The sequence below is a fragment of the Ceratotherium simum genome, chromosome 35 (genome assembly GCF_057802395.1).
Source record: "Ceratotherium simum simum isolate JZ-2026a chromosome 35, ASM5780239v1, whole genome shotgun sequence".
NCBI classification, from domain to species: domain Eukaryota; kingdom Metazoa; phylum Chordata; class Mammalia; order Perissodactyla; family Rhinocerotidae; genus Ceratotherium; species Ceratotherium simum.
The window spans coordinates 14,815,231-14,886,691 of NC_141934.1; the positions used below are offsets into that span (position 1 = coordinate 14,815,231).

At 45.5% G+C, this 71,461-nt stretch overlaps 2 protein-coding genes, 1 long non-coding RNA gene and 1 pseudogene across 13 annotated transcripts in view; 2 read left to right on the forward strand and 2 right to left on the reverse strand.

Annotated features, from left to right (window-relative positions):
* Positions 1–3,838: 3,838 nt before the first annotated feature.
* On the reverse strand, positions 3,839–34,395 carry LOC147912457 (uncharacterized). 6 transcript variants are annotated; one of them, XM_087424092.1, is made up of 8 exons: positions 34,290–34,395; positions 33,431–33,607; positions 32,672–32,861; positions 32,180–32,336; positions 17,341–17,423; positions 5,285–5,356; positions 4,708–4,797; positions 3,839–4,138 (listed from the first exon to the last, which is right to left on the reverse strand). In XM_087424092.1, exons 3-7 carry the CDS (start codon positions 32,772–32,774, stop codon positions 4,739–4,741), a joined length of 474 nt encoding a protein of 157 aa, XP_087280218.1. In that variant the 5' UTR covers positions 32,775–32,861; positions 33,431–33,607; positions 34,290–34,395; the 3' UTR covers positions 3,839–4,138; positions 4,708–4,738. The 6 variants fall into 6 exon arrangements, 1 of the variants encoding a protein (XP_087280218.1); XR_015549967.1 differs by lacking the exons at positions 3,839–4,138; positions 4,708–4,797; positions 5,285–5,356 and adding an exon at positions 16,114–16,796 and having other exon boundaries at positions 33,431–33,587; XR_015549969.1 differs by lacking the exons at positions 3,839–4,138; positions 4,708–4,797; positions 5,285–5,356 and adding an exon at positions 16,114–16,796 and having other exon boundaries at positions 32,672–32,822.
* Positions 34,396–34,487: 92 nt separating this feature from the next.
* Positions 34,488–40,600, forward strand: LOC147912458 (uncharacterized). Of its 6 annotated transcripts, XR_015549975.1 has the most exons (6): positions 34,500–34,621; positions 35,554–35,603; positions 37,259–37,312; positions 37,541–38,630; positions 39,067–39,144; positions 39,549–40,600. It is a non-coding gene; the product is annotated as an uncharacterized LOC147912458 (long non-coding RNA). The 6 variants fall into 6 exon arrangements; XR_015549974.1 differs by lacking the exon at positions 35,554–35,603 and having other exon boundaries at positions 34,488–34,621; positions 37,259–38,630; positions 39,549–39,812; positions 40,021–40,600; XR_015549976.1 differs by lacking the exon at positions 35,554–35,603 and having other exon boundaries at positions 34,488–34,621; positions 37,259–37,853; positions 38,556–38,630.
* A 3,104-nt stretch (positions 40,601–43,704) lies between these two features.
* LOC147912459 (U2 spliceosomal RNA) lies at positions 43,705–43,884 on the reverse strand (annotated as a pseudogene).
* Positions 43,885–68,737: 24,853 nt separating this feature from the next.
* The window catches only part of LOC101399817 (2'-5'-oligoadenylate synthase-like protein 2), a 12,688-nt gene continuing 9,964 nt past the window's right edge, over positions 68,738–71,461 (forward strand). Inside the window, exon 1 of the mRNA XM_004429895.3 lies at positions 68,738–69,108. Within this exon, the coding sequence (XP_004429952.1) occupies positions 68,911–69,108 (198 nt within the window). The 5' untranslated portion in view covers positions 68,738–68,910. The remainder of the gene's footprint in view (positions 69,109–71,461) is intronic.

A 71,461-nucleotide genomic window follows, 5' to 3' on the forward strand; every position in this document is an offset into this window, starting at 1 on the left:
ACATTACCTCATTCAACCTTCACCACAGCTGTGCCTGGGCATTGGTTTACTATCTCCACTCCTCAGAGAGAGAAACTGAGGTGCAGAGATGAATGAGCCAAGCTCAGGAGCTCCTACGTGGAAGGATCAAAACGTGAACTCAGGCGTGTGGCTGATGCTCTGGACTACTGACTGCACTCACCGCTTAGCCACGGGATCATTAGTCACGGAGCAAGGGAGCTCCAGCATCCCTGTACATGCCTGGAAGTGCTGGAGTCTACAGAGGTCCCAAACACCGCCCATCATTGTAAGGTGGCCTCCGTGGTCACATAACCCAGGGCGGCTATAGGTGCATCTCACAGCTGACTTCAGCATAGTGATTAGTGTGAAGCACACATGGAGAGCCCACATGCCCCTGCTCAGCGCACAGATTCTGAGAGGTGTGAGGCCCCAAGTCGGACAATGTAGGTCACCACGTGTCAGTGCTGGACTCAGTCCTCAGCCTATGGCCCAAAGCAGATAAGAATCAGGGAGATATTTTAGTGTATTTGATAATATTATCACCACAAGCCCTACAAATGTCAGATTCTATGAGCTTCATATCCTAGGACAGTGACTAATAAGAACTCAATACACGGTTTTGTTGTTGGCCTGGAGTCTGCTTCTCATTTCCTCCCCTCCTTTGCCTTCCTTTGTCCACCGAGGAGGGTGGGCCATAATAGCTCAGTCTTTGCTTGGTCACCAATTGCTGCCTTACACTGCTGCCCCACGTCCACATCAATTCCTGAGCAGTGTCACCCATGACTGACAGTGACTCTATGTCCTCCTAGCTTCCCCTGAGGGCCTGGTGGAGGAGCTTCCCAGGGACAGAGCAGAGGAAGAGATCCCATCTAATGCCAAGGTAAGATTGCCTGTCTTTGTCTGAGATAGAAACGTTGCTTTCTTGGTTTCTTTCTTTCTTTCTTTCTTTCTTTTTTGACAGTGAAATATCTTCATTGACTTTTTATTTTATTGAGGCCATATTGGCTTATAACACTGTGTAAATTTCAGGTGTACATTAGTATATTTCAGTTCCTGTATAGACTGCGTTGTGTTCACCACCAATAGTCTAATTTTTATCTGTCACCATACTCATGTGCCCCTTTATCCCTTTCACCCTCCTCCCCACCCTTTTCTCCTCTGGTAACCACCAATCTGTTCTTATCCATGTGTTTGTGTGTTATCTTCCACACATGAGTGAAATCATACAGTATTCGTCTTTCTCTGTCTGATTTATTTCACTTAGCATAATACCCTATGGTCCACCCATGTTGTTGCAAATGGCACGATTTTGTCTTTTTTGTGGCTTAGTAGTATTCCATTGTATGTATATACCACATCTTCTTTATCCATTCATCAATTGATGGGCACTTGGGTTGCTTCCACATCTTGACTATTGTGAATAACGCTGCAATGAACATAGGGGTGCATAAATCTTTTTGAATTATTGGTTTCATCTTCTTTGGATAAATACACAATAGTGGAATAGCTGGATCATATAGTATTTCTATTTTTAATTTTTTGAGGAATCTTCATACTGTTTTCCATAGTGGCTGCACCAATTTGCATTCTCACTAGCAGTGTACAAGTGTTCTCTTTTCTCTACATCCTCTCCAACACTTGTTATTTCTTGTCTTTTTAATAATAGCCATTCTAACAGGTGTGAGGTGATATCTCATTATAGTTTTGATTTGCATTTCCCTAATAATTAGTGATGTTGAACATCTTTTCATGTGCCTGTTGGCCTCTTTATTTTTTAATTCAATTGAATTCATGCATGAAAGTTCGAGCATGTGCATTAGAGATAGTATTTATGGTTTCCTTGTTGGGGGAGTATCGAGTCTCTCACCAATCACACCTGGTTCAAGAGGCCATTCGCGAATGGTGGCATCAGGTTATAGACTGTGTGTAGGGGCCTTTCCTCAGCAGAAATTTTCTCTCATTGGATTAACAATTTCATAATTGGCAACCAACATGGACTTGAGAGATACGTGGTCCAGGAAAAGCTCATGACTTTTTCACCAGTGTCCTCTACACTGTCTTTTGGGGCCTTTGGCTGGACAGTTTCCTATCTGTTTTTCTAAAGTCACCAACAGGACAAAAGACCCATGCAAACAATACACGGCATGGTCTGGTCCTCAGTGTTTTCTTTTCTGTAATTGCAGGTGGCCTCAGGAGTAAGTGAAAACGGTACGTTCTCTGGAATCACTCATGCTGAGGGAAAATCTAGATGATAAGAAAGGTGGGGCTTGCTCACTGGCTTTCATCTGCAGAGCCACCCGATTCAGGGTTCCTTCTGGGAGTGAGGGCTGAGGATGTGGTGAAAAAAGCTGATTTTTCAGGTAAAGAGCTATGACCATTTTTCAACAAGCAGTTTTGTTTCCTTCAGGTGGTGAGGATTTTGGTGGGTAGCAGTGGGCTGTTCTTGGTGTGAATCTATGTGGTGTGATTCTGAGTGTGCGTGTGTGTGTGTCTTTCCCTAGACTGATGTCCCTTCCAACAATACGAATGCCAGTGTCAACTTCTAAATGAAAGATCCCATCACCATTGTTCCATGTGATTATATATATTTCAAAATTTATCAAATTGTACACTTTAAATGTGTGCAGATCATTGTATGCCAAGTATACCTCAATAAACTTGGCGGGGGGGAGTGGAAATCCCATCACCAACTAGGAAGATGTTCACAGGGTTCTAAATGGGCAATGCTGTGTTTCAGGATCACCGCTATTGGGTCAGTAACAACCTTAATTAATATTAAATCTCTCCTCTGTCCAGGTCTTTATATTCCTTTCAAGGTAGTTTGACTGATTGTGATCAATGAAAAGCAGCCATCACTGTCTTTATTTATGTCTGAGCTTACTGTTCGAGTGTCCCCAGGGCCTCATGTAGTGCCTGGTCCCTGTGCACGTGCCCAGGAAGTACCTACAAGCGAATGATCGGATCAGGCCAGCAAAGAACTCTGCAGGAACAACCAGGGGAAGGGAGGTTATGTCTTCCTCATCTTTGGATTCTAGAGCTGTGCTATCCAGTGTGGTAGCCACTACCCAGATGTGTCTGTTCATATTTAAATGAATTAAAATAGATTAAATTAAACTTTCAATCCCTCATCACACTAGCCACAATTCAGATACCCAATAGCTACATGTGTACAACACAAAAAGAACTCATTTCCGTCCTCATGAACATTCTCTTGGGCAGCAGCTCTGCGTCTGGCCCAGGGTGTGTTCACTGAACTCACCTAACCCAAAGTGTGTCCATTACAAGTGGAATTTCAGGTTTATCGCATTGGAGGCTAGAGCTATGATGATCTGCTGGAAATGGGGAAGTGAGGAGTTAAAGGAGGATCCTCTCATTCGGAGGTTTGCAACTGCGATCAATGTCTCAGTGAAGCGCTCTGACCCCACGGAGCCCAGGGAAGGTCTGAGACCCAGAGCAAAGAGCAGGGTGATGCTGTGTGAGCCAGCGTGGCCTCAACTGGAGTAGGAGGAAAGGTCAGCCTCCCTCTCTAATAACTTTCTTGTTCATGTTTGTGTCTCTAAAGATTGGATTGTCAGCAGAAGATATGACTCGAGCAGCGAGGATGAAGACTCTCCAGGTAGGACCATCACTCAGGTTGGATCCAGTGGGAGGGGGTTCCCGGAGCAGTCGGCTTACACCTGCTGCTGTGGACTGAGGAAGGGGTATGGAGTCAGAAAGAAAAAGGAAATATGTGTTCTTTTCATATTTTAATGACATAAGAATAAGAGCTATCATGTCTATTGGCTTTGGGTGTCCTGTTTGCAATTCTCCTTTCTTGCTTTGCTATTTAAAGTTTATCTTTCCCACCCGACCTGCTCTTTTCTGCTTCTGCCTCCACCAAACATCAGGCCTTTGGTCTGACCAGTTAGCACCTCTTGGGAACTGAGCACGAGTTACCGGGATGGGTTTTGGTTGGACTCACGATGCAGGCTGTCTGCTGGAACACAGCTCTCTCACACGCACTTGAACCTGGAGACGGAGCTCTCCGTGGGTGTCAGGTGGTGAGAAGTCGCCCCCTCCCTCTGCCCTCTCGGCTCTGGTAGCGGCACCTCCATGTTCTGTCCTCAGGTTACTCCTGCTGTAAAGGGCCCTCCCAGGGCTAAATGAGGTAAAGAATTTTTCCTCTGGGTTTTCTGCACATGCCCCCAGATCCTTCTGGAGAAGTGAGGGGGAAGCACATCCTGGAGCACATTTCTAGCCCCCACTCCTCACCCAAATCCCAAACCCTGGACTAGGAATAAAACCCGCACTTGCCTCCCTGTGAGAGAGGCCCATGTCCAGCTCCCTCGACACCCTCCGTGGCCGGCAGGAACCCTAGAGGACGGTGGGAGGGGCTGGGGCTGGCTTCACACACGGGCTCTCACAGCCCCGCTGACCTGGTCTCCTGGGATTGACCAGACCCGGGACAGAGCCTCTGGGCAGCGGGGCCTGGGGGTCCCTGCTCCTCTCAGAACCCACCGCTCCAGCCAGACAGTGCTGCCCCTGCTCCCCACAGCCCAGCCATGCCCCACCCTGTGACCGGTCCTCAGGCCAGCCCAGGGCCCTCCCTCCCGGTCCTTCCAGGACTCACTGCAAACCCTGGCAGGTAGCGTGTATTTATGTGACCACACCTGCAAAATCCCTGTCACCTCATGTTCAGACTAAGGGAAATTGGACAAGTTACTTTACCTCTAGTCTTGGGTTCATCCTCTCTCATGGGCTAGGGAAGTTTGGTGGAGTTGATCGGGTTGTTGTGAAGCTCAAATGTCCCCCAAGTACCTGCAGGAGCAGGACAGTCACTTGTATGTGGAGTTTGTTGTAATTCTCTCCCACAGGGCCCATCACAACCACAGGACCTTGACAGGTGCTGCGCGGGTTTGGATGGATTGCTTAATTGATCAATTGATTGATTAGGTAGGGTGGCAGTATATCCTTGATCTTTCCACCAGTGTTCCCATAGCGGAAAAAAACACGATGGTGGAGGTTGACAAGGAGAAAGGAAATGGGTGGGAAGCCGGAGAGAGAGAGTCAGGGTAGTGGTGTGGGAGGGAGGAAATGTCGTGAACAGGAAGTCATGGAGACGGCGACGCCTTCTTGGAGGAAGACACAGGCATTTCTTCCCAGTCACCGTTACAGAATTTGAGGGTTGGAAAGGGGCAGAGCTGAAGCGATCGAGGCCCTGGGAGAGGACCGTAGAGATGAGGACAGAATTGAGTTCTGGGGTCGGGCTCCATAATCCCAGGAGCAGCGGGGCCCGAGTTCTCACCTCCTCTTGAGTCTATCCTTTCTCTTCCCAAGGCCATTCCACCACCGTCACTGCCCTCGTGCATGCAGAAGCCTGTTTCACAGATTCTGAGGATTAGGATACAGAGACCAGCCATCTGCATGTAATTTATTTCCTACTTCTGCCTCTTTTTTATTCTATTTATTTCCTATCTGTAAGCTCCTCTTTGTAGCTCTTTGTCATTCCCTCTTTTTATGATTCTCATCCTGAAGGACCTGGTCTTATCCGGGCACTTGAGGTCCTTGGATCTTCAATGTCTATAACTCTCTCTGCAGCCCTCCTCACCCACTTTCTTAGCATCGCCCTGAGTCCTGACCCCCGGTCTGCACTGTTGAACTGTGTTGAGCAACCCTGAAAGGCCCTGGCAGGGAACTGGGCTGGGAGTCAGAAGAGCTGGGCCCACCTTGCTGGGGGCCCCGGGAAGTCTGGCTCTGCCCTGGGCACCCCCACATGGGTGCTTTCCTGCCCTGGGGGGCTCTGTACTTGCATGATCGTTTTCTGCCTTAACAGTATCAAGATTGTACAATTTTTTTTAAAAAAGATTATTCTAGCTGGAATCTGACTCCAGAAATCCTCTTTCTTGGATTCAAGAGAATGAATCAAGAAAGTAAAAGGAGAGGAAACAGCACGAGAAGAGGACAGGTGAGTGTAGAGAGGGGAGAGAGCAGACGGCAAATGAGTGCACTTCAGGAAAACCAAAACACCCGAGGAGAGCACCGGGGTGGCCACTATTGCGCGTGACCATGCAGGGGAGCGACACGATGGCTAAAATCGGTGCTGGCAAGAGAAGGCTGTCCTGACAACACATCTCAGGGAATGGAGACCCAGTCCATAGAAGGCCCTACGTTTGCTAAGCTGAGCCCCCCACTGGCTCCTTAATCTGGAGAAGAGGGCTGTAGATGCCTGTAGGGCCACCATGTGCCTGACTCTAGGAGGTGCAGGCCACATTGTGTTCTCTGTGAAAAGTGTCCCTGGAGTGTTCAACATCCTAGTCCTGGAGGATGCAATCCTGCGCTCCCGACCCTCTCAAGGTGAATAGGGAGCATCTCAGCTAATCCATGTGCTGAGACAGTGTGGGGTGGGCTCAGCCTCCCCTAATTCAGGCCTCGTGGGAAAAGGGCGAGGAGGACAGATGCACCGGGCTCCATCTCATGTGGCAGGGCAGCTCACCTGGCCCAGCTCTGCATCCCTGAGGGCGCTTATCCCCCATCAGTAGGGGACCCTGCAGGATCCAAACCCGACTGGGAGCTGCCCAACCTCTGGGGACCCCTCAGCCTCTGTGGAGCCTGCAGAGGGCCTGGGTCCCCTCATGGCACCGGCTCTCAGGCTGAGGTTCTAGAGACTATTCATATACACATAAAAATCAAAACACAAAAATTTGAAGTAAATTCAATGCAATGCTAACTTGGGATATATTAAGGAGTGAGGATTATGTTACTTACATTTCTTTTATTTCCCAATTTTGTTAATAAATAAAACAAATATAACTTGTATTATATGTTAAAAAGCAGTGTCTTCTGTGACCTTTTCTTGCTGGAATATACTAAAGCCATAAAATTTATGATTTTATTATTAAAGTATAATGATTTCTTTTAATTGAAAGGCATAGGCAACGTTTGGCTGGGGTGTTAGAAAGAAAAAGGATTCTTGGGGGCAAAAGGGAGGAGCTCCAGGTCTCCATCCATTTTCACTGTGCAGGTCTCATGATGGGTCCTATTAAGTGTTGGTGGAGGGGCAGGGTCACCACACCCACCCTGGTCCTCAGACCTCCTGCTCCTCACAGGGCCCAGGGGGTGGGACTCCGCCTTTTCATCCTGGAGTTACTCACAATATTGTCCCCAGTCGGAGCTTTGCACAGAGAGCAGCTTGCCCACCTTCCCCTGCGACAGTGGTGAATCTTTCCTGGCCCACTGTCATGGGCAGTTCTGGACTTTTAAGAGTCTCCTATGTTGGATGGACCCTGTGTCTTAACATCTCACTTAGCAGGGGCCAAATTCCCACCTCCTGTCCCGCAATGTGTGCCATGGAACCCAAGCCCGAAGTGTGGAGCCAATCTGCTCTGACCCCCAGGCTCTGCTCAGGGTCATGCCAGCCCCACTGGCAGAGTTAACGCTCCACATTCAGCCCCTGGGTCCTGGTATCTCCCTGACTTGACTGAAAGTGGGTCTTTAAATAATTTAACAGAACATTATGCGTCTCCCGTATTCCTATGTGGCTGTGAAATATAGGTTCCTCAATGTTGCTGGAAACGGGAATCTCAAATCTCTTCTTAAATAAGATCTGATTGTTACAATTTTTGCATTTGAAAGTTCTTAACATTCTGAAACTCTAAAGAATATCTGCGGACCTGAAGGAAAACTTTGAGTTCACTCTATCTGTGGGGTAAGGTCATAATTTGAGAAATGCACATCAGTAAATGACAAAAAGTCTTATCTTTCAATTGACCATAAGAAAATTGTGCAGTAAGAAAATTACAGGAGGGTGCAGCAATGTGGAAGCCAAGAGTGGAAAGTTAGAGGGAGACTGAATGATGATAACGCTGAACTTGAGAACAGTACTAGCCTTTATTTATTTATTTTTTGGTGAGGGAGATTAGCCCTGGGCTAACATCCGTGCCCATCTTCCTCTACTTTATATGGGACGCTGCCACAGCATGTCTTGACAAGCAGTGCGTCAGTGCGCACCGGGATCCGAACCTGCAAACTCTTGGGCCGCCACAGCTGAGCGTGCGCACTTAACCGCTGTGCCACCAGGCTGGCCCCAGTACTAGCCTTTAGACAGCAGCACTCAGTGTCGACAGCACCTATGGGGTCACTGTGAACTTGATAAGCTGAGGTGCAGGGAAACGTTAGGGAAAAACTCCATGATTTAATGGTGGTGAAAATTAATCAAACCTGAGGAGGGGGTCTTGGGAACCTCCAATTTGTAGCCAAATCAGACAGAAGTTGTGGGTAACATGCGGACCTACTACTTGTGACTGGCATGTGAAGTCAGGGGAAATGGAGGCAGTGTCGTGGGGCAGAGCTCCTAACCTGTGGGATCTGACGCTGTCTCCAGGTAGACAGCGTCAGAATTGAGTTAAATCGTAGGACAGCCAGCTGGTGTCAGAGAATTGCTTGTTGTGGGGAAAAACCGCCACACATTTGTTGACTAGAAGTGTCAGCAGTGAAGTGTCCTGTGTAAGGAAAAAAGGAGACACACAGGAGAGAAACACAGGAGAGGGAAGACTGAGTTTTTCTAATACAAATTGCATTTTCAGCAATGTATTTGAGTATTCATAAATCTCAAGAACATTGCCTGTGGCCAATAATTATAGAAATTATAGAAAGAAAAAGAATTTTTTCTTGGCTTTTAGACACAGACATGTACATTTAATTTCATTAATATTACTCCATATATATTTGTAAAAATTCATGTCTCATTTGTAAACTACACGATGGTAGGGAAAACTCTCATTTTAATTTGACTGTGATACCTTCTTAAGACCTAAGACCTTCAGCTTTATTAATATTCACCCTTCACTAATACCTGATACAAATTCTCACTCATTTTGGCTCAACTATTTAGAATATGTGGGTCCAGGTTGATGGACACACAACCTATTGGCTAAGGAATCATGTGGTACCCAGGGAAGGCGAGATGGGAGTTGGCCGTGCTCTATGCCCATCCTAGGAGACAGATTCTTCCCTTTGATTTTGTTGCCAGTCAATGACTAGAAAGAAAATCTCTTATTGCCATCATGTTTTACTGCTCAGTGAAATATAACAATGTAGGTGTGTCAAAAATCATGAAGCTTAAATATTTTTGAGATTCAGAATATGGGAAGGTCATAAAACAAGTTCATAAATTGTACATGTTTTAAACATCCTTATTACTGAACCCTTAGTGAAATATGAGGGACTTCTGTTGTTTTGTCTCACTTAATTTTGGCCTTTATTCTTCAAGTATAAAAAACCCAGATGGGTTTTAGTTTTTGAGTGACTGTTGCAGACATATTTAACAATGTTTGACTACCGAAGAAATACAAGTGCTCCTGGCCATCTCACAACTGCCCACTAGGTGGCGCTATGTCAAAGGATACGAAATGACTTCCCTCCTCCCTGTTCTGATCCAGGCTTCCTGCCTCCATTCTGCTTCTGAAATGGCCACCAGGAGGTATGGACCAGCTGGTCCTGCGACTGTTCAGTTTAGAAACATTTCTGTATCTTGACAACTAGGGATACCCTGACTGCCTTCTCCTCACAAGAGTATTAAAAGCTATAGCTTTTTAAATTCATAGGTAAATGTTCAGACTTCATTCTTCCTGGAAACATTAACCCTTGAATGACAAGCGAAACTCCACTACACCCAAGGCCCAGATCAATTGTTCCTTCCTGTGCGAACATTTCCTTTCGTCCCAAGACAAGCATTTCTTTATGTTTCTCTCCCAGGACAATTTATAAACATTTCTAAGAGAATCTGTAACTATTTTTATGGGGATTGGTGTGGTCTTAAATTTTCTTTAATGAGACAAGCTTAGCAGAGAGCTGGGTCTGTGGCCTTGATTTTGGACATGAAATACAAAGAGTACCCAGCAAAACGCAGACAACAACTAATTACTATTGGATTGATATACAATTTAATAATTTGAAATCAATCTGATTTCCTTTATATTTTCTCCTGATTTTCATCTTCCCTACACTTTCCTGCATCTCTAGGTGTCATCTAAAACAATAATACATTTGTAGGGAACAAATTTGTACATCATACAAACAATAAAACAAAGAACATTTATCTGAGTTGTGGTACAACATTGAGAAAGGAAAATGTTAAGATTATATATTGATGAAAACAATAAGAATAATAATAAGTTTTCACTTACTGAGGTATATGAGGAAGCCATTCTGGTTTAACCCTGATTCAGCCTAAAACTTGTTTTTTCCAGAGCAGCCTGACTTATGGCCCATGGAACATGCATTGTGTATCTGCTTCAGACATTCTCCCAAAGCAAAGAATGCACTCTTTAAAGACAGGGATGAATGTCTCCCTTTCTCTGATGCAAAGCCCGTACTTCTTTGAAGATAAGCTTTTCTTCCCAGAAAACCAAGGTCAAGTTAACCTGCTGTGTACATGCTAAACTGCAGCAAAACATCTCCCTGTGACTTGGAGAAAAAAAATTGTATTCCTGTCATGCTTGATGTATGTTCTTCGTTCTGAAACAGTATATAACCATGCTGTAAACCATGCTTCTCCAGAGTGCTTTCTTCCCTGGTGGAGACTGCACTTCCAGGCTAGTCCTCAGCTTGGCTCAGATAAACATCCCCTTATCTTTCTAATCTATAGATTGGTTATGGATTATTTGCGTCAACAATATAAAGTATTTGGGATTTCCTATCTCAGAAGTAAAGACCACAATTCTCATCATTCTTGTTCATTTTCAAACTTGAGATGAGCAAGAGAAGGCACATACAAAACACATAAATAGCAACACTGAGAAATTGTGGTTACATTGGACTCTGAGGTACATCCTCCCAATAGACTATAAATGCTTGGGGTTCACACTTCTGTCAGCCACCAACAGATTCAAAACGCATATACTCTATGAAGATTAACAACGGCAAAAAATTATGTGAGACAGCAGATCAGTAATAATTTTTATGTGAATATGAATTTCAGTCTTTGATAAAACATACAGGATATAATTTATTGCAACATTAAATGTCTTCTTTCTATTATACTCTCAAGCAAAAATTTTCAAAAAGAAAGGTTATTGTCCACTTTCAGGTGGTCTCAGGACACTTTCTAGTTTGTTTCACAAACTTTTGAAAATAGATCTTTGCAATCACAGAGAAAAATATTTTGGGAGAAATGATTGTGTTCACAGAATTAGTTTTAAGAGAACACTTCTCAAAAGGTTTCATTACTTTTTTGACCTAAATATAAAAATATGTTTATTTCCTTTGCAGAAATAGAGTCTATGACTAACTCCATATGGATAAATATCCACCCTTTAATATTTGGTTAAAAGAGACCAGGAGGAATCCTCATTTTTCCTAAACAGACCTAATGGACATGATTTAAGACAGGGTTGCTCAGCCTTGACACTATTGACATTTTGGGCAAGATAATTCTTGTAAGGAGCTGTAGGGTGCCTTGTAGAATGTTTAGCAGCACCCCTGGCCTCTACCCACCAAATGCCAGTAGCACCTTCCTCAGTGCTGACAGCCTGAAATGTCTCCAGACATTGCCAAATGTCCCCTGGGGGCCAAAACCCTCCCTAGTTGAGAACCACTGGAAGCCAATATAATGTGCTCCAGAGAACAAGGAAGTATTCTTTTGGGGTATGCTATTCTATTGTGTACCTTAATTAAATAAAAATAATATTGGATTGAAAAGGCCTGACAGAGTGTGAATAAGGCGAGAGGAAAGAACTTCAATGAAAGCCTCAACACCATAAATGCACTCACTGTGTAAACACCTGGAGGCCAGGATTCAAGGGGAGGAGAAGTGAGCCCTAAATAAACTTATTTAAAAAAAGTTTTCTCATATTCTAAGGAGGGTGGCTAGGAGATAGCAAGATGGAGAATTTAGACATTGATAATTAAACCATTACTGAGTATCAACTCTATGCCTGGCAATATATATGTAATTCTGTCACATATTGACTTTGTGTTTGGGAATACAGGCATAGATGTGATTTTCAATACCCAGCCTGAAGAAGTGGATTATTTCATTATATTTACATGTCAAAGTGTAGCCTGGGATATCCTGAGCAGTACTATCCAATATAAGTTTTTGTGATGGAATGATCTGTGTCTCTGCTGCCCAATATGGTAGCAACTAGCTTCAAGTGGCTACCAAGCCCTTGAAATGTGGCCACATTTCAGGTGTCACACGTGGAAATTCTAACATTTTGGATATATTCAATTAAAATTCATTATTTACATTTACTTCAGCATTTTCATTTTTCTTTTTTCTGATGTGTTTATTAGAAAACTCAAAATTACATATACGGCTTGCATTATATTTTTTTTCACCAGTGCTGAGCTAGAAGATGGAAAATTGTGCCCCCTTGATTCCTTAAACTCTCAATCCTACTCTGGGTTAATGTCCCAGCTAGGCAGGACCTGCAGGCAGAGCTAGAGACCCTGGTAAGTTTGGATCCTTCTTCCACCTCAGCTCAAAGCCCAATGATGATTCTAGACATTTGTTCCAACTCACATTTCAAATCTCTCTAGCATTGAACCATGTGCCCTTTATTGTGTGTGTTCATTGCTTAGCACTAGAAATGACATTTAATTAGGACACATTAACTATCTCCACGTTAAGGATGAAAGGCTTTCAGGAAACAGTAACATTTAAATCACAGACAATCCCATTAACCTGTTCAGCTGCTCTCCCTCCAGGAAGCCACCATGGCTGAGCACTTTGAAGAAGCAGGCAGATGTCCTGTCTGCCTAGCCTTTCTTGAGAAACCATTTGTCATATATTATGAAAATGCATTCGTTCTTTGTCCCTGGTTCCAGGCACAGAGCTCCTAAAACCTTTGGAATTTCTTGAGTGATAGGAGTGTCTTTCGTTATTCATAAACAAGTCCTTTGGATCACACCTGACTTGATGCTAATGAGGTGACTTAGGGCAGGGCCCTTAGATAGCACCAGGACGGGGCTGGTCACCAGAAAGACCCAAGGTGTAATTCAAGGATTAGAACTTTCAGCTCCACTTCACTAGCCTTCTGTGATGGGAGGAGACTGAAGATTGGGTTATAAAAACTCTGGAACAATGAACAGATTGGAGGAGCTTCCAGGTTGGTGACCTCAGTGATGTTCTGGGAAGGTGATTTGCCTGGAGAAGGAGTGGGAGCTCTCCACCACCCCCTACCTACCTTGCCCTATGTGTCTCTTCCATTTGACTTTTCCTGAGTTATATCCTTTATAATAAACTGGTAGATGTAAGTAAAGTGACTTCCTGAGTTCTGTGAGTTATTCTAGTGAGTTAGCAAACCTGAGGAGGGGGTCATGGGAACCCCTAAATTTGTGGTGGACCAGGCAGAGTGCGGGTAGATTGAACACCCCATTGGTGACTGGCATCTGAGGTGAGGGCAGTCTTGTGGGACTGAGCCCTTAAATCTGTGTAGTCAAACACTAACTCTAGGTAGTGTAACTGAGGGAAAAGGGGCTTGTTCTGCTCACCACAATCCAGTGCCAATCAATTGCAAACAAGCCGGTGGTTGAGAAAGGAAAATTTATATGATTACCTAGCATAATCAGAAGATGGCAGACTAGTGTCCTAAAGAACCATCTTAAAATCATACAGAATTTTGAGGCAGTTATATAGGGGAAATGGGAAGGGAAGTAGAGGGTTTAGGGATGTCAACCATCTGGTGTGACAAACTTCAAGGCACCACATTATCTCTTTCTTTTGTCATTTGTGATGGATACCAATGCAGAATTTTTCTTTCTGGAGGTCGTCATATTCCTGGGGAGCTCAGAGAACAAAGTTATCGCCTTATCACAGCTGGGAGATATACATAAGCAAGAGTCACAGAACTAGCAGATCATGTATTTTGTAAAAGCAAGAGGTGCTTAATCATCTAGGCTATGTGCAGGCTAGAATGTACTTCACAGAGACTAGTGAGTCAGGGTCATATATAGTTACAATATTGCTTCCTTTCCCTAAGATGGCTTTCCTCATGCTAACTTCAGATCTAGCTGTTATAGTAGTAGGTGTCAGAACTGAATTGTTGGACACCTGGTTGGAGAACTGGTTGTGGTTGGTGTTAGAAAACACCACACACCCATGTACTTGAAACATGGACACATCTGCTGTCTGCACTGCATCAACATACTGCAGAAGGACCCCCATGGAGAGGTCCTCTATACTCTATGGTCTCTTGGAAGAATGGCATCAGGCTCAGTTGGCAATGGGGTAAGTTAGCTTCCAAGATCAAGGATCTGGAGGCTCAGTTGAGAGCTGTTCTCTAGATGAACCCAAGGATGCTGAAATTCCAAGGTAAGAGCCTGTCCCCCCGCCCCCTTCCTCACTAAGGACTCAGAGATAATTGACATCACAGTTGGTTCTCCACTAAAGGTAAGAATTATCTGAATTATGGCATTTTACATGTCTACGCCCCTCAGTCCTGAGTGCAGAGTAGAGTCATCTGGTGATCTCTGATAAAGACTGATGGCTGAGTCCTCCTCTAGGCATAAGTGTGCCACCTGGCAGGGTTGGCCACCAGTACAGATTGGTTTCCTCAGAGACACCCATTATTTGGAGGAGGGATCCAACTCATAAAGCTTTTCCTACCCAATCTTCCTCACCCCCTGCGCTCTTAATTGCTTCCCTAGTCCAAGGTCTCCCAACTGTGACCAAGCCTCAGGTTGAATCTCTTTTACAAAAGGAAAGCACCTACTCTATTCTTGATTTCCTCACAAGTCATGTAACATAATCTTGTCATTTTTCTTAGATTTGTGAAAAAAAATTGTAATGTTTTGGGAAAGGATATCAGCAGTACAGAGGAGAAAAAGTTAAGTACTTCAAAAATTATACTGCCCCATATGTCTTGTATTGCTTATTTTCCTCATTCAAAAATTTTTACTGATTAACTAGTTAACTACCAGGAGGCAGGATCTGTGTTAATGTGGGTCATTAATTGAGTCTTAAGTTGGGAGTTCAGGCAAGATTTCTTCAGAAAGGTTTTATTGACTATGGAAAGAGCAGAAATAAATCAACTTAAATGCAAAAGGGATATGTGGGCCTCTTCTACGGTTGGGCCGTGGATTCTGTCCATTTGCTAAATTATTTCTCTCTCCAGTGGCTATGACCTGAGATGTAGGTACATCCAATGACAACCTCATGGTTTCTGATAACCTGAGGGGGTATCTGAAGTTGGCATTCATTTCAAATAGATCAGAAAGGGTGTGCTGAGAGGTTCAGCTACTCATTTTGCTTCATGAGTTTCCCATGGTTGACCCCTGGCCGCCATACTGGGAAGTAGATGTGGGAACATGGGAAGAATGGGATCTGAGCATTTGAAAAGAATCTGTTCACCAACAAAGGAAGTTCCAACTGCCTGGAAAATTTGGATTCTGGACTGTGAATTTGAGAAAAGGAAAGCACTCCTTTACCAGCACTAGGCCTAGCACTGCTTTCTTCATGGACCCCAGATTTGACCTAGTGGGTATTTTCCTGGATACGGATATTTGAAACCTTTCATTTTCCAACATTAGCACTGTGCCCTGTCTGAATTCCTACCCCCGTGACCACAAGCAAAGTAAAGTGGTTGTTTTATGCCATTATTTTGGGGATATAGTTATTCAAAAAGGTTTTTTTTTAAATAATAATAGCAACAAGGATAATGTAGAATATTCAAAGATATGAAAGAATGTACAATGAATCTGAATTTCTTTCCCTGTTCTGCAGACTTCTAGGGTCTGTCTCTGAAAGTAGAAACTCTCAAATCTCTGCATATCATTCCAGATTTTAATAGAACATTTATGCAGCACTGACACAGTGACAGGCATTTTTCTAACGGCTTTACCTACATTTACTATTTAGTCTTCATTTACTATGGCCCCTTAGGTGACAGTAGGAAGAGAAGTCCTCTGCCTCATTTCGACTGTTCTCCACAAATGGGGATCTGAGTTACTCTTCAAAATAGGTTTTCAAATGCTGTTTCTCTAATTGGATGGTTAAATTTTTTTCCCATATTTTCTAATTCTTTTTCATTTTCTCCTCCAATTTGACATTCAGAGGTGTGAACTGGTTTTCTAGTTGTTTTGTATTTTATACATATCTATCTATATATTTTAAAAGTTTTCTATCAAGTTGGGGCCAAAATTCTCCATTTTTAATACTCCAGTGTACTATTACCTGTTTTCTCCCATACTTACTCAACCACCTCCTCAACGGCGTACTCCCTGGAGAAACTATGACACTAATTATATTAATGCCATTTTTCTACTTCATTAATGTGCTATTTGATTTGTTACTTCCCGAAATTTGCAGTGAATTGGCAATGATGACATTGGTACTGTGGCATTTCACACCATGAAGGGTATCTACTTATTTTAAACATGGCAGCTCTCTCCTTTTTGTTCTAAAATTTTCACTTGTTCCATGTATTTGGAAGCTGGTCACTTCCCTTTTTATTGCTAGTTTTCATGAACAGATCAAAGTAATGTGTATGGTGAGGGTCAATTTATGAGCCAGAACACACATTTAATCCTACAATTTAGGGATTATTTAAAATACTCCATTTAGAAAAGCACCAATTATATATTTTTCACCCAACCCATTCACTCTCACAGAATTGTACTGGTGAAAATATAGTGATAGTTTTTATTAATTATTCAGTGAATAGCCAGCTTTTTGCTGGTCAAGAAGACAGTCAAGATCTTCCAACACGGTTGACTATGAAGATGACTAGACAGTGTCCAGCAGTGGAGTTTGGAGCCTCTGGTTTTCTCTGAATTGGCCAACTTCTCACAAGTAAGATAACGCCCAAAGTGGGGGCCTGAGATGGAAGATACAAATGGACAGTGGCCAGACCATACGTAAAAATAGGACTCAGACCCAGACTCTGCAGCAACTAGCCCAGGAAACCAACCCATTATCTACTGTTTCCAGCCCACTATCCATAAGTCAGACTTGTGGGAAGCTGGACTGCTATCTCGAGCAACCAGCCCAGGAACATAAACAATAACTCTTGTAACAATTGGCCCAAAATGGCCAGGACTTGATTTGTAACTGAGAGTTTCCCTAATTTTTGTCCCCACTTGCAACTTAGGACCAGCAGATAGAGCCAGAGATATGCACCCTTAACCATCACATGGGACGCCCTGCTTCTAGATGGCCCATCTGCAGCTTCCTTATGCCAACCCCCTTAAGATCAACAGGGAGCAAGTCCCCATTGGAGGTTTAATGCTAGTGTCCCTTATCATGGGCGTGGGGAGACAGGGAGTGATGGCCTTGACCTCTTCCTCTTCAGGCCTCTTGGGAAAAAGGTGCAGAGGACAGAGGAACAGTAGGGGCCTCCTCCTGCCACCACAACAGCTCACCTGGTTCAGCTTTGCATCCCTGTGGGTGTTTCATAAGCCTTGACATCACAGAACATGCAGTCTGACCTTCATTGTGTTGATTGCTCAAAAAAAAAGACAACAGAAAAAGAAAAATGAACACTCTGCAGAAGATTTTAATAGAAACCAGAGTCTCACAACATAATGAGTAAACTATCCAGACGCCATCCAAAATTACACAGTATAACATATAAAGAATAAGAAAATCTGACTGCTTCTCAAGGGAAAAGACAATCAACAGGTCTATCCTGAAATAACTTATATGAAGGAATCATCAAATGAAGCAGCTATTATAACCATGTTCCGTGTAGCAAGGGCAAATATCCTGAAATTCATGGAAAGAAACAAGTTCTCGGCAAAGAAATAAAAAAGCATGCAAAAGCAGCAATTGAAATTTTCGAACTTAACATAAATATCCGAAATAAAAATTCACTGGATGGGCTCAAAGACAGGATGGAGAAAACAGAGGAAAGAGTCAGTGAACTTCAAGATAGAGCAATAGAAATGGGACAGTATGAAGAACACAGAGAAGAAATATTGAACAAAAGCTCACAGGGCCTCAGAGATGTGAAGGACATATCAAAAGTTCTAAGGTCCATGCCACTGGAGTTTCTGGAGGAAGGAGGTTGGTGCAAAAGAAAACACAGGAGGGGAAAATGGTTAAAAACTTTACAAATTTGTGAAACACACATTTAAGAAACTCAGGAAACTCTCCACCTGACACATCATGATCAAGCTGCTAAGAATGAAAGATGAAGAAAAATCTTGAAAGCAGTCAGAGAAAAATGAGATGTTATATATTAAAGAATATCAATTCTGAGGCCTGTGATTTCTCATCAGAAAACAGAGGCCAGAAGAGATTGGAATAACATCTTTAAAAAACTGAAAGAAAAAAACTATCAGCCCAGGATACTATATGCAGCAAAGATATCCTTAAAGATTGAGGCAAAACAAAAATGAAAACAAAACCAAGGCTGATGAGGATGAAAGGAAACTAGAAGAGTTCATCACTGGGGAACTAGATATCAAATGATGGGAAAGGAGCTTCTTCAGGCCGCAGTGAAAGGACACGGGGGAAGCCTGGGACTTCAGGACCAAAGGAAGAACCACAGAAGGGGGGAGATCAGGATAAAGGAGACAGCCGATTTTCTCCTCTGAAAGTTTTTAAGATATGCATGACTTTTGAAGGAACAAATTCTACCACCATCTCAGAGGGTGGGTTCAGTTCATGTTGACGTGATCCATACGACAGCTCTAACATAAGGAGCAGAGGGTAGATAGAAGAACCTATATCGCTGGAAGGGGTCTATATTTTACTTTCGTCAAAGCAAAATTTGCACCCAACCCAGTTAAACAGGCAAGGCCTTGTCATCCCACACTGTTGCCATAAGGGAGAAAGGCCAGGACTCGGTCTGGGCTCAACTTCACTGAAGCAGAAGGCAGGAGAGCCTGTCAGTGCTGAGGGGAGGCTGATCTCGGGGCGGGAGCAGCACACGGAGTCATTCCTGAGGTAGCAGTGGTCCCCTCTGTGACGAGGACATCTGTGCTGGCTACTCAGTACACATCAGGGTTAAGCTCCTGCTCCCCACAGAGACAGGGAGATGGGGTGCCATCTTCCTAGATGATTCCATCTCAAAGGGATGGCTCCCAGCTCCTGGAGAAAGACATTCCTGGATTGTAAAACTGGCCAAAAGCTTTTTAAGTATTCACATCTCAAAGAGGCAGAGAAAAATTTAAAATGACAAATTGTCTAAAGTAAATGCTTTTAGCAAAGGGAGGGAGGGGCCTAGAGCCAGGAGGAAAGTTGAGTCAAGCTGAGGGGAACCTTAAGGTCATCTTGGTCACTTGAATTGCCAAATATTAACTCTAATTAGGCCATGAAACCATCAATACACAGTGTTATTCCCAGAACATAACTAAAAAACAATTAAAACTCACCCATGGACCATTGAAAAACCTCAATAGTTCTATACAGCATTTAGGAAATGTGAACAAGGCAGCAAAAACATTGACATACAGGTTTTTTGAGAACGTAAGTTTTATTTCTGTTGGTTAATTTCCCAGCAGGGGAATGGGTGGTCATTGGTATGTCCCTCCCAGTCTGCCCTGGCCGCCACATCAGGGGTCACCCCTGCAGGATGTGGGTGGCGTGGGCACTTCTGCTCTTAGCGGCTCTCCCCTCCAGTGTTCCCAGGGGAAACGGCAGGAGGACACACAGGTGCTGACCCCAAAGCTGCCACCTCTTGCAGGGGCTGCTGAGCCAGGAACGTGCTGCCCAGCAGCTCCCCCTCCGCTGGGCGGGAACCCCGTCCTGGACAGTTAGTTCCCTGACAGCTCGGGGTCCGGCCGGGGGAGAAGGGGCCGTTGAGCTGCCAATATCATCACCCTGAAGGCAAACACCTCCAACCCTCAGACCCCAGGAGATCGGGAAGCACCTGAGAGTCAGCGCGGATCCGCACCTTCGCTGGTCCCAGGAGCGCCCGCGTCCTCCGCGCACCCGCCCTTCCGTCCAGAAACTTTGCGCGCCCCCCTTCCTCGCGGCCCCACGCGATGCGCGTCTTCCTCGAGGCCTCATGCACGCGCGCCCCTCCCTCGCGGACCCGTGCACGCGCGCCCATTCTTGGTTCACACATTCCAAAGCTGCATCCTAGCAACAGGCCAAACGGTGCCCACTTCGCCTTTGGCCCAGTAGGCAGCTGAAGAGGCTCTGAGCCCAGCTCTCTATCAAGAAACACACCTCACCCACGTGATCTATGGGCGGTTACCTGGGCCGGCTCTGCCCCTCACCCCCTCCCTGGCCACTGGGGGCAACACCTGCTAAGAGGGCTCCACCAACTGCAACCCGCTCACCACGCCCGTCGACTTCCCTTGGCTGGCTGGAGCCACCAGCTGTCCATGCCCCTGGGTCAGCTCGCAGGCCATCCTACAAGTATCCAGCGACTTTGCATCCTCGCTTTTGGCATAGTAACTCCCAGATGATACGCTATGATCCCGCAGACCCTGCGCTCCTTTCTGGGGGTCCTCACCTCCATCTGCAGGCTCAGCCGTCAGAGGAGGGGAGTGCTGTCTGCTCACACCTCTGAGATGTCCTGCAGCTCAGTGTCTGTGGTGAGCAAAGTCACTTTCTGTGTGGTCCAGGGGCGGGGGTCACCCTGATGCCACTCACAATGCCCAGGGGTGCCCAAGAACTCTGCACAGAGAAGATACTGCTGAGGACCCTGTGAGAGAGCAGGAAAGAGATAGCCAAGCAGGACAAAGACCCCGCAGTCACAGAGAGGCAGGACCATCAGGGAAGGGGCCCAATGGCACTGGGGATGCACAACCCACTTTCAGGCCCCTGGGGGTCCTTGGAGGCCTCTCTTCCTTCATGCCAGGCCTGGGCCTCTCTGGAGAAATGTCGACACCACGAGCTCAGAAGACGGATCCAACCAGAAATCCCAAACCTCATGTATAAGCTCCTGCCCCAAGCTCACAGAGGTCCCCCCGAGGGTTCTCACCAATGCAGAGGAGGAGGGGTCTGGCGCATCCCTCAACTGGCTGCCCCAGAGGTCCTCCAAAAAACTGAGCGAGGAGAGCCCTGGGTCTCCTTCTGTAGCTTTGAGAATTTCCCAAAGGAAGACTCAGCATGGAAAGGCTGCAGAGGCAACAACAGGCCAGACACAAACCCGGAGGAACTGCTCACCCACATCTGACAGTTCCAGGGCCCGAAAACACAGCATTCCTCTGCTGCCACAGGGGCGAGGGGACCCTCTGAGGCAGCCACCACTCCTCAGGTAGGTTTTTGAGTCACTGCTGAAGACCTGGACTCCGAGGAGGAAGCAGCACTCCAGCGCATCCACAGTGCACTGTGGGGTGACTGTGGCCATCTGGGACAGCGGCACCACCCAGCCTTCCTGTTCTGTCCCCCTGCCTGCTGAGGGACTGCCCCTCCACCAGCTGTCCCTCCAGCCCCCAGCATGAACGCACACCTGGAGAAACACAGGAAGATCCAGGACTCCCCAGCCCAGGGGCTGTCCTGGACTCTGCTGGAGGGGCCACCTCTGGGCATCCTTTGTCTGGGAGGAAGCACAGTTCACCAGGCCTCTCTTCTCGCTGTCAGAGCCCCTTCCAGGCACCTCGTCACACTCACTGCCCTCAGCCTCGTCACCTTGCTGAGCCCCGCTTCCTCCCCAGGATCAGGCAGGGCTGTCTGCTAGGCCCCCAAACCCCTCTACCCCTGCTCCCTCCCTTGCACCAGGCATGGACTGTGCAGTCAGAAGCCCAACTCCTGACTGGCCCGCCCCTGCAGCTGCTGCAGCGTCCCTCCCCCCTCCATGTGGAAGCCCATCTAGGGGACCCCTCTGACGGGGCAGAGGAGGCCATTTGAAACCCGAGGCCTCAGTCCCAGCTGCAGCAGATGCCAGCTCTGCCTTCCTTCCCTGCAGCTCCCTAGAATGGAGACCCCTCACCCACGTGCATAGACCCTTCTGTCTCCCCCTCACAGAGCCGCCTCCCATCACTGCTCCTAGTGCCCCTCCCACCACCCACCTGCCAATCACAGTTCCAGCCCTTCATCCAGCACATCTGCAGGCCTGGCTCCCCAGCCAGCTTCTGACACTGGGGTCACCCCTATGGACACCACTCCACCTTCCCAGCCTCTCCTCCTGGGGTTCCCCATGGCTCCAGTGGGAACTTCTTCCCATCTTCCCAGGCCCTTCAGATGCTCCCCAGTGACAGCACGGCCTCAGCCACAGTCACCACCAGCCTGCCTGAGCTGAGGTTCTGCAGCCCCACGCCATCTCTGAATCTTCCCATTAACCCTGGAGCCCCTGCCCAGCCCGTATCTGGGGCCCCTGATGGGCAGCAGCATGGAGCCACCAACTTTCACACTGTCTCCAGGACGGAACACTGGTTGCTCCAGTCCAGCCTGGGCCCCAACCTCTGCTCCAGGCCAGCCAGCCTTGGGCAGCACCACACAGGCAGCTTTTGGGGTTTATTGCCCACAGCTTCCACCCTGAGCATCCATGCCAGCACCCGGCCAGCCGTTGCTGCCACCCCCGCTGTATTCCCCTCTGGCACAGCCACTGCCTCTGGCTTTGCCGCTGCCACCTGCATGCCCAGTGCTGTGACCTTTGCTGGGCCCCACATGGCAGCACCGCTCAACACTTGGCAGCAGGAGCCCAGCCCCCTTCAGGTTGGGGATTTCGGCAGCACCTCTGGGCTTTGGGAGCAGAGAGGCTGTGTCAGATCTGAGCTGTTCCTTTGGAGCTCTCAGCATTACAGCACAGACAAGTGGGGCCCCGAGCACCACACACCACTACGGGGGAAGCTTGGGCCTGAACACCTGCGGCCCCCTCGCCAGAGCACCCCCACGGTGACCATGGGAACCATCACTAGGAAGAACCCTGGGTTTGGAGGCTCTACTGCCCCTTCCTTAAGTCACATCCCCAGGGGCTCACCCAGGCAGAGCCCCCTCATTTCCCGCCAAGGGCCCAGCACCACTGCCAGCAAGGCTGCCTTTAGGGGCGTGTCTGTCCCAGTCTCTAATCCTAGCAGCCCTGCCCCTGCGGGGGGCACAGCGAGGAGCAGCCTTGCCATCGGGACCGCCCCATCCCGTCCAGGGCTTGGTTGGACAGAAAACCTTTCCATCAACCAAGTCGTTTTCCTCCAGGTCGGGGTCCAGCCCCCTGGGGTCTCAGAGGCGAATGCTGCCTGAGTGAACTGCTTCCTCGAGTAGCCAGTGTCCACCTTCCCCCCAGGCTGGACCACACATGCCTGTTGAGATGGGAAACCAAGTCCATCCCCGACCTCGGTGATCCTGGAGCACACGGGGCGCCACAGCCACAGCATCCATCCCCACCCCTGCCCTGCTGTTTCCCCCAAAGCTGGATGATCTGAGGCTCTTGTCCATCCCAGTGGGCAGAATCCTCAGGACAGGAGACAGAGGCTGGTTTCCCTCCAGTCCTGGAACAGCGGGAACGCCCCTGCTGCCTCCAGTTGTCCATTCCCCTCTCCCCGTCCTCCTCCCAGAACCCTGTGTCTCTCCATAACTCACACTACAGCCTTGTTCCTGTTCCTGTGCACAGTCTCCTGTGTCTGTGCTCTGAGATCAAGTGTGGAGAAGCACTGACAGTGTGTGTGGTGACACGGGAGGCCAGACTAACTGTTTACAGGTTCCTGAGGCCCAGCTAATGGGTGTGGAGAGGAGCACAACTTGGTGGCTACAAGATCTGACCCCTGAATATTAAAGGGGTGTGCTGAGTTGAAATGATGCAGCCCAGGATCAAAGGGGCCCAGGGGAGGATCAACAGGAGACTCATCCTTGCTGGTTGGAACTGCTGCTTCCCCACCGTCTCTGACCTGGAGCGGCTGGATCATCCCTGGTGGACACCAGGAGCCCACACTCTGCACGGTTAGTCTTTCCTATGTTGCAATTTCTTTTTTTGAGTTTTTTGCTTTTAAAGTCCTAGGCAAATCACCTACACACACATCTCACCTGGAGAGTGTGGGCCTGGCATCAAAGCTTCTGGGCCCGGGCAAACAAGGAGAGCTTTAATTTTACGATGAGACACATCCCTGAGCAATTTGTGACATCCTTCTTTTAAAAAGCAGAAGGACTCCCTGAATACATCTCTTTTCCAAAAATAGGGATGAAAGGGAGCTATTTGCAGAGGAAACAAGCTAAAACTAGTTCATTTTAATTATAAATCATTAAAAGACTTCCAAGTTGTGGCCCAATATGTATACAGCTTAGAGATCATCACTCCTGTTGTCACAAGAAGAGAAAAGTCGAACAAACTGAAAACCAACAATTCTTCTTAAATCCATGAGAGAATTGAGGCCACAGGGCAAACTATCACCACAGAGATTGGAGAGAGGGGTGAATACAGAGAATTGCAGTGTAAAGGAACAGAGGCCTCTGCTGGAGGCAGGATCTGGGCAGCAAAACTAAACTGTAGTTGATGAATTTCTGGAGGCTCTGCGTGGACAATCCCAAGAGTTAAAAATTCCTGGGGGGCCCAGTGTTATGGGGGCCTCCACATTTTCATGAGTCTTCCCTCAGTATCCCCACCACATTCTCAAGTTAAAGGTCAAAGAAAAGGCCCTCACACTTCTGGCAGGGGGAGAAGAAAAGCAAGCATTTTGAAACACCCGCAGAGGCTGCTTTTCTAAAGAAAGCCTTCCCTAAGGGAAACTGTTTTACCAGAGCAACCACCTTCGCTTCTACCAGAGCATCACTGCTCTGGGGAAAGGAAACGCCCAAATCTAGTCCGTCTATGTCTCCATGTGGAGGAGGGGAAATGGCCAACTCCAGCTCCCTCGAGCATTCTCTCACCTAATGGGGAAAAAAATCTGAGAGGAACTTGTAAATGCCAAGTCCCAGGGACACGGGCTCACTAAAAGACTGAGATCTAATCATAGAACTACAGAACACTCCTCCTTTCCCTACACCTTCCCACTGCATTAATAGGGCTCCTGAATCAAAATGGGATTTCAACTGAAAGGACGTCAAGTCTCAGATCTGACTGAAGGAGAAATACCAAGAGAAACCCAAAGAGAACAGGGGAGACAAAATACACAAAAAAAACCCTGCAAAGAACAAAGGAGCCCAGAGGAATCGGTGCTTCTGACACCTGTGGTAGCGGCAAACAGTAAACATGACCTCATTCCTAGAACATCAAAGACTCACATTAAAGGCCTATTTACCTCAGTTGTTTATACTCAGTACATCATGTCCAGCTTCAATCAAAAATTACAAAGCGTACTAAAAGGCAAAAAACCTCTGTCTGAAGAGAGAGGAGGCAGCAGAACCAGACTAGGATATGACACAGATTCTGGAATTATTAGACTGGGAATTTTAAATAGGTATAATGAATATGCTAAGGGCGCCAATGGAATAAGTGTACAACATGCAAGAACTGATGGGCCGTGTAAGCGGAGAGATGGAAATGCTAAGAAGGAATCAAAAGGAAATGGTAGAAATAAAAACACTGTAACAGAAATGGAAAATGCTTCTGATAAGGTCATGACTAGACTTGACTGACTGAACAATCGGTGAGCTTGAAGAAATGTCAATAGAAACTTCTCAAACTAAAAAACAAGCTAAAAAAGACTGAAGAACATAGAAAAGAGTGTCCAGGAACTGTGGGACAATTACAACAGGTATAACATCAGGGTAAAGGGATACAAGGTAAGGAGGAAAGGAAGGAAGGAAGGAAGGAAGGGAGGGAGGGAGGGAGGAAGGGAGGAAGGAAGCAGCAGAAGAAATATTTGAAGTAATAATGGCTGAAAACTTTTATTTTACATACATCAAACCACAGATCCTTGCAACAAGAAGGATGTGCAACTATGATGTACAACTATCTACTGGGGCTTTGGGGGAAAAAAATAAATAAATAAAATTAAAAAAAAACTTATTTAAAAACAAAAACCACAGATCCAGGAGTCTCAGAGAACCCAAAGCAGGGTAAATACCAACTGATCAACACCTTTCTTTATAATATCCAAACTTCAGAAAATCAAAGACAAAGAGAAAACCTTGAAAGAAGGAAGAAGGAAAAAAAAATCTTACCTGTAGAGGAACTAGTATAAGAATTATATTAGATTTTTCTTCACGCAAGCAAGAAAAGAATGGAGTGAAATATTTAAAGTGTTGAAAGAAACAACCTCACCAACCTAGAATTCTGTTTCCATCAAATTTCTCCTTCAAAAGTGAAAAAGATAAAAACTTTCTAAGATGAATAAACACTGAATTTGTCTCCAGTAGACCTGCTTGGCAAGAAATGTTAAAAGGAGTTCTTCAGAGGAGGAAAATGATGGAGGTCAGAAACCTGGGTCTGCATAAAGAGAGGAAGAGCGTAGAGAAGGAATAAAAGAAGGTAAAATAAAATAGTGTAGAGTTTTTATTTCTTATTCTTAACTGATGTAACAGATTCATTTTGTACAAGATCATGATTACAAAAATACATTTGGTGATAACAGTTTATGGATAAGTGAAGTGTGTGAGCCCCATTTCATAAGGGATGGAAGAGAGGAACTGGGAAGACTGTTATGAGGGACCTGCACTAACCATGAAGAAACGGTGTTATTTCAAAGCGAACTGAGGTTAGTTGTAAATTTGTATTGTGAACTCAGGGAAACAATTAAAAATTTTTAAAAAGAAGTGTAATTGATATGCTAGAAGAAAAAATGGAATCAAAAAAATCCAATCAAATGGAAGAAAAAATGCTCAATGAAAAGGAAAGAAGATAAAAAATAATTTAAAAGAGTGAAAGACAAAAAAAGAAACAACAAGGGCAATGGGTAGAAAACAGTTACAAATATGGAGGATATTAACCCAATTGTATCAATAATCACTTTAAATAGGAATGGTCCAGATACAGCAGTTAAGAGACAGAGACCATCAGAATGGATTACAAAAATAAAACCAACTCTATGTTGTCTACAAGACACCCCCTTTAATTATAAAGACACAGATAGGGTAGAAGTGAAGGGACAGAACAAGATGAGCCAGGCTAACATGAATCCACAGAAAGTTGGAGTAGCCTTGTTCATTTCAGACAAAGCCGACTTCAGAACAAGGAAAATTCTCAGGGATAGAGAGAGGCATTCCATACTGTTAAAGGGGTCAAATCTCTAAGAAGACATAATAGTCCTTAACATACATGCACCTAACAACAGAACATCAAAATGTTTGAGGCAAAAACTGATAAAACTGCAAGAACTAGACAAATCCACTGTCATAGGTAATAGCCATGGAAATAGACAAACCCACTATTATAGCTCTGAACACTGCTCTTTCAGGAACTGATAGATGCAGCAGGCAGAAAATCAGTAAGGATGAACTAACAGTATCGTCAATCAACTGGACCTAATTAACATTTATAAACTACTGCCTCCAACAAAAGCAGAATATAGTCTTCTCAGGCTGACATGCCACATTCACCAGATAGACCACGTTCCGGGTTTAAAAAAAAAAAAAAAACCCACACATCAACAAACTTAAAACAATAGAAATCATACAAAGTATGTGCTCAGACCAAAAAGGACTTTGAAGTAGAAAACAAAAACAGAAAGATAGCTGGAAAATCCCAAAATATTTGGAGCTTAAACAACACATGGATCCAAAAAAAAGTCTCAAGAGGAATTTCAAATATTTTCCACTAAGTTAAAATGAATATACAACTTATCAAAACGTGTGGAATGCAGTGGAAGCAGTACTTAGAGGGAAATTTATAGTACTGAATGCATAGATAAGAAAAAAAAAAAAGATCTGAAATAATAATCCCAGCTAGAAAAAGAAGCACAATGTAAGCTGAAAGCAAACAGAAGAAAGGAAATAATAAAAATTACAGCAGGAATTAATGACACTGAAAATGGGAAATCAGTAGAGAAATCAACAAAACCAAAACTAGTTCTTTGAGAAGATCAAAATGTGGATAAACCTATGGCCAGGCTAACTAAGAAAAAAAGAGAAAAACACAAATTACTAATATCAGAAGTGAGAGAGGGGCTATGATTACTAATCCCATAGACATTAAAAGGATAAAAAAGAAATATTTGGGGGCCAGCCCAGTGGCATAGTGGTTAAGCTGGCACACTCCACTTCAGCGGCCTGGGGTTCGCGGGTTCAGATCCTGGGTATGGACCTGTGCACCTCTCATCAAGTCATGCTGAGGCGGTATCCCACGTACAAAATAGAGGAAGATTGGCATGGATGTTAGCTCAGGGACAATTTTCCTCAAGTAAAAACAGGAGAATTGGCAACAGATATTAGCTCATCTTCCTCACCAAAAAAAAGAAAAAGAAATATGTAAACAGGGGAATGACATGTCCCATGATGAGTTCTTTTGAATCTAAAGCAAATCGTGAAATGAACTAATTCAAATCTTTCCCTAACCCTTTCACATTTGGCTTTTAATTTCTATAACCAAAATATTGATGAGGATATGATTTAATGTCTAAATAATTTCCAACTAGTAGGATTTCATTATGAATAAAATGTAAAACTTTCAAGATTCAAAGGATACCAATAAGAAAGTGAAAAGAGGGGCCGGCCTGGTGGCGTAGTGGTTAAGTTCACGCACTCCTCTTTGGCAGCCCTGGGTTCACAGGTTTGGATCCCTGGCGTGGACCTACGTGCCACTTATCAGGCCATGCTGTGGCAGGCGTCCCACATATAAAGTAGAGGAAGATAGGCATGGATGTTAGCCCTGGGCTAATCTTCCTCAGCAAAAAGAGGAGGATTGGCAACAGATGTTAGCTCAGGGCTAATCTTCCTCACAAAAAAAAAAAAAAAAGGAAAGGAATGTGAAAAGACAACCCACAACATAGAGAAAAATTTGCAACTCACATATCTGATGAGTAACATATCTAGAATATACCAAGAGCTATTACAACTCAGTTATAACCCAGACAAATAACCCAATTAAAAAATAGGCCAATGAGCTGAACAGACATTTCTCCAAAGAAGATATACACAAATGGTCATTAAGCACATAAAAAGATGTCCAACATCATTAGCCAACAGAGAAATACAAATCAAAACCACAATGAGGTATCATTTCACACCCATAGGATGGCTATAATAAAAAAGACAGATGACTAGTGTTGACGAGGATGTGGAGAAACCGGAACCCACATACACTGCTGGTAGGAATGTAAAATGGTGCAGTCACTTTGGAAAACCGTCTTGCAGGTATTCAAATAGTGAAACAGAGACTTACCATATGACCCGGCAATTCCACTCCTAGGTATACACATAAAAGAAATGACAGCACACGTCCACACAAAAACTTGTACCTGAATGTTCATAGTGGCAATATTCACAATAGCCAAAAATAGAAACAATCCAAATGTCCATCAACTGAAGAATGGATACAGAAATCGTGCTACAGCCATACAACGGAATATTATTCAGCAATCAAAAGGAAATGAAGGACTAATACATGCTACAGCATGGAAGGACCTTGAAAACATGATGCTGCGTGAAGGAAGCCAGACACAGAAGATCACACCTGGGATGACTCCATTGATATGAAATGTTCAAAATAGGCAAATCCATAGAAATAGAAAGTGAATTTGTGTATGCCTGGGCCTCAGGGGTTAGGGATAAACGGACGGTCTCCTAATGAGGAAGGTATTTCTTGTAGAGGGATGATGGAAAGCTTCCAGAATCAATCATGGTGATGTTGCACAATTCTATAAATATATCAAACACACTGAATTGCACACCTTAAAGTGTGACTTGTATTATATATGAACTATATCTCAATAAAGCTGTTACAATGATTAAAAGACTATCAAAATAGACTGTATCATCAAAATAGAAAGTAACCCCCAGAAGGGAGTATAGAATCTTGTGATCTGAACTGGGGCAATGAAAACCCAGAGGAATTCTATTAGTTAATGTTCCAGGTACTAGGACATCCTGAAATATTCATGAAGATTTCCATGTTTTAATTTAAAAAAAAGGCACCTAAAGTTTAAAAAAGCATATTGACAAGTGTCAGGAAAGAATCATCATCACTCAGGGGGAGGGGAACACAGGAAAGTCATCAAATGGAGAAGAAGTGTAAGAGTTTGGGTCACATGGATCTGCACCCTGAAAACGAAAGAGGACCCACATTTACTACTGCCCCACCCCCAAAGATGACATTAAAAGTCAAACAGCCCAGTTCACAATATCTCTTTCAAAAGCACCAGTTTGTGTAAAACCAAAATATTAAGAAATACATATTTTAAAATCGTGAAGATTTGAATCTTCCAGAGTCCCAGTTTTAAAACTAAGAACTTCTCGGGGCCGGCCCAGTGGCGCAGCGGGTAAGTGTGCGTGCTCTGCTTTGGCGGCCTGGCGTTCGCAGGTTCGGATCCCAGGTGCACACCGACGCACCGCTTGTCAAGCCATGCTGTGGTGGCATCCCATATGAAGTAGAGGAAGATGGGCACGGATGTTAGCCCAGGGCCAGTCTTCCTCAGCAAAAAGGAGGAGGATTGGCATCAGATGTTAGCTCAGGGCTGATCTTCCTCACACACAAAAAAAAACCCCAAAAAACTAAGAACTTCTGAAGATTCCATTTCAGAGGCATTGGAGTGACTCTCCTCGTGGTTGGAATGGATTCCAGAAGTGACAGATGCCTTAAGGATAAAACTGAAAAGAATCCAAACAGTGTTTTTAAAAGGCTATTTGTTGACCTGAATCTAATCCTAAACTCGATATAAGATCACAGACATAAATGCGGATCAGAGCAACCTGCAGGCAATGTCACAAAGGACCATGAAAAATTCAATACTTTTGCTGTGATATTTCAGGGTATGTGTCTATTGAAATCCATCAGGCTTTAATGTACCTTCCACGAGTGATCAAAAACAAATACAAAGACATTCCAGATTTGTAAAAAAGGTGTGGACCTGTTCTTGATGCCCATCTTTGTCCCCCTTCAGTTCACACGACCATCACCAACCACAATACACTCCCCTAGGCACACGCCGCTCACCAGGGCCAAGGTGCTGAGGTGCTAGAGCCACAGAAGTCCCAGCCGCCTAGCCAGGTGACACCTCCAACCTCCGACTCCTCCAATTCTGTCCTAGGCAGGTCAGGAGGACCCCACCCCACCCCAGCCTATGGGTTCTCAGATGGGTGTCATGAGCTACTCAAGGGTTTAATGACTTGGGGGTCTAGGGTCACCAAGTACTAATCCATAAAGGAGTTACCTTCTGTGCACATTGTGATGGTATCAAGGAACATTCATGTCACTAAAAAGGAAGGATGTGCTTTCCAGAATAAAGGACAGATCATCCCACAAAACAGCATTTGCCAAGCTTCCCCTGATGTGTGTGTGTACAGAATACAGAAATCGCATTCACCCACACCTTTCTTGGGGGTTTCCTCCTCTCTAAATGGAGACGATGCAAACCCATCTCCGAGGCGCGGTGAGAACTGAACACAGGGACAGTGTTGGATCCAGTCCCGGCACAGAGCACGAGGGGAGAAGTGTCAGCTACTCGATTCTCACACACACGTCTCCTCCTGTCCCCTATGTGCTCACTGCCCTCCACAGGGAAGGCTGTCCCGGGCCAGCCTGCAGCAGAGCCTGGCCATGGGAACCAGGCCTTGGAGAGGCCCAGGTGGGGACACCAGGTCATGAGGCAGGGGCGTGGCCCTATGTCTGCCCCCGGGGGGCCATGGCTTCATCTGTACAATGCAGCTGGGTTCCATCCTGCACACCCACCTGAGCGTGGACCTACTTTATACCAAGCACATGCTGGGGGGCCACGGTGGGGAGCAAAACAGCTCCTGCCGCCCAGGAACTTCAAACCCAGGGAAAGAATAAATGACATCCTCAGATAACCGGTGATCATTGATTCTAGTACTTCTTATAGATATCCAAATATTCAAATAAAGAAGCATGGTATTTGAAAAATATTAAACAGAAATTGGAAAAAAATGAAATCATCTAGCTAAATGAGAGGGGGTGGGGGGGTGGGGAATCACTTATTTGTTGAAATTTTGGCAGGAAGCTCGTGACCTGTGAAGGCTGCTGGTTGAGTGTGCAGTAGGAGGCAGCGGAACAGAACCACTCTGTGAGGGAACCAAGCTCACTAGAGGGAAAACTCTGCTAAGAACGGGGCTGTCGTTACCAGTCCCCCAAATGACCTGATATAGAATCTGATCCTCCCCCAATATCTCCCTGAGGGGTCATTTTATTCATGGGCACCCACGCGAGCACCATGTGCTTCAAGCTCTGGAACAGCAAGGCGTCGACTGGCTGCACATCTCAGGACCCGGCCTTGGTCCTGCCACCCAGCAGGTGCCCCAGTGCCAACTAGTGAGCGAGCCTACCTTGAGCTGCCCGAAGCCCACGGTGACGGTGGCAGGAGAGGTGAAACCTTTAGTGACCGGACAGGAGATGAAGTCCACAGGAATCCTGGCTGGCCAAGAAGGAACGCCGAGTTGATCCCAGCTCTGCCTGGTCCCAGAGGACACTGGTAGCCATGGCCTGGGAGAGGTGGTGTGGGTGGGATTGGGGCTAAGGACTAGTGGGGGACATACCCTGTTTGGACTGGTATGGAGAGCAGGAAAGGGAGGCTGGGGTCTGAGGCCCTGGGCACTTCTCCAAGTGTCCTGGCCTCTAAGCAGAATAGGGTAGGGCAGAGGGCTGAAGGCAGCCCCTCCCTCACCCCTACCCCCACACATTCCAAGGGATAGGCCTTGGAATGCAAAGACGGAAATGCTGAGGGCAGAGACTTCCCCAGAAGGGAGGTGCCTCAGGACCCCAGGAAGAGCAGAACCACAGCCCCTCCCTACTAAGGAAAGAAGACCCAGGAGGCTCACCCAAGTGCAGGAACCCCATGGCTAACTGGATGCAGCCCCACAGGAAGGCCAGCAGCACAGCAGAGGCAGGCACATGGAAGGTGTAGGAGACCAGGAGAGACATGATCGCCGTGGGGCCCAGAGTCACATTCCGGGAGATGTCTAGGAAGAACTACGTGAATCACCCCATGAAGGCAGAGTGGAGGTCCTACTGTGGGGGACACAGAGCGATGAGCACCCAGGAGGCACGCGGTATGCCCATGGTGTCCCGGTGTAGACGTGGGAGCACAGGGGTCTGTGTGTCCGGCATGTACTCTGGGCACACCAGCACACACAGGCAGGGGAAATGCTCACCCTCTACTATCCATAGGGTGGACCTGCAGTGATCAGATGACCTCTTTTCTACCCAAACCCAGCTGAGGCCTAGGGTGCTACGTGTGGGAGCAGACAGACCTATGTGCTCATCTGTGAGTCTGTGTCTGAGAAAAGGTTCTTAAGGATGTGGTGAGTCACCCCACTGCCCCATCAGGCAATCCAGAACTAATGGGTGCCTGTGTGTGACAAGGGCAGTTACAGGCACGTGTGTCTGTCAAAGGCAGTCACAGCTCTATATCACAAACCAAGGCTTTTGGGGCTCCATGGGGCTGGAGCCTTGGGTGCCCCACTTGTCTGGAGGGCATACTGTGCATTTCTGCTCTGCTTCTGGGAGGGCACTCAGGTCTGGAGTAGGGTTAGGCAGTGAGGAGGGGACATGGCTGGCAGCAGGGACAGACATCTCACCTGGGGTGGAAGTCAGGCCACCTCAGCATAGGCCAGCGCCTGGGAAATGATCTTGAGCCCAACCATCTTCAGACCCTGCACAGAGAGGTCCGGCAGCCAGGCCAGGATGGGCAGCCTCCTCTGTATGGCCGCAGGGGAGCAGCAGCGGACCCAGGGCCTTCACAGAAGAGGACATGCCTGGGGTGGGCATGGGGGCAATACAGACTAGCACTCAGGGTCCAGGCTTCAGAGAACCTAGCAGTAGAGTGTGGGTCCAGGGGCATCAGGAGAGGCACAATCCGTCTCCCCCAGGGAGTCTGAGCCAGATTCCTTAAATCACACCCACCCTTGCAGGTCTGAGAGAGGAAGCCAACAACCTGTGCAGAGGGGACTTCAACAAAAGGTGGAATGTCCCCCCCTCCCCTGTCCCCTGCTCACTGCTCTCCCTGAATCCCACCTGCCCAAACCCTAGGTGCCTTCTCTCCCTCCATCACCGCTGGCACGGAAGAACATGATAAACAATTTCTCAATGAGAAGCCTAAACACTAATTAGATTGGAATCAAGGTTTCTTCACCCAGAATTTATTTGCTTTTTTTTTTTTTCCCTCCCCACGGAATTCAACGGAGAGCAGTGCAGAGAGAAGCAGGGTCCGCGGGGGACCCTGGTCTGGCTGGAGGGTGTGGGTGGGGGACTGGAGGCCCCGAGGGCCCGGAGGCACTCCAAGCGCGCACCATGAGGGGATCCCTCCACTGAGGACTGCAGCGTTGGAGGGGGTGTGCCCCAGCAAGGCCGAGGGCGGCGGGGACCCGGGTCGGGACGCGGTGGGTGGGGATCAGGGGTCCCCGGGCCGCCCCCTGCGTCGGTCGGGTCTCCCCTCACCGGCGACACAGCCCGGTCCTCAGCAGCTCGCCTTTCCCGCCGCCCGCCAACCTCCACGAACGCGCGGCGCCCCAGTTTGCGGTCTCCGAAGGCGCCACAGCCGGGTCTTCAGGAACCGCAGAGGGAGGGGGAGCGAGGGGCGGGGCCGGGCGGACAGGGGCGGGGCCTGCGCGCACGTGACCGAGGGGCGGGGCCTGGCGCGAACCTGACTTGGGGGAGCAAGTCCGGGATCAGGACCACAGCCAGATGCCGCCTTGAGCCGACCTGCTGGGCGCTGCTGTTGGCCCTGGGGCTCTGCCGGGCGCGCCCCTGGAACGTGCTGCTGCTCCTCGGTGAGTGCGCCCCCAATGACCGGCTGCCACCGGGCACTGCCCTCCAGGGCCGCCTGTTGTCGCCCCCGACAGGTGGTCACTCGCCTCTCCCCACTAACGGTCAGTGCGGCCCCCAAGGCCATTCCCTGAGCCTCTCCCCGCTCTGCTGCATCCAGACTCTTCGTGATCAGCTAGCTCCTTGGAGAGGGAGGCAGAGGAGGCCCCACCCACTGCAGGGTCTACAGAGATCGGCCCAAACATTCAGCACCGCTGCGCTGGTGCTGACCCTGCACCCCAATCCGTGCCCAGAGCAGCCAGGGCTAACCCTGCCTGCCCTCAGCTCGCTAGGCTGCGCTTTCCAGAGCTCAGGGATCCACAGATCCCAGAGGGGGTGCCAGGAGAGGGTCTGATGCCCAACTCCCCAGAGACCAGCCAGGGTGCCCTGGGCCTCTCATCTCCTCCCTAGCGATTTTTCAGATCCCAGAGCGCTGTGGTTCAGCTCTGTTCCCCTGGCTGAAGGGCACAGTCCCCACCACACACCTGCCCTCTGCCTCAACCCCATCCCCTCCCAGAAACCCCAGGTTCCTCCGATGCCCTGCTGTTCACCAGACTTCCAGGGCCAGGCTGTCACAAGGCAACACGATTCGTTCCTCTTTTGAGGTCTGGCCCGCTGCCAGGTTGACTCTTTCTGACTAACTTTGTGGTCTTGGGTCAGGCCCTTTAGCTGTAACATAAACAGCTCTTCACTGAGGAGCTCCCGTCAACTCCCCCTCTCCCAGAAACAGGGGCAGAGAATCTGCACGTGGATCCACATCCTGCCAGGACTGGGCTTAGTGCTGGAACCTTCCAGGGCGATGGTTCCCTTGGGTTAGGTCATTTCTTAGCCAGCTAGGGCTGCTATAACAAATCCCATACACTGGGGGGCTTCAACAAGACACGTTTATTTCTCACAGTTCTGGAGACTGGAAGCCCAAGATCACAGTGCCAGAACTGTCAGTTCCCGGTAAGGATTCTCTTCCTGGCTTCCAGATGGCCACCCTCTCACTGTGTCCTCACATGGTGCAGAAAGAGAGCTCTCCCTCTTCCTCTTCTTCTTCTTCTTCTTTTTTTTTTTTTTGTGAGGAAGATCGGCCCTAAGCTAACATCCATGCCAATCCTCCTCTTTTTGCTGAGGAAGATTGGCCCTGGGCTAACATCCATGCTCATCTTCCTCCACTTTATATGGGATGCCACCACAGCATGGCTTGACAAGTGGTGCGTCGGTGCGCGCCCGGGATCCGACCCTGCGAACCCTGGGCCGCCAAAGCAGAGCGCGCGCACTTAACCACTTGCGCCACCGGGCTGGCCCCCCTTCCTCTTCTTATAGGGCCACAATCCTATTGAATTAGGGCCCCACACTTATGACCTCATTTAGCCTTAGTTAAAGACCTTATCTCCAGATAGAGTCACATTGGGGGTTAGGGCTCCCACTCATGAATGTGGTGGGGCACAGTTCTGTCCATGGCAGGTCCACAGCCAAGTGTTGAGACCCTCCGAGCAGGTCTGGAGAAGGGCAGCTTTTCCTCCTGGCCGGTGGGCAGGATGCACATCAAACGGGTGTCACCCCAGCACCTCTGTCTGCTCAGCTGCCATCAGCTCCTGCCCCAGTGGGTCCTGCAGGATGGAGGATGACAGTCCAACAGGAGGGTGACCATCCACCTCTGTTCAAGAACCTCCTCCCCGCCTCAGTTGCCTTAGAGGGAGTTGGGACAGGTGCTGGCCCTGGGGGTTCCCACTGGCTTCTTCCAAGTGCCCCTGACCTCCTCCATCCACGGCAGACAGAAGAAGCTTGGCATGATTGTAGGAGCCGGGTGACCCAGTCCCTGGTCCCCACTGCCCAGCAGTGTGGCCTTGGGTGCTGCCCCTCACCTCTCTGGGCCTCACTTGCTTTCCTGTAGGGTGAGGGGGTTGAGCCAGACAATCTTCAAGGGCTCTTTAGGTTTGGGGATGGGCCCTGTGCATCAGTGAGAGGCAGTAGGTGGGATGCACACACACTCTCACAGATCCTCGGACGTGCCCTGGGCGTGGCTCTCCTGGCCTCTGCCTCTTGCTGTGCCTGTAGAGCCCAAGACTGCCCAGGAGTCTGCTGCGGTCATGCGTTCAGCCACCGCCTGCTAATGTGCCTACTCGAGTATCATGCCTGCTTGAGAATCATGCCCCCCGGGTATCATGCCTGCCTGGGGACCCCACACAGCCACATTTCAAGTGCCCGATAAGTGCCCTGTTTCCAACACAGAACATTTTCATCCTGACAGACTGCTCTCTTGGGCAGCAGCTCTGAGTCTGGCCCAGGGTGTGTTCACTGAACTCATCTAACCCAAAGTGTGTCCATTACAAGTGGAATTTCAGGTTTATCACATCAGAGGCTAGAGCTATGATGATCCGGTGGAAATGGGGAAGTGAGGAGTTAAAGGAGGATCCTCTCTCTCGTTCAGAGGTTTACAACTGCGATCAATGTCTCAGTGAAGTGCTCTGACCCCACGGAGCCCAGGGAAGGTCTGAGACCCAGAGCAAAGAGCAGGGTGATGCTGTGTGAGCCAGCGTGGCCTCAACTGGAGTAGGAGGAAGGGTTAGCCCCTCTCTTTAATAACTTTCTTGTTCATGTTTGTGTCTCTAAAGATTGGATTGTCAGCAGAAGATATGACTCGGGCAGCGAGGATGAAGACTCTCCAGGTAGGACCATCACTCAGGTTGGATCCAGTGGGAGGGGGTTCCCGGAGCAGTCGGCTTACACCTGCTGCTGTGGACTGAGGAAGGGGTATGGAGTCAGAAAGAAAAGGAAATATGGAGGCTTGTTTTGTTTTTTCCATATTTTAACAACTTAATAGTAAGAGGTATCATGACTATGTGCTTTGATTGTTTCTGTGTTTGTAATCGTCTTTTCCTGCTTTCTTATTGAAGATAATCATTTCCAGAAGACCAGTTCTTGCTGCCTTTGCTTCCACCAAACATCAGGCCTTTGGTCTGACCAGTTAGCACCTCTCGGGAACTTGCACGAGTTACCGGGATGGGTTTTGGTTGGACTCACGATGCAGGCTGTCTGCTGGAACACAGCTCTCTCACACGCACTTGAACCTGGAGACGGAGCTCTCCATGGGTGTCAGGTGGTGAGAAGTCACCCCCTCCCTCTGCCCTCTCAGCTCTGGTAGCGGCACCTCCATGTTCTGTCCTCAGGTTACTCCTGCTGTAAAGGGCCCTCCCAGGGCTAAATGAGGTAAAGAATTTTTCCTCTGGGTTTTATGCACATGTTCCTGGATCTTCTGCAGAAATGAAGGGAAGCACATCCTGGGGCACATTCCCAGCCTCCACTCCTCACCCAAATCCCAAACCCTGGACTAGGAATAAAACCCGCACTTGCCTCCCTGTGAGAGAGGCCCATGTCCAGCTCCCTCGACACCCTCCATGGCCGGCAGGAACCCTAGAGGACGGTGGGAGGGGCTGGGGCTGGCTTCATACACGGGCTCTCACAGCCCCACTGACCTGGTCTCCTGGGATTGACCAGACCCGGGACAGAGCCTCTGGGCAGCGGGGCCTGGGGGTCCCTGCTCCTCTCAGAACCCACCGCTCCAGCCAGACAGTGCTGTCCCTGCTCCCCACAGCCCAGCCATGCCCCACCCTGTGACTGGTCCTCAGGCCAGCCCAGGGCCCTCCCTCCCGGTCCTTCCAGGACTCACTGCAAACCGTGGCAGGTAGCGTGTATTTATGTGACCACACCTGCTGCAGAATCCCTGTCACCTCATGTTCAGACTAAGGGAAATTGGACAAGTTACTTTACCTCTAGTCTTGGGTTCACCCTCTCTAATGGTTCAGGGAACTTATGGGGTTGATTTAAGGTTAAAATGTGTCCCAAGGAAGATCATCTCAGGCACAGAACAGACACTGGGTGTGTGGCGTTGGTTGTCACTCTCTCCCACAGGGTCCAGAGCCAGCCCAGGTCAATAACAGTTCCTCCCGACACGCGGAGGGATCAGTCGATTGACTGGAGTGGCTGGTAATTTATCTTTATCTTTACTCCCATGTCCCCGTACTGGAGAACAGTGTGGTTGGTGGAGGCTGACCAGGAGAAAGGGAATGGACAGTAATTAGGAGGGAAGAGGAGGGGAGGCAGTGAGGGAGAGGAGCAGGGGGGAAGGCAACGTCATGCACAGAGAGTCATGGTGACAGTGACTGCATTCTTGGAGGAACAGGGTGACACAGGCACTCATCCCTGGTCACATTCAGAGCATCTGAGGGCTGGAAAAGTGCAGTGGAGATCAGAGACCTGCTCCCTCATCACAGGCAAAACAGTGGAGGCCGGGGGAGGCATGTAGAAACAAGGACAGAAGGGTCCTGAGGTCAGGCATTATCCTGCCAGGAGCAGCAGGGCCCGGAGTCCTCACCTCGGCTCTGACTCTCCCCTCTCCTCTCCTCTCCCATGGCCACCCCAGCATCGCTGCTGCCCTTGTGCACTCGAAGACTACTGCGTGGATTTTGAAGACTCCGACAGAGGGAGCAGCGATGTACATGTAATTTATCTCCTCGTTCACCTCTTTTTCATTTTCTCTCTTTCTTATTCATAAACTCCTCTTTGTAGCTCCTCCCCATCTCCTCTTTCCCTCTTATCATAGTTCTCATCCTGAAGGACCTGGCCTCATCCAGACACTTGAGGTCTTTGGATCCTCAAGGTCTATAAATCTCTCTGCAGCCCTCCTCACCCACTTTGTTAGTGTCGCCTGGGCTCTGACCCCAGTCTGCACCATTGAACTGTGTTGAGCAACCCTGAATGGCCCAGACAGGGAACTGGGCAGGGAGTCAGAGGAGCTGGGCCCACCCTGCTGGCTGTGCAGTCTGGCTCTGCCCAGGGCACCCCCACACAGGTGCTTTCCTGCCCTGGGGGCTCTGGACATGCACGATTGTTCTCTTCCTCCAGCTGTCAAGATGGAGGAAGAAACCCTCCAGTCGTGGAGTCAAGCGAAGGAGCAGAGGGAGCACTGTGGGGTGAAGAAGAACAGGAAGGGGGAATGTGAATGTGGAGGGTTAGGATGACAAGGGCAAGACAGAAAGCACACGTGTGCTCCACCGCTTCCCTCACTTCCTCGTTGGCACTTCAGGAAAACCAGCATCGAAACCGGGGTGGCTGCTACCGCGTGTGACCACACAAGTGGAGACAAGAGGATGGTAAAAATCTGGGCAGGCAAGTGAAGGATGCCCTGAGCACGTCTTCCCAGGGACCGGTACCCAATCCACAGGAGCCCCCAGGTTGCTGGGCTAGGTCCTCCAGCAGCTGCTCTAGTTTGCAGGGGAGGGCCGCAGGGCCACCGCATGCACCACTCCAGGGGGCGCTGTTCCCACTGTGTCCTGTGTGAAGAGCGCGCTGGAGTTGTCCTCATCTCACTCTGCAGGACCCAGCCCTGCCCCCCAACCTCCTAAAGTCGACAGGGAGCATCGCCAGTTAACCACTAGGTGTGCTGAGACACTGGGGGTGGGCCTGACCTCCCCCACCTCACGCCTCCTGGGAAAAGAATGAAGACGACACAGGCACCTCAAGTGCCCACGCGGCAGGACAGCTCACCCGGGCCAGCTCCGCATCCCTGCGCGCCCTTAGTAGTCACAGCCTCAAGCAGGGGACCCTGCAGGTTCCTAACTCAGCTGGGAGCTGCCCAACCCCTGTGGGCCCCTCAGCCTCTGTGAAGCCTGTGGAGGGCCTGGGTCCCCTCACGGCACCATCTCTCAGGCTGAGCTTCTAGAGACTTTTCATATACATGTAAAAATCGAACACCACACAAAAACAGAAGGAAATTCAATGCAATGCTAACTTAGCGTGAGTTAAAGGGGCAAGGTTACAAGTTACTATGTCCTTATTATTCCAATATGATAATTAAATAATGAACATATATCTGGTTTTATTACACTCTGAAAAGAAGTGTCTTCTGTAAGCTTCTCATGTTGGAATATAATAAAGCTATAAAATTTATACTTTTATTATAACAGCGTGATGATTTTTTTCAAGTTGAAAATCACAGGCAAGTTTGGCTGGGGTGTTAGAAAGAAAAGGGATTCTTAGAGGAAAAGGGAGGAGCTCCAGGTCTGTCCATGTTCACTGTGCAGGTCTCATGATGGGTCGTAGTGGGTGTGGGTAGAGGGGCAGGGTCCCCATGCCCCCCCTGGTCCTCAGACCTCCTGCTCCTCACAGGGCCCAGGGAGTGGGACTCGGCCTTTTCCTCCTGGAATCCCAGAGCCGCCCCTCTCCTCTGCATCACCTTCACTGTCCAGGGGACCACTCACTTGAAGGCTGCCCGGCCAAATGCCCAGGTGCAATCGCTCCTGTGGGACATTTACAGACACTCTCTGCTAACGGACAACACTCTCAGCAAGAACAATGAACAGGCCCCGGTGCCCTGTAGATCTGACCCCTGGGATCTCAGGCCCCAAGGTCACTTCCAAGGCCAAGGAGCCTTCTGGGTCCCACATATCCCCCCAGGGAGACCTCCTCCCTCCATCTCTGCCCCTCCCCAGGGATTCCAGCACCTGTGGGTGTGTTGCACATTCTGGTTTGACACAGTGAAGGCCGTGACGTGCAGGTGCCAGCCTGGGCCTCAGAGGACCTGGACTTCACCGTGTCTGGGAGCTTAAAGGAGACACGAAGCCAAGGAGCAAGGGCCACCTCCCTGCTCCTCCTCTCCCATGTCAGCGCATTAGTGCAGCGACCATGTGGGGGGATTGTGGAGAGTCAGCCTGCGTTGAGAGATGGGTTTTATACTGAAAGCTGGAGGGTTTACATTAAAGAAGATTTACCTCCCGTTAGATTTATTTTGAAAACATTTTTATGTAAAATGAAACACAAATACACACAAGCCCCCTAAACAAAGGCAGCGCTCAGTGAATTACTTTGGGCGCTACACTCTGGGGAGCAGTGGTTTTCACTGTGAAAGTCCAAATGCTTCTGAGAAGCTTCTCTCAGCTCCTTGCCCTGCCCCCGCACTTCCACAGCAAATCCCAAAGGGCCTCCTTGGATCCTCCCAGCTCTCTGGCTCAATGCACCACCTTCTGAGGGTGCTGCCCCTCTAATTTTGAGCTCACTGTGTGTAATCGTGGTTATTAGTAACTTCAGGTTTCCAATCATCATCTCTATCTAATTCCAGTACATTTTCATCATCCAAAAAGAAACATATGTTTTTAAATTTCTCCTGTGCATATACCTAGAAGTAGAATTTCAGGGCCATACGGTAACTCTGTGTTTAACTTTTTGAGGAACTGCCAAATTATCCTCTTGTTATATTCCTATTTTCAGTCAATCTCATTCTCTCCACTCCTCTCCCCCAGCTCTGGCTCTTTCTGTCTCTCTGGATTTACCGGTTTTGGACATTTCATACACATAGAACCAGATGATGTGTTGCCTTTTCTGTCTGCTTTTTTCTCAGTAAGAAATGTAGTCAAGGTTCCTCCATGTTGTAACATGCATTGGTACTTCCCCCTTTTTATGGCTAAATCACATCCGTTGTATGGATATAACACATTTTGTTTTTCCATTCATCCATTGATGGACAGTTGGGTTGTTTCCACTTTTGGGCTATTATGAAAAGTGCTGCTGTAAATACTCATGTACAAGTTTTTGTGTGAACATATGTTTTTTAATTTCTCCTGTGCATATACCTAGAAGTAGAATTTCAGGGCCATACGGTAACTCTGTGTTTAACTTTTTGAGGAACTGCCAAATTATCCTCTTGTTATATTTGTACCAGCAAATGTACGAAGATTTCAATTTCTCCGCATCATTGCCAACACCTATTTTTTTTTTAAAAAAAACCTTATATCCATACAAGGTGGTGTGATGTGATATCTTACTGTGGTTCTGATTTGCATTTCCCTAATGACAAATGATTTTGAACATGTTTTCATGTGCTTATTGGCAATTTGTGTCTCTTCTTTGGAGCAGTATCTATGCAAATCCTTTTTTCATTTTTAAAATTTGGTTATTTGACATTTTATTGTTGAGTGGCCAATGCTCTTTATATATTATGGATAATGGACCTTATCAGAGCTATGATTTACAAATAGTCTCTTCCATTCTGTAGGTTGTATTATACCTTTCTTGATGGTGCTCTTTGATTTTAATTTTGATAAAGTCCTACTTACTTTTCCTTTTGTTGCTTGTGCTTTGGTATCATATTTACGAATTCATAGTCAAAGGCAGATCATGAAGATTTATCCCCTTTTTTCTTCAGAGATTTGTATAGTTTACCTCATATTTAAGTCATTGATCTATTTTTGATTTAAAGTCTATTTTGCCTGAAATTATATAGCTACTCCTGCTCTCTTTTGGTTACTATTTGCATGGAATATCTCTTTCCATCCTTTCATTTTCACCTGTTTGTGTATTTGGATCTCAAGTGAGTCTCTTGTAGACAGCATGGAGTTGGATCTTGTGTTTTATTCATTCTGCCCATCCAGGAGATGTCTTCTGTAAGCCTCATGGTAACCACAAAGCAAAAACCTAGAATAGATACACAAAACAGCAAAAGGAAATAGCCCATACCACCACAGAAAATCACCAATTTACAGAGGTAGGCAGAAACAGAGGGAAAAAGAAAGAATGGAAATACAAAACAACCAGAAAACAATTACAGGCATACCTTGGAAATATTCTAGGTTTGGTTCCATACCACCGCAATAAAACAAATATCACAATAAAGTGAGTCACCCAAATTTTTTGGTTTCTCAGTGCATATAAAAGTTATATTTATACTATACTGTAGTCTAGTAAGTGTACAATAGCATTATGTCTAAAAATATATATACATACCTTAATTAAAAAATACTTTATTACTGAAAAATGCTAACCATCATCTGAGCCTTAATGAGTTGGAATCTTTTTCTTGGTGGAGGGTCTTGTAAAAAACGCAATATCAGTGAAGCACAATAAAGTGAAGTGCAATAAAACGAAGTGTGCCTGCAATAAGTAGGCATTAGTAAGTCCTCGCATATCACAGTAACTCTAAATGTAAAAGGATTGAATTTACCAATGCAAAGGTACAGAGTGGATGGCAGGTAAAAAAACCAGGACACAACCATATGCTGCCTACAAGACACTCACTTCAGCTTTAAGGACACACACAGGCTCAAACCGAAGGGATGGAGAAAGATATTCCATGTAATTGGAAACCAAATGAAAGTAGGGGTAGCTGTGCTTATATCAGATGAAATAGACTTTAATCCGATAAGAATACATACTACACTTGATCTTAGCCAAAAGGCTGAGAAGCGATAGACAAAATAAACTATAAGCTAAAAATGCTAACAAGAGACAAAGATGGTCATTATATAATGATGAAGGGGTCAATTTATCAAGAATATACAACAACTGTAAATACATACACACTCAACATTGGAGAACCTAAATACCTTTAGCAAATACTAGCAGATCTGAAGCGAGAAATAGACAATAAAATAATAGTAGGGGACTTCAATACCCCACTTTCAGCAAATGATAGATCATCCAGACAGAAATTCAATAAGGAAACACTGCACTTGAACCATACATTAGACCAAGTGGACCTAACAGAAATTTCTAGAACATTTCATTCAAAGGAATAGAATACATATTCCTCTCAGGTACACACGGAATATTCTCCAGGATAGACTATATGATAGACAACAAGACAAGTCTTAGCAAATTTAAGAAGACTGAAATCATACCACATATCTACATATCTTTTCTGACCACAATGGTATGAAACTAGAAATCCATAACAAGAGGACAGCTGGAAAATTTGTGAATATGTAGAAGTTAAACAACACACTCTTAAACAACCAATGGATTAAAGAAGAAATTAAAAGTAAAATAAAAAAATATCTTGAAACAAATGAAAATGAAACACAGCATACCAAAACTTATGGGATGCAGCAAAAGCCGTACTAAGAGGGAAGTTTACAGCAACACAGGCCTACCTCAAAAAACAAGAAAAATCTCAAACAATCTTACTCTACACCTAAAAGAACTAGAAAAAGAAGAACAAACAAAGCCAAAAGTCAGTAGAAGGAAGGAAGTAATTCAAATCAGAGTAGAAATAAGTGAAATAGAGACTAAAAAAACAATAGAAAGGATCAATGAAACTAAGAGCAGGTTCTTTGAGAAGATAAATAAAATTGACAAACCCTTAGCCAGACTGAGAAAAAAAGAGAGAAGACTCAAATAAATAAAATCAGAAATGAAAGAGGAGAAATTACAATGGATACTAGAGAAAAACAAAAGATTATAAAAGAATACTTTGAAAAGCTATGTGCTAACAAATTGGATAACCTAGAAAAGATAGATAAATTCTTAGACTCATACAACCTCCCAAAACTGAGTCAAGAAGAAATAGAAAATCTGAATAGATCTATCACAAGTAAAGAGATTGAAACAGTAATTAAAACCTCCCAGGGGCCAGCTCCACGGCTTAGCGGTTAAGTGTGCGCGCTCCGATGCTGGTGGCCCGGGTTCGGATCCCGGGCACGCCCCAAGGCACCACTTCTCCGTCCAACCCGAGGCCGAGTCCCACGTACAGCAACTAGAAGGATGCGAACCTATGACATACAACTATCTACTGGGGCTTTGGGGGGAAAAAAATGAATAAATAAAATCTTTAAAAAAAAAAAAAAAAAAAAAAACCTCCCAAAAAACAAAAGTCCAGGACCAGACATCTTCTCTGGTGAATTCTACCAAATATTCAAAGAAGATTTAACACCTATCCTTCCCAAACTCTTCTGAAAAATTGAAGAGGATGAGACATTTCATAATTCATTTTACAAGGTCAACATTACCCTGATAACAAAACCAGACAAGGACAACACAAAAAAGGAAAATTACAGGCCAATATCACTGATGAAAATAGGCGCAAAAATCCTCAACAAAATATCAGCAAATTGAATACAACAATACTTTAAAATGATCATACACCATGATCAAGTGGGATTTATTCCAGGGATGGTTCACCATCCACAAATCAATCAATGTAATACACACCACATTAACAAAATGAAGAATAAAAATCACATGATCATCTCAATAGATATAGAAAAAGCATTTAAAAAATCCAACATCCATTTATGATAAAAATTCTCAATAAAATGTGTATAGAAGGAAAGTACCTCAACATAATAAAGGCCATATATGACAAACCCACAGCCAATATCATCTTCAATGGTGAAAAACTGAAAGCTATTCCTCCAAGAACAGGAACAAGACAAGGATGCCCACTCTCACTACTCTTATTCAACATATACTAGAAGTTTTAGCCAGAGCAATTAGGCAAGAAAAAGAAATAAAAGGGAACGAAATTGGAAAGGAAGAAGTAAAACTGTCACTATTTGTGGATGACATGATTCTATATATAGAAAATCCTAAAGAATACACCAAAAAAACTATTAGAAATAATCAACAAATACAGTAAAGTTTCAGAGTACAAAATAAACATAGAAAAATCAGCTGCATTTCTATACACTAACAACGAATTAGCAGAAAGAGAAATCAAGAATACAATCTGATTCACAATTGCAACAAAAAGAATAAAATACCTAGGAATAAATTTAACCAAGGAGATGAACGACCTATACACTGAAAACTATAAGACATTATTGAAAGAAATCAAAGAAGACATAAAGAAAAGGAAAGATAGTCCATGCTCATGGATTAGAAGAATAAACATAGTTAAAATGTCCATATTACCCAACGAAATCTACAGATTCAATGCAATCCCAATCAGAATCCCAATGATATTCTTCATGGAAACAGAATAAAGAATCCTAAAATTTATATGGAACAACAAAAGATCCCAAATAGCCAAAGCAACCCTGAGAAAAAAGAACACAGCTGGAGGTATCACACTTCCAAAATATACTACAAAGCTATAGTAATCAAAACAGCATGGTATTGGAGGAAAAACAGACACACAGATCAATGGAAGAGAACTGAGAGCCCACAAATAAAACCACACATCTATGGACAGCTAATCTTTGACAATGGAGCCAAGAACATACAATGGAGAAAAGAAAGTCTCTTCAATAAATGGTGTTGGGAAAACTGGACAGCCACATGCAAAAGAATGAAAGTAGACCATTACCTTTACACCATACATAAAAATTAACTCAAAATGAATTAAAGACTTGAATGTAAGACCCGAAACCATAACACACCTAGAAGAAAACATAGGCAGTACACTCTTTGACATCAGTTTTAGCAGTATCTTTTGAATACCTTGTCTACTCAGGTAAGGGAAACAAAATAAAAAATAAACAAATGGGACTACATCAGACTAAAAAGCTTCTGTATGGCAAAGGAAACCATCAACAAAATGAAAAGACAACCCACCAACTGGGAGAAAATATTTGCAAATCATATATCCAATAAGCGGTTACTTTCCAAAATACAAAAAGAACTCATACAACTCAACAACAGCAAAAAGAACAACCCAATAAAAAATGGGCAGAGGATACGAACAGACATTTTTCCAAAGAAGATATACGATGACCAACAGGCACATGAAAAGATGTTCAACATCACTAATCATCAAGGAAATGCAAAGCAACACTACAATGAGATATCACCTCACACCCGTCTGAACAGCTATAATTAACAAGACAAGAAATAACAAGTGTTGGAGAGGACATGGAGAAAAGAGAACCCTCATACACTGCTGGTGGGAATGCAAACTGGTGCAGCCACTTTGGAAAACAGTATAGAGATTTCTCAAAAAATTAAAAATAGAAATACCATATGATCCAGCTATTCCAATACTGGGTATTTGTCCAAAGAACATGAAATCAACAATTCAAAAAGATTTATGCACCCCTATGTTCACTGCAGCATTATTCACATTAGCCAAGACACAGAAGCAACCCAAGTACCCATCAACTAATGAATGGATAAAGAAGATACGGTATATGTATACAGTGGAATACTACTCAGCCATAAAAAAAGATGGAATTGTACCATTTGCAACAACATGGATGGACCTTGAGTATATTATGCTAAGCGAAATAAATCAGACAGAGAAAGACAAATACCATATGATTTCACTCATATGTGGAAGATAAACATAGATAAGGAGAACAGATTGGTGGTTACCAGAGGGGAAGGGAGTGGGCGGAGGGTAAAAGGGGTAAAGGGGCACATATGTATGGTGATGGATTAAAATCTAGACTATTGATGGTGAACACGATGCAGTCTATGCAGAAACTGAAATATAATAATGTACACCTGAAATTTACACAATGTTATAAACCAATAAGACCTCAATAACATAATTTTAAAAAAAGAAGTTGTTGATCTGACTGTCGTCACAGAAGGAGAGAGTGAGGTGCATGTGGCTCCTGACATCCCACAGACAAGGGCTCCCACCACCAAACTCCAGCAGATCTGGGTTCATGGCCACTGGGTGGAGCAGTGGGTTGCTAACAGTGACACAGCAGTCACAGGCAGTCACCGCCAGCAGAAACATTCAGTACCTGCACAGATAGTGAAGGAAAAGAACTGGGCAGCACATTGGCCATAGGAGATGATTGTCTTACCCGTTGGCAGTGTGGCCAGGCTCTGAGGGTGATGACTGAGGGGTAGCAGGCATCTAGCAGGGAGAGGTGGCTCAGGAAGAAGTACATTGGGGCGTGGAGTTGGACATCCACTTGGATCAGAATGATCACCCCCACATTCCCCAGAAGGGTGACTAGATGGAAACTCAGAAACACCAGGAACAGGGGAATCTCCAATTTGGGGTAGTCAGTAAAGCCCATGAGAATGAACTCGGTTACTGTGGTGAGATTATTCTTGGACATAGATTCATTGTGGACTATTGATCTGAGGATGAAAATGAAGTTAAAAAAAATCCCAGAATTGAAGGACAGATTCTTTCTCTCTATGGTAGAAGTTAGGTTTATATTTCTGGGCCAATTTATAGAGCTTGTTTTTGAGAAATCTTGTACCTGGCTGGTTCTCCTTGGGCATCTGTGTTCCTCTCCTGTATTTTTTTGGAGCTGAGACGTGAGCTAGTGTTTCTGATTCAAATAAATTCTATTTATATTTGGAAATCTCTGTGAAGATAAGAGACACACAGACTCTCAGATTTGGAAAGAGTCTATCAGCATCTGTTCCAATCCCCACTGGATGCTGCAGTCTCCTCTACTGCATTCCCTCCACTGGTCACCGGCTGTATGAGCCTCCGTCTGTGGACAGTTCCACCTGTTAGTTTTCTTTTGGATCTGGATTCTCTCTCTCTTTATCTTCCGCACATTGGCCTTAGTTTTACCTCTTCCAGACACAACAGTTTTAATGCCTTCTTCTCGTGAAAGCTTTTCAGAAGTTGGAAGATGATCAATCTGCTTTTTAAGTTGACTGTTCCTTCACATTACCCATTGATATATTTTTTCTTATTATGTAATTATTCAGCACATGGTCAAAATATTGCTCAGTCAGATGTTATTAGAAGAGGTTGTTTAGGGTACAAACTTGTAACTAGTAGATATAAATTTTGGAGAGCTGATGCACAGCGCAGTGATTACAGTCGACCATACTGTATTATAAACTTCAAAGTTCCCAAGAGACTAGTTCTTAATTATTCTCAACCCAAAGAAGACATGATAATTATGGGATGTGATGGAGGTGTTAGCTAATGCTATAGTGGTAATCATATTGCAATATATAAATGTATCAAACCAACATGTTGTACACCTTAAACTTAAACAATGTTATATGTCAATTATATCTCAGTAATAATAAAAGAAGATAACTAAAAAAACCCAAAAACCCACACAACATACCAAAACCTATGGGATGCCGTAAAAATAGTTCAGAGAGGGAAATTTATGGCAATAAATGCATATATTAGGAAAATAGAAAGATCTCAAATCAACAGCCTAACTTTATATCTCAAAAAACTAGAAAAGGAACAAACTAAGCCCAAAGTTAGCAGAAGGAAGGAAATGACAAAGATCAGAGCAGAAATAAATGAAATAGAGACCAGAAAAACAATAGAAAAGATCATGAAACTAAGAGCAGGTTTTTCAAAAAGATAAACAAAATTGAAAATCCTTTAGCTAGACTAAACAAGAAAAAAGAGAGAAGACTAGAAAAATAAAATCAGAAATGAAAGATGAGACATTACAAATGATAGTCCAGAAATACATGGGATCATATGAGAGGACTGTGAACAATTATATGCCAACAAATTGGATAACCTAGAAGAAATGAATCAATACCTGGAAACACACAAACAGTCAAGGCTGAATCAAAAGAAACAGACAATCTGAAACGACCTCAATACTCTACAAACTAATACTCAACTGTAAGGAAGAACGTGATCGTCCCCATTCGTATTGTTTTTTCCTCCTCAGTTACAGAGTCTCCCCTACAGCCTCCGCGATGGCAGAAGCACAGTGAGCCCTGAGAAATTCCCTGTGTCTCTGGACAAGGCAGCAGGTAAAGAGCCTCCTGGTGTCTGAAGAGCATGGGGGAAATCCTTGTTTTCTTCTGTCTTTCTTCTTGCTGTTTCATATGACAGGTCGACAGAGTCCTGTGTAACTGCATGATATCACGGGGCTAAAACACTCTGAGGAACACGTCAGAGGAGCCCATGAAGCCTGAGAATGTGGGAGAATCCTGACGAGGAGGGAGCTAGAGAAGGGGACTATTTCAGTTTGTGGATGAACCAACACAATCCTGGGCTCACCCTGAGCCACATGCACAGAACAGACCCAAAGAGGCAGAGCAGAGGCTTGAGGAACTGAGCTACCCTACAAACCCCCACTCACCTCCCAGATTAACCCCTGAGTAGGATGTCACCGTGTGGGCACAGACGGCACAGCGATGCCATGAACACTGCCCTAAGCCTGGAACAACTGCCCATGGAAGGCAAGTACAACGTGCAGCCCGACCTTCACTGTATTGATACTTCATCAACCAACAGGAAGAGAACAATGAACCATCTCTAGAGGATTTTAACAGGAACCAGAGTCTCACAGCATAAGAAGCAAACTGTCCAGGACACCATCCCAAAATCACACAACAAAACATACAAAGAACTAGGAAAATTTGATCAATTCTCAAGGGAAAAGACAATCAACAGATCCAGCCCTGAAATGGCCCACATGAAGGAATGATCAGACAAGGCAGCTATCTTAACCATGCTCAGTGAGGGGAAGGGAAAAACTCTTGAAACTAATGGAAAGAAACATGTTCTCAGCAGAGGAAAAAAAACTATGGAAAAGAATCAAGTGCAAATTTTAGAACTTAAACATACAATATCCAAAATCAAAAATTCACTGGATAGGCTCAATAACAGCATGGAGAAACCGAGGAAAGAATCAGAAAACTTACTGATCAATAGAAACGGCAAATCTGAAGAAGAAAGAGAGAAAAAGACTGAACAAAAACTAAGAGACCCTCAGAGATGGTGAAACAATATCAAAAGTTCTAACTTGTGAGCCATAGCAGTGTCTGAAGAGAGGTGGAAGGGGTCGGTGCAGAAGAAAATATATGAGGAAAAGAAGGGTAGAAAATGTCACAAATTCATGAAACACAGATCTAAGCTCAGGAAGCCTCAGCCTGACACACAATCAGTCTCATAAAAAAGCCACGATGAAGGCAAGTCTTGAAAGCAGTCAGGGAAAATGACATGTCATTTACAAGAGAACAACAGTTGGAAGGGCTGTGATGACTCCCCAGAAAGCATAGAGGCCAGAAGAGAATGGATTATCACCTTTAAAGTCCTGAAAGAAAAGATCAACCCAGGACATGACAGGGAGCAAAGATCACCCTTCAGGATGGAAAGCCAAACCAAACCAAAGCAAAACAAAACAAAGGCTGATGGAGATGAGGGAACTGGGAGAATTCATCACCAGACAACTGGCTACAAAATACTCTGAGAGGACGTTCTCGGGGCCGAGGAGAAATGACACGAGAGAGAAGCCTGGAACCTCAGGAACAGAGGAAGAGAGCAGGAGTGGCCGTCACTGGGTAAATGTGGTGGCCTTTGCTCTCCTCTTAAATGATTTAATATATGGATGGCTTTTGAGTGAAAAAGGACACCACAGTCTCAGAGGGTGGTGTTCAAGTCCTACAAAGGTGACCCACTTGATGACTAGGACAGAATGGAAGGTAGAAAAATCCATATGGCTGTAAGGCTTCTGCATTTAACTGGTGAAATATTAACTCTAATTAGACGGTGAAATGATTAATATACACAGTGTTACTCCCAGAACTCAACTAAATAATAATTAAAACTCACACTTGAAAAATGGGAAAACCTCAATAGTCCTATACAGTATTTAAGAATAAGGCAGCAAAAACATTGACATACAGGTTTTTTGAGAACATAAGTTTTATTTCTGTTGGTTAATTTCTCAGCAGTGGGATGGTTGGGTCATTGTATGTCCCTCCCAGTCTGCCCTGGCTGCCTCTTCAGGGGTCACCCCTGCAGGATGTGGGTGGCGTGGGCACTTCTGCTCTTAGCGGCTCTCCCCTCCAGTGTTCCCAGGGGAAAGGGCAGGAGGACACACAGGTGCTGACCCCAAAGCTGCCACCTCTTGCAGGGGCTGCTGAGCCAGGAGCGTGCTGCCCAGCAGCTCCCCCTCCGCTGGGCGGGAACCCCGTCCTGGACATTTAGTTCCCTGACAGCTCGGGGTCCGGCCGGGGGAGAAGGGGCCGCTGCCCTGCCAATAAGATCACCCTCAAGGCAAACACCTCCAACCCTCAGACCCCAGGAGATCGGGAACCGCCGAGGGTTGGTGTGGATCCGCACCTTTGCTCATCCCAGGACCTCCCGCATCCTCTGCGCAAGCGCCCTTCTGTCTAGAATCTTTGCGCGCGCCCCTCCCTCGCGGGCACGTGCGCGCGCGCCCATTCTTTGCTCATACACTCCAAAGCTGCATCCTAGCAACAGGCCAAGCGGTGCCCACTTCGCCTTTGGCCCAGTAGGCAGCTGAAGAAGCTCTGAGCTCAGCTCTCTGTCGAGGGACAGACCTCACCGGCGTGCTCGATGCGATGCGCGGTTACCCAGGCCGGCTCTGCCCCTCACCCCCGCCTGGCCACTGGGGGGGCATCATAACCTGCCAACAGGGCTCCACCAACTGCAACCCGCTCACCACGCCGGCCAACGGCCCTAGGCTGGGAGGGGTCACTCAGCTGTCAGCTCGCAGGCCATCCTACAAGTATCCAGCGACTTTGCATCCTCGCTTTGGCACAGCAACTCCCAGACGATATGCTGTGATCCGGCAGACCCTGCCCTCCTTTCTGGGGGTCCTCACCTCCATCTGCAGGCCTGGCCAGCAGAGGAAGGCAGTGCGTCTGCTCACACCTCCAAGAGGTCCTGCAGCTCAGCGTCTGCAGTTGGCAAAGTCACTCTGTGTGGTCAAGGAGCAGGAAGTCACTCTGATGCCACCCAGAATACCCAGGGGTGCCCGAGACTCCTGCACAGAGAAGATTATGCTGAGGACCCTGGGAAAGAGTGGGAAAGAGATGGCCACGCAGGAAGAAGACCCTGCAGTCATAGGGAGGCAGGACCATAAGGGAAGGGACACTGATGGACTGGGGGTGCACAGCCCGCTTTCAGGCCCCTGGGGGTCCATGGAGGCCTCTCTTCCTTCTTGCCCAGGCCGGGGCCTCTGCAGAGAAACCTGCACCCCACGAGCTCAGAAGATGGACCCAACAACAAATCCCAGACCTTGTATATGAGCTCCCGCCCCAAAGGAAATGCGATCACCAGCTCCTAGAGCTCCCCTGAGGGTTCCCGCCAGTGCAGAGGAGGAGGGGTTGGGCCACATCCCACACCCAGCTGCCCCAGAGATCCTCAAAAGAAGTAACCGAGGAGGGCCCTGGGTCTCCCTCTGCAGTTTTGGGGCTTTTCCAGAGGAAGATCCAGCATGGAAAAGATGCAGAGGCAACAACAGGCCAGAAACAAACCCGGAGGAACTGCTCACCCACATCTGACAGTTCCAGGCCCCGAAAACGCAAGATTCCTCTACTGACATACAGGCGTGGGGACCCTCTGAGGCTGCCACCACCCCCTCAGGTAGGTTTTTGAGTCACTGCTGAAAACCTAGACTCCGAGAAGGAAGCAGCGCTCCAGTGCATCCACAGTGCACTGCGGGGTGAGACTGCAGCCATCTGGGACAGCGTCACCACCCGGCCTTCCTATTCTGTCCCCCTGCCTGCTGAGCGACTGCCCCTCCACCAGCTGTCCCTCCAGCCCCCAGCATGATCGCACACCTGGAGAAACGCAGGAAGATCCAGGACTCCCCAGGCCCAGGGGCCCCTGAGGAGGGGCCACCTCAGGGCATCCTTTGTCTGGGAGGAAGCACAGTTCACCAGGCTTCTCTTCTCGCTGTCAGAGCCCCTTCCAGGCACCTCGTCACACTCACTGCCCTCAGCCCTGTCACCTTGCTGAGCCCTGCTTCCTCCCCAGGATCAGGCAGGGCTGACCTGTCTGCTAGGCCCCCAAACCCCTCCACCCCTACTCCCTCCCCTGCACCAGGCATGGACTGTGCAGTCAGAAGCCCAACTCCTGACTGGCCTGCCCCTGCAGCTGCTGCAGCGTCCCCTCCCGCCTCCACGTGGAAGCCCACCTGGGGGCCCCCTCTGAGTACAGGGGGAGGAGGCCATCTGCAACCCAAGGCCTCAGTCCCAGCTGCAGCAGATGCCAGTGCTGCCTTCCCTGCAGCTCCCGGCACCCCCAGAATGGAGACCCCTCACCCACGTGCATAGACCCTTCTGTCTCCCCCTCACAGAGCCCCCTCCCATCACTGGTCCTAGTGCCCCTCCCTCTACCGGCCTGCCAATCAGTTCCAGCCCTTCATCCAGCACATCTGCAGGTCTGGCTCCCCAGCCAGCTTCTGACACTGCGGTCACCCCCATGGACACCACTCCACCTTCCCAGCCTCTCCTCCTGGGGTTCCCCGTGGCTCCAGTGGGAGCTTCTTCCCATCCACCCAGGCCCTTCAGACGCTCCCCAGTGACAGCACGGCCTCAGCCACAGTCACCACCAGCCTGCCTGAGCTGAGGTTCGGCAGCCCCACGCCATCTCTGAATCTTCCCATTAACCCTGGAGCCCCTGCCCAGCCCATATCTGGGGCCCCTGATGGGCAGCACAGAACCACCACCTTTCACAGCTCTCCCTAGTATGGAAAACAGGTGGCTCAGCCCCAGCCTGGGCCCCAACCTCTGCTCCAGGCCAGCCAGCCTTGGGCAGCACCACACAGGCAGCTTTTGGGAGTTTATTGCCCACAGCTTCCACCCTGAGCACCCATGCCAGCACCCGGCCAGCTGTTGCTGCCACCCCCGCTGTATTCCCCTCTGGCACAGCCACTGCCTCTGGCTTTGCAGTTGCCACCTGCATGCCCAGCGCTGTGACCTTTGCTGGGTCCCACATGGCAGCACCGCTCAACACTTGGCAGCAGGAGCCCAGCCTCCTTCAGGTTGGGGGTTTCGGCAGCACCTCTGGGCTTTGGGAGCAGAGAGGCTGTGTCAGATCTGAGCTGTTCCTTTGGAGCTCTCAGCATTACAGCACAGACAAGTGGGGCCCCGAGCACCGCACACCACTACGGGGGAAGCTTGGGCCTGAACACCTGCGGCCCCCTCGCCAGAGCACCCCCACGGTGACCATGGGAACCATCACTAGGAAGAACCCTGGGTTTGGAGGCTCTACTGCCCCTTCCTTAAGTCACATCCCCAGGGGCTCACCCAGGCAGAGCCCCCTCATTTCCCGCCAAGGGCCCAGCACCACTGCCAGCAAGGCTGCCTTTAGGGGCATGTCTGTCCCAGTCTCTAATCTTAGCAGCCCTGTCCCTGTGGGGGGGCACAGCGAGAAGCAGCCTTGCCATTAGGGCCATCTCATCACGTGTCCAGAGCTTGGTTGGACAGAAAACCTTTGAGCCATCAACCAAGTAGTTTTCCTCCAGGTCGGGGTCCACTCCCCCGGGGTCTAAGAGGCGAATGCTGCCTGAGTGAACTGCTTCCTCGAGTAGCCAGTGTCCATCTTCCCCCCAGGCTGGACCACACGCGCCTGTTGAGATGGGAAACCAAGTCCATCCCTGACCTCGGTGATCCTGAAGCACACGGGGCGCCACAGCCACAGCATCCATCCCCACCCCTGCCCTGCTGTTTCCCCCAAAGCTGGATGGTCTGAGCCTCTTGTCCATCCCAGTGGGCAGAATCCTCAGGACAGGAGACAGAAGCTGGTTTCCCTCCAGTCCTGGGGCAGCGGGAGCGCCCCCTGCTGCCTCCAGTTGTCCATTCCCCTCTCCCCGTCCTCCTCCCAGAACCCTGTGTCTCTCCATAACTCACACTACAGCCTTGTTCCTGTTCCTGTGCACAGTCTCCTGTGTCTGTGCTCTGAGATCAAGTGTGGAGAAGCACTGACAGTGTGTGTGGTGACACGGGAGGCCAGACTAACTGTTTACAGGTTCCTGAGGCCCAGCTAACGGGTGTGGAGAGGAGCACAACTTGGTGGCTACAAGGTCTGACCCCTGAATATTAAAGGTGTGTGCTGAGTTGAAATGATGCAGCCCAGGATCAACGGGGCCCAGGGGAGGATCAACAGGAGACTCATCCTTGCTGGTTGGAACTGCTGCTTCCCCTCCTCTCTGACCTGGAGCGGCTGGATCATCCCTGGTGGACACCAGGAGCCCACACTCTGCACGGTTAGTCTTTTCCAATGGAGCAATTTCTTTTTGGACTGTTTTGCTTTTAAAGTCCTAGGCAAATCACTTACATACACATCTCACCTGGAGAGTATGGGCCTGGCATCAAAGCTTCTGGGCCCCAGCAAACAAGGAAAGATTTACTCCTAGGGTTGGACACATCCCTGAGCAATTAGTGACATTCTGCTTTCAAAAAGCAGAAGGACTCCCTGAATACATCTCTTCCCTTTTCCAAAATAGGGATGAAAGGGAACTATTTGCAGAGAAAACAAACTAAAATTAGCTCATTATAATTACAAAAAATTAAAAGACTTACACAGTTGGTGGTCCAATATGCATGGAGCTAGAGATCATCACTCCTGTCATCACAACAAGAAAAAAGATGGACAAACTGAAAACCAACAATTCTTCTTAAATCCCCCAGAGAATTGAGGCCACAGAGCAAACTATCACCACAGAAATTGGAGAGACGGGTGAATACAGAGAATCACAGCTTAAAGGAGCAGAGGCGTCTGCTGGAGGCAGGATCTGGGCAGCAAAACTTAACTGTAGTTGATGAATTTCTGGAGGCTCTGCGTGGACAATCCCAAGAGTTAAAAATTCTTGGGGGGCCCAGTGTTATGGGGGCCTCCACATTTTCATGAGTCTTCCCTCCAGTATCCCCACCACATTCTCAAGTTAAAGATCAAAGAAAAGGCCCTCACACTTCTGGCAGGGGGAGAAGAAAAGCAAGCATTTTGAAACACCTGCAGAGGCTGCTCTCCTAAAGAAAGCCTTCCCTCAAGGGAAACTGTTTTACCAGAGCAACCACCTTCGCTTCTACCAGAGCATCACTGGCCTGGGGAAAGGAAATGCCCAAATCTAGTCCGTCTATGTCTCCATGTGGAGGAGGGGAAATGGCCAACTCCAGCTCCCTCGAGCATTCTCTCACCTAATGGGGAAAAAAAGTTTGAGAAGCACTTGTAAGGTCACATCCCAGGGACAGAGCCTCACTAAAAGACTGAGATCTAATCATAGAACTACAGAACACCTCTCCGGAGGTTCCCTGCAACTTCCCACTGTATTAATAGGGTTCTGGGGTCAAAATGGGATTTCAGTGGGAAGAATGTCAAGTCTCAGATCTGACTGAAGAAATACGAAGGCAAACCCAAAGAGAACCAGGGGGACAGAATGAACAACAAAAACCCTGCAAAGAACAAAGGAGCCCAGAGGAATCAGCGCTTCTGACACCTGTGGTAGCGGCAAACAGTAAACATGACCTCATTCCTAGAACATCAAAGACTCACATTAAAGGCCTATTTACCTCAGTTGTTCTTACCAAACACATTATGTCCAGGTCTCAGCCAAGAATTGCACAGTGTACCAAAAAGCAAAAAACCACAGTTTGAAGAGACAGAGGAGGCAGCAGAACCAGACTGGGATATGACAGAGATTCTGCAATTATTAGACTTGGAATTTTAAATAGGTATAATGAATATGCTAAGGGCGCCAATGGAAAAAGTGGACCACATGCAAGAACTGATGGGCAGTGTAAGCGGAGAGATGGAAATTCTAAGAAAGAATCAAAAGAAAATGGTACAAATAAAAAACACTGTAACAGAAATGGAGAATGCTTTTGATAAGCTCATGAACAGACTGGACATGACCTAGCAAAGAATCAGTGAGCTTGAAGATATGTCAACAGAAACTCTCAAACTAAAAAGCAAGAGAAAAAAGACAGAAGAAAATAGAAAAGAAGGTCCAGGAACTGTGGAAAAATTACAAAAGATGTAACATCTCTGTAAAAGGATACAAGGTAAGAAGGAAAGGAAGGAAGCAAGGAAGGGAGGGAGGGAGGGAGGAAGGAAGGAAGGAAAGTAAGCAGAAGAAATATTTGAAGTAATAATGGCTAAAAACTTTTATTTCACATACATGAAACCACAGATCCAGGAATCTCAGAGAACACCAAGCAGGATAAATACGAAGTGATCGACACCTTTGTAAATCATATTCAAACTTCAGAAAATAGAAGACAAAGAGAAAACCTTGAAGGAAGGCAGAGGAAAAAAATCTTACCTGTAGAGGAAGTAGTATAAGAATTATATTGGATTTCTCTTCAAAAGCCACGCAGGCAAGAAGAGAGTGGAATGAAATGTGTATAGTGTTGAAAGAAAAAAAATCCCACCAACCTAGAATTCTGTATCCATCAAATTTCTCCTTCAAAGGTGAAGGAGAAATAGACTTTCTACGATAAAGGAAAACTGCATTTGTTTCCAGTATACCTGCCTTGCAAGAAATATTAAAAGAAGTTTTTCAGAGAAGGAAAATGATATAGGTCAGTAACTTGGGTCTAAGAAAGAAAGGAAGAGAGTAGAGAAGAAATAAATGAAGGTAAAATAAAATACTGTTCAGTTTTTACTTTTCTTACTCTTAGCTGATCTAACAGGTTCATTTTGTTCAAAATAATAATTGCAAAATTCATTTGGTGGTAATAGTTTATGGATAAGTGAAATGTATGAGAGCCATTTTATAGGGGATGGGAGGGAGGAATTGGGAAGGCTCTGTTATAAGATACCTGCACTAACCATGAAGAAATACAGTGTTATTCAAAGTGAACTTAGGTTAGTTGTAAATTTACATTTTAAACTCTATGGAAATCATTTAAAATTTTTTAAAACAAGCATAATTGATATGCTAAAAGAGGAGAAAAATGGAATCACATAAAATGCTCAACTAAAAGCAGAGAAGGCAAAAAATAATTGAAAAGAGTGGAAGACAAAAAAAAGAAAGAAAGAACAAGGACAATGGATAGAAAACAGTTGCAAATATGGTGGATATTAATCCAACTATATCAATCATCACTTTAAACAGGAATGGTCTAAATACAGCCATTAAGAGACAGAGACCAGCAGAACGGATTCAAAAAATAAGACCCAACCGTATGCTGTCTACAAGAAACCCACTTTGATTATAATGACACAGAGAGGTTAGAAGCAAAGGGACAGAACAAGATAAGCCAGGCTAACACACATCCAAAGAAAGCTAGAGGAGCTGTATTAATTTCAGACAAAGCAGTCTTCAGAAAAAGGAAAATTTTCAGGGGTAAAGAGAGGCATTCCATACTGTCAAAGGGGCCAATTCTCCAAGAAGACATAATAGTCCTTAACATATGTGCATCTAACAACAGAACATCAAAATATGTGAGGCAAAAACTGACAAAACTACAAGGAGAACTAGACAAATCCACTGTCATAGTGGATAGACATAGAAATAGACAAATCCACTATTATAGATCTAAACACTGCTGCTTCAGAAGTCAATAGGTGTAGCAGGCAGAAAATCAGTAAGGATGAACTGAACAGTATTGTCAATCAACTGGAACTAATTAACATATATAAAATACTGCACCCGACAACAGCAGAATACAGTCTCAGGCTCACATGTAACATTCACCAGATAGATCACGTTCTGGGTGAAAAAAAAAAAAACTACACCTCAACAAATTTAAAACAAGAGAAATCATACAAAGTATGTTCTCATACCAAAAAAAATCATTAAAGTATTAAACCAAAACAGAAAGGCAGCTGGAAAATCCCCAAATATCTGGAGATTAAGCAATACATGGATCAAAAAAAGGTCTCAAGAGAAATTTCAAATATTTTCCACTAAATGCAAATGAATATACAACTCATCAAAATGTGTGGAATGTAGTGAAACCAGTACTTAGAGGGAAATTTACAGCATTGACGGCATAGATTAGAAAGAAGAAAGATCTGAAACAATAATCTAAGCTAGAGAAGAAAGAACAATGTAAGCCAAAAGTAAACAGAAGAAAAGAAATAATAAAAATTACAGCAGAAATTAATGACATTAAAAATGGGAAATCAATAGAGAAATCAATAAAACCAAAACTAGTTCTTTGAAAAGATTTTAAAAAAAAATGGATAAACCACTAGCCAGGCCAACTAAGAAAAAAACAGAGAAACACAAATTATTAATACCAGAAATGAGAGAGGGGCTATGATTACTGATCCCATGGACATTAAAAGGATAATAACGAAATATTTGAACAGGGGAATGACATGTCCCCTGATGAGTTCTTTTGGATCTAGAGCAAATCTTGAAAAGAACTAATTCAAGTCTTTCCCTAACCCTTTCACATTTGGCTTTTAAATTATATAACCAAACATTGATGAAGATATGATTTAATGTCTAAATAATTTTCACCTAGTGGGACTCCATTATGCATAAATTAAACAATCACTAAAATGTAAAACTTTTGGGATGCAAAGGACACCATTAAGAAAGTGAAAAGACAACATCCGATATAGAGAAAAATTTGCAACTCATATATCTGATAAGAAACATATCTAGAATATATAAAGAACTATCACAACTCTGTCATAAAAAGAAAAATAACCCAATTAAAAAATTGGCCAAGGAGTTGAACAGACATTTTTCCAAAGAAGATATGTAATGGTCATTAAGCACACGAAAAGATGTCCAACATCATTAGCCATCAGAGAAATACTGAGATATCATTTCACACCCATAGGATGGCTGTAATCAAAAAGACAGATGATTAGTGTTGGTGAGGATGTGGAGAAACTAGAACCCTCACATACTGGTGGCAGGAATGTAAAATGGTGCAGTCACTTTGGAAAAAAGTCTTGCCGGTATTCAAATAGTGAAACAGAGAGTTAGCATGTGACCCAGCAATTCCACTCCTAGGTATACACTCAAAAGAAATGAAAGCAGATGTCCACAAAAAATCTTGTACATGAATGTTCACAGCAGCAATATTCATAAGAGCCAAAACGTCCATCAGGTGCAAAGTGGATAAATAAACTGTGCTATAGCCATACAATGGAATATTATTCAGCAATAAAAAGAAGTGAAGTACTGACACATGCTACAACATGGATGGACCTTGGAAACACTATGCTGTGTGAAAGAAGCCAGAAACAAAAGGTCACACACTGCATTATTCCATTTATATGAAATGTTCAAAATAAGCAAATCCTTAGAAATAGACAGTGTTTCCCTAGGCCTTAAGGGTTAAGTGAACTAGGGATTGTTTCTTAATGAGTAAGGTATTTCTTTTGGAGGGAAGATGGAAGTCTTCTAAAATTGATTGTGGTGATGTTGCCCAAACCTGTGAATATACCAAAAAACACTGAATTGCACACCTTAAAGTGTGACTTGTACTGCATGTGAACCATATCTCAATAAAATTGTTACAATGATTAAAAGGCTGCATTACGCATCGTCAAAATAGAAAGGAAGCCCCTAGAAGGGAGAACAGAATCTTATTCACTCACTTGAAAGAACCTGAACTAGGGTGAAAACCCAGAGGAATTCTATTAGCTAACATTCTAGATTACTAGGACATCTTGAAATATTCATGAGGATTTCCATGTTCTAATTTTTTTAAAGGCACTTAAAGTTTAAAAAAAAACATATTGACAAGTGTCAGAAAAGAATCATCATCACTCAGGGGGAGGGGAACACAGGAAAGTCATGAAATGGAGAAGTGTAAGAGTTTGGGTCACATGGATCTCCACCCTGAAAACGAAAGTGGACCCACATTTACTACTGCCGCACCCCCAAAGATGACGTCAAAAGTCGAACAGCCCAATTAACAACATCTTTTTCAAAAGCATCAGTTTGTTAAAACCAAAATATTAAGAAATACATATCTGCAATCATGAAGAACTGAATCTTCCAGATTCCCAATTTTAAAGCTAAAAATTTCTGAAGATTCCATTTCAGAGGCATTGAAGCGACTCTCCTCGGGGTTGGAGTGGATTCCAGAAGTGACAGACGCCATAAGGTTAAAACTTAAAAGAATCCAACACTGTTTTTAAAAGCTTATTTGTTGACCTGAATCGAATCCTAAACTCGACATAAGATAATAGACATAAATGCGGATCAGAGCAACCTGCAGGCAAGTAACAAAGGGTCATGAAAAATTCAGTGCTGTGTGTAGTGCTATTTCACGGACATGTGTCTATTAAAATCCATCAGGCTTTAATGTACCTTCCACTAGTGATCAAAACAAAGACATTCCGGATTTGTCAAAAAGCTGTGTACCTGTTCTTTATACCAATCTTTGTTCAACCTTCAGTTCACATGACTATCACCGACCACAATACACTCCTGTCCGTGTGCACACGCCGCTCACCAGGGCCAAGGTGCCCGAGGCGCCGGTACCACAGAAGTCCCGGCTGCTCAGCCGGGACACCAATAATAATTGCTTTTGCCCTCTGTCAAAAATCAGTTGGAAATATTTGTATGGGTCTATTTCTGGTTCTCTATTATTTTTCCTTAATCTAGGTATCTATCTTTCTGTCAATACCACATAGTCTTGATTACTATACCTTTGAAATAAGTTGTGAAATCAGGTGACTGATTCCTTCCATTTTCTTTTTTTTTTTAATTATTTATTTATTTATTTTTTTCCCCCAAAGCCCCAGTAGATAGTTGTATGTCATAGTTGCACATCCTTCTAGTTGCTGTATGTGGGACGCAGCCTCAGCATGGCTGGAGAAGCAGTGCGTCTGTTCGCGCCCGGGATCCGAACCCGGGCCGCCAGCAGCGGAGTGCGCACACTTAACCGCTAAGCCACGGGGCCGGCCCCCATTTTCTTATTTTAAAAAAAAATTGTTTTAGCTATTCCAGTTCCTTTGCTTTTCCATATAAATTTTAGAATAATCTTGTCTATAACTATAAAAAAATTTGCTGGGATTTTGATAGAAATCACATTAAACCTGTATATCAACCTTAGGACAATTGATATCTTTACTAATTTGACTCTTCCAATTCATGAACACAATATGTAACTTCATTTATTTGCATCTTCTTTGATTTCTTTCACAGTATTACGTAGTTTTTAACACACAAGTCCTGTACATGTTTTATTAGATTTACACCTAAGAATTTCTCTCTTTTTCAGCTGTTGTAAATGTTATTGTATTTTTAATTTTGATGTCCACGTGTTCATTGCTAGTGTTAAAATTAAAAACAAAATAGAGACCAGACTTGAAAATTCTCCTAGCAGACAGAACCAATTAATCCCCATAAGTAAAACCTAATTTAGTTTATCCTGCAATGCAAGCAAAACTTAAGTGGATCACTTCTTGTAAATGCCTTTGAAAATCATAAATGAAATTTAAACAGTTTTCCAAAATTGGAATAAGATAACTGCTTTTAACCATGTCATTAGAAAAAACCCCAATGCTATAGTCAATCACTGTAAAGAATAAAGGGCTTCTGCATTTTTACTATATAAGCAGTCCTATAACAATATACCTCTGAGCTTCATTCCACTGTTGGTCTGAATGCTTCCAGTTCAAAGACTCCTCTTGTGTGCACAACAAACTCTTCCTAATTACTATTTTATTGATCTGGTGGTTTTATTTTTGGTATTTTTGGATTTTTGACAGTAGTATATTGAAATGTAATTGATTTTTGTACGTTTATCTTGTATCCAGCAACCTGTTGAAGTCACATTTCTTCTAAGAGTTTTGTTGTTTTGGTTTTGGTTTTTGTTTTTGGTAGATTCCTTGGGATTTTCTATATAGACAATCATGTCGTCTGCAAATAAAAGCACTTTTATTCTTCCTTTCCTTCATCTGAGAATATCTTCATTTCCTCTTCATTCCTGAAGGATATTTTCACTGGATATAGGATTCTGGGTTGACGGTTCTTTTCTTTTAGTACTTAAGAAATGGTGTGCCAGGCTCTTCAGGGAAAGAACAACTATTTCAGTACATTTTAACCTTTGTCACCTTGTCCACTGATGAAATCCTCCTTTGGGTGCTTTCGATTAGGGAACTTGAGTTTCTTGTTTCCTTTCTTTTTTATTAATGGTTCTATTTTCTTAGTCATCACATAGCTACTGTGTTTCACACTAGACAGACTTCCAAAAGGATTTGGGAATCTCTGCTGGCTTTCTGTCTCCTGGAGATATTCTCTCAATTCCTGGTTTTCCCTCAAAGAGGGTTTTCTCTCTTTTCTATTTTTTTTTTTTTTTGTGAGGAAGACCAGCCCTGAGCTAACATCCATGCTAATCTTCCTCTTTTTGCTGAGGAAGATCAGCTCTGAGCTAACATTTATTGCCAATCCTCCTCCTTTTTTTTTTCCCCCAAAGCCCCAGTAGATAGCTGTATGTCATAGTTGCACATCCTTCTAGTTGCTATATGTGGGTCGCGGCCTCAGCATGGCCGGAGAAGCGGTGCGTTGGTGCGCGCCTGGGATCTGAACCCGGGCTGCCAGTAGCAGAGCGCATGCACTTAACTGCTAAGCCACGGGGCCGGCCCTCTCTTTTCTATTTTATTGTGGAATTTCACCAGGACATAAGTTCTATGGCCAAAACTCCAGACATGAAGGGGAAAAGGGAAGTAGATAAATGTCTTATTTTCTGCCCAGGCAAACATTTTATTCTGGGTCACAATCAGCCTTTAAACTAAAGCCTGAAAAAGTCAATAATTCCCTTAATCAACTAGCTGCTTTTGCCCTAAAGAATTGGTTGCTGCTGTAAAAACCATCAATGAAAATGTGGTATGTTAAAAGGCACAACTGTGGAGACAGTAAAAAGATCAGTGATTGCCAGAAGTTCAGGAAGAGGGGGGAAGGAAAAAATACATGAAATACAAGGCATTTTTAGGCGAGTGAAACTATTCCCTGATATTCTAATGGCAGATACATGACATCATGAGTTTTCAAAACCCATAGAACTATACAACACAAAGTGTGAACTCTAATGTAAATGAGGGACTTCAGTTAATAATAATATATCAATATTGGTTGATCAGTCCTAACAAATGTATCACATTAATGCAAGATGTTAATAGTAGGGGGAATTGGGTGGAGGAAGGAGTATATGGAAACTCTGCACTTTCTGTAAACCTAAAACTGCTTTAAAAAATCAAATCTATTAAAAAATGGAAAAAAGAAAGAAAGAAAGGAAGGAAGGAAGGAAGGAAGGAAGAAAGAAAGAAAGAAAGAAATGGTGTGCCACTTTCTTCTGGCTTCCATGATTTTTGATGATAAATTTACTGTCATTCTAATTGTTTTTCCCCAGTAGATAGTGTGCCATTTCTGTTTCACTGCTTGCAAGATTGTTTTCTCTGTCATTAGTTCTCAGAAATTTGACCATGATGTGTCTTGCTGAGTATTTCTTTGGGTTTGTTCAGCTTGAAGTTCATTCTGCTTCTTTAATCTATAGGTTTGTGTCTTGTGTCAAATTTGGGAATTTTTCAGCCATTATTTGAGAACTTTTTCACCCCTGCCTTCTTTCTCTTCTGCTCCCAGGACTCTGACGGTGTGAATGTTAGGTCTTTAATTACAGTCCCTCAGGTCCCTGAGGCTCTGTTCATTTTTGTTCAGTCTGCTGTCTTTCTGTTATGCAGACTGGGTAATTTCTATTGCTCTGTCTTCAAGTTCATTGATATTTCCCTCTGTCTCCTTTATCCTGCTCTTGTGCTCATCCATTAATTTAAAAATTTTTTTCATTATTGTATTTTTCAGTTCTAAAATTTCCATTTGGTTCTTCATTATATCCTCTCTTTTTTTGCTAAGACTTTCTATTTTTTCATTTGTTTCAAGTATATTCTTAAATTTTTATTTATTTATTTATTTTTTCCCCCAAAGCCCCAGTAGATAGTTGTATGTCATAGTTGCACAGCCTTCTAGTTGCTGTATGTGGGACGCGGCCTCAGCATGGCCGGAGAAGCAGCACGTCTGTGCGCGCCCGGGATCCGAACCCGGGCCGCCAGCAGCGGAGCACACGCACCCAACCGCTAAGCCACGGGGCCGGCCCTTCAAGTATATTCTTAATTGCTTGTTTGAGCATTTTTATGACGGCTGCTTTAAAATCTTTGCCAGATAATCCCAATACCTCTGTTATCTCAGTGCTGGCGTCTATTGATTGTCATTGTTCAGTCCATTTGCGATCTTCCTATTTTTGGTGTGATAAGTAATTATTTATTGAAACCCGGACATTTGAGCATTATGTTATGAGACTCTGGATCTTATTTAAAGGTTCTGTTTTAGCTGGATTTTCTGACACTGCTCAAGTGATGTGGGTCATGCCTCATTACTGCCAGGTGAGTGCAGACATCCAGGATCCTCACTGGGCCCCCATTAACCCCTGAGGGGTGAGGTCACATTATCTCTCTGAGATTTAGTTTCCTCGTATGTAGGGTGGGAACTTGCATCACAGGGTCTGGTTGGGGTTGCAGGAGCTAATTCATGAAAAGAGCCCTGGCACATGCTGGGTGCTGGACAAGATACAGCTATTGGAGTTAATATTGTCACCATGATGTCAAAGAGCCCTGATAAACACTCTGCTCTCCATTCACCTTCTGGAAAATGAGAAGGCCTGACCACATGAACTCTGTCTCTACCAAACTAGGATACTAGGAATTAGAAATAATGGCTGTTTAAGGTAGGTATAGAGCACCACCTAGCAGAGGAGAAAGGAAAATTGTCAAAACGTTGCAGCAACGTATTAAGGGTATATATAAGATGTCTCAATTTTAAAAATATGAATATATGTCCACACACACACCAAAAATGCCCCAATACAAGGTGATCCCAAATCTAAGTCTATTTTTCCAAAGGACTGATAAATATTTCCCAGTGAGAAAATGAAAATTTGGCGGAGTTGTCCTGCTTTTATAAACTTTAGAGAAATGAAACATGCACTTATAATATTTAATTTATTTGTTTAGATACAACTACATATTTACGTATGTTATATGAGTAATCGATAAGTTTTTCTCTTTCCCACTTTCACAGCTCAAAAACTTTTTTTTACTCCAACTCTTCACAGGCATCTCCAACATCAGTGTTTTTCTCATCTCCAAGGCAGTTTTTGAGTCTTCTAAGCCAGTTTCCCAGGTTCCAGCACCTTCTCTTCCATCAAGCAGAATGAGAGGCAGGCCTTTTCGAATCTTGACATTCTTGACAAATCACGGTGATCCATTCGTGTGGCATTAGGACATTTAAAAAATGCATCCTGTAGGTGTATGTTTGTGACCTTCACAATGTCAGTGTGAGATTTCTATTCAAAACGATTGTTAAAACACTTGTGTAGGGGCTGGCCTGGTAGCGTAGTGGTTAGGTTCACATGTTCTGTTTTTGCAGCCCAGGGTTCACAGGTTCGAATCCCAGGTGTGGACCCTTGCACCGTTCATCAAGCCATGCTGTGGCAGCGTCCTACATACAAAATGGAGGAAGATGGGCACAGAGGTTAGCTCAGAGCCAATCTTCCTCACCGAAAAAAAAAAACCCACTTGTGTACACCACCACCCATATATGCAAATGTAAGGCCCTCTTTCTAGGAATAATTGCTAAATCTGAGTTCAATGTCTCTGCCACTTGCTCTACTGATTTCATAGGGTCACCTCTTTAGGCCTCCAAAACTCGCATTCATTGAGATATTTTAAGGCCATTGTGTCTTTCCCAAACTGTTCTTTGCTCTTCAAAATCAACCCCTGCGGAAGAAAACTTTTTAAAACTTTCTCTTTCCTACCGGTTCTTGAGGATGAGGAAGCAGCTCACCTAAATACAAGGAATGAAACAACAAATAAAAGTTGTGCTTGCCTTTGCTCTTAAAAAAGGAAGAGCTAGGTCAATCCCAAGCCCCAGGACCCCTCAGGCTCAGCCCAAACCCCCTACCTCCCCGTGTTGAGAAGCCGGTGTATTAAATTAAGAATATGCAGAAAATGACCTGCTGAATGAGGATGCACAACCCACCCACGCGGGGTTAGCGGGGAGCTCCCTCAGTATCTGGGCTCCCACTTTGGGTAAGGGAAAAGCCCAGGGTCATTTTGATTGAAAGCTAAGTTTCAATACACCCACACGAAGGAAATAAAGTCTCAAGATTTATTACTTACAGGTCGCAGAAGATGGAAGGTGGTGGAATGCGCAATGAGCCAGGGAAAGGGCGGTCTGAGGGAGCAGGAGATAGACAGCAGGGTAGCGAGCGCCTACTACTCATAAGGTGGTTGGGGCGGAGGTCACTAACTTTTTGCGGGCTCAACTCCAAGTGGTGTTCTAAAAGGTGCTCTGGGAAAAGCAAAGAGGGAACTTATGGCGGGAATCCTAAACTCAAGTCATTGTCTAAACGTCCAGACTCTGGGCGTGAGCAGCGTCGTCATGCTGTAAAATGCCTAGACAGCAACTCAAAATAGTTGTTTTTCTCATCAAATCCCCTCACTCAGGCATCAGCACCTCCCGACCCCAGGGGCAGACGCGGTCGGTTCCAATAGAGGTCGAGGTCTCCTCTCCAGGACGCAGGTAATGGGGCTTAGGGGGAGACCAGCTCCAGGACACTGGGAAATGCCCAGACTGAGAGTCTGTGAGCAATCTCAAGGGGGCGCTTGGCTCCATCCTCCAACCATTTTGCCTGGCAGCCTGAAATCGAAAGAGAAAGTTACAGCTCACCAAACTCGGTTTCCGTTTCCAAACATCAAGAAAGCAGGGAGGAGCTTGCAGGAGAGCTGGCATCTGAGCTTAAGGGAGCCCGGAGAGGGGTGGAAGGTGCTCTCGAGTCCTTCAGCCTGCTGGAGAAACGCCAGCCCCTCAATAGGTGGGCAGAAGCAGAGAGGATTTATTCCGAGAGGCAGCCCGGTCCGGCAGAGATGGAGCCCTCCCAGGACCTGTATGAGACCCCTGCAGACAGGCTGGATGCCTTCGTGGAGCAGAGCCTTCAGCCCCACCCGGAATGGAAGGAAGAAGTGCAGGATGCCTGGCAGAGAAGCGAGCGGTTCTTGAGGAATCATTGCTTCCGGGATGAGCTGGTTGGAGACCAAGAAGTCAGGGTGCTGAAGGTGGTGAAGGTGGGCACATGGGAACGCTGGGGCTTCGAATGGCAGCTCTGATGCTGTGGGACTGTGTGACCTTGGGGGAGGGGTCATTTCATCTCTCCGAGTTTCAATCTCCTCTTTAATCTGTATTCATCATATTTTATAATTATTTGGAATCCAGCTCTCTGAGTGCCAGGGAGGCAGGTGGAATGTGGGTAACAGGTCTCTATACAATTTATGCTTTTGTTTCTTGTTTGAAAAAACTGTCGACCTAAAAATAAAACAGCCAGTCATTTTACAAGCAACATGAGTTATTCGGGAATAGCAAAGGAATTGCAATTCGGGACAAGCCAGTTATAGCAAAAGCCATAGACAAGTCCAGTAAGCAAAGGAGGAGAACTGTTATAGAGAGAAAAAGGAAGAAGTTGGGAGGGGTTGTTTTGAACAAAAGTCCATTGGTGGAAATTGAGAGTTCACGGCAGTGAGGGTTTCTCATTGGCTGAGTTACTGGAGCAATCGATTTCTTGTTGGGGATACAATGTACATCTCTGCCTGTCCGTTCTGTAATTGAAGGTTTCTTCCTGTGGAGGGCTTCTTTCTGTTGATCTCTATGTTGTGCCTGAAGGCTTCCTCTTCTGGCCTCCCAACTCCATTTTAAATGAGGTTTCCGTTTATTAATTTTCACAAAACCTACTTTACCCCCAAAGTCATAAAGATAATCTCCTATATTTTTCTTCTAAAATGATGCTAGATTATATGGTTATATTAGAAACTAGCAATTATTCAATACCAGAGAGTACTTCATGGGTTAAGTGGATTTTTAGGGGCTGACCAAATAATTCATCACCCATTTATAGCATGATTTCTCCTGGGAAAGTACTGAATTGTAATTCAACTTTTAACATATCACCCTAAATCAAAAGTATCTTGACCATAAGTCTAGATTTTGCTAGAATGAAAGACATCTAACATTAACTTAAGTAAATCAGGCTGTACCCCCCCGGGGTGGTAATGGCTGCAGAGGGTAAGACTGAAAAGGATATGCGGCTTTAAAGAATCTTGAAATAGAGAGTTGAAACCAACGATTCAGGTGTTATTAGCAAACCGTGAGCTTCCAAACAGAAATTAAAGAAACTCAAGCTCCTGTAGTTGCTTAAAAAGATAACAGCTTTGCACTTCTGAGCTCTGACTCTTCTACATATCTCAATTTCCTGGAGAAATTTGCAACTCCTGCTTTCTGCTCTAGAGCTGCATCAGTATCTTTGCTTTCAGGACCTAAAATCAAAAAAGAAATCCCCATAAGAACCAGAAATGGGATGCATATTCTCAGAAGGATGGGTTTGAAAGTGCTGAAGTATTTTAATATATGTTCTAAATAAAGCTCTTCTATGGATTTGAATGTGCTGTGTTTCCATTGGAGACATGTCATTTATGTTAACTCCAAATACCCATCTCTTGAAGTTCCCATTCTCACCTTTACAAGTATGTGTCAAGTGGAGACTATTTGTCTGTAGAAGAAGAAAAAGTTATTTTCCCTTCTTCTTGTTCTCTCAATGATCTCTGTTTCCGGAAGTCTCCACATCTCTATAATAACCATCTCCAACTATTTTGAGCAGCCTAGAACAAAGCATTTATGGAGTTAAACATCCTACTTGGATAAACATTGGTAAACAAATAATAGCAAAAAGGACACATGTTCATTACATTTCCGTTTCTATATTAGGAGGAAGAAAGAGGGTACGTACCATTGCACATTGCGCGTAATTCAACATTTCTTTCCTCTCTGCCTTTCTTGACCTTATTAAGCCGTAAATTTTCTGAGATGAATCTAGTTTTCCTGGTTTCATCCATCTATATTGTGGTGCGAATGCTGTATTTTTCTAGATGTACTGATTTCCTACCATGAATGGCTTAGAGAGTCTTCTGGGACCACTAGTAACTTTTGCAAAGACACCCATTGCTGTGCTTGATCACTGCCATCCGCCCATATTCTTCCTTTTTCTACTAATTCTGTTTCCTCAAATCAAGAAATGCCAATGCCCAGCCCAGTGGCGCAAGTGGTTAAGTGCGCGCGCTCTGCTGCGGCGGCCCAGGGTTCGCCGGTTCAGATCCCAGGCGAGCACCGACGCACCGCTTGTCAGGCCATGCTGCAGCGGCGTCCCATATAACGTAGAGGAAGATGGGCACGGATGTTAGCTCAGGGCCAGTCTTCCTCAGAAAAAAGAGGAGGATTGGCATCAGATGTTAGCTCAGGGCTGATCTTCCTCACACACACACAAAAAAAATGCCAATGCCAAACCAACACCAAAATTGATGTTACATAGGAATCTGAGGTCAAAATTGCGTCACGATTTTTTCAATTACATGATTAATACATTTAATCACA

Coding starts and splice junctions, on each gene's coding strand:
- LOC147912457 (XM_087424092.1), bottom strand. CDS start 32,774: ATGTCTCTCCTGGTCTCCTACACCTTCCATGTGCCTGCCTCTGCTGTG. Junction 32,337..32,671: donor CATGGGGTTCCTGCACTTGG/GTGAGCCTCCTG, acceptor CACCTCTCCCAG/GCCATGGCTACCAGTGTCCT. Junction 4,798..5,284: donor AAGGATAGACTCAAGAGGAG/GTGAGAACTCGG, acceptor CTGCTCCTGCAG/GTACTTGGGGGACATTTGAG.